General features: G+C 37.0%; 1 protein-coding gene and 1 long non-coding RNA gene across 2 annotated transcripts; both read left to right on the top strand.

Moving 5' to 3' along the window:
• The first annotated feature begins 20,243 nt into the window (after positions 1 to 20,243).
• On the top strand, positions 20,244 to 22,585 carry LOC144576788 (uncharacterized). Its single transcript, XR_013519307.1, has 2 exons — positions 20,244 to 20,376; positions 22,524 to 22,585. It is a non-coding gene; the product is annotated as an uncharacterized LOC144576788 (long non-coding RNA).
• A 420-nt stretch (positions 22,586 to 23,005) lies between these two features.
• On the top strand, positions 23,006 to 45,156 carry ZC3H15 (zinc finger CCCH-type containing 15). Its single transcript, XM_002749544.4, has 10 exons — positions 23,006 to 23,200; positions 32,170 to 32,271; positions 37,063 to 37,174; positions 37,837 to 37,989; positions 38,771 to 38,862; positions 39,989 to 40,171; positions 41,254 to 41,400; positions 41,544 to 41,645; positions 42,509 to 42,632; positions 44,340 to 45,156. The coding sequence occupies exons 1-10, from the start codon at positions 23,126 to 23,128 to the stop codon at positions 44,528 to 44,530; spliced, it is 1,281 nt and encodes a 426-aa protein (XP_002749590.3). The 5' UTR covers positions 23,006 to 23,125; the 3' UTR covers positions 44,531 to 45,156.
• Positions 45,157 to 72,089: the final 26,933 nt, after the last annotated feature.

Raw genomic sequence — 72,089 nt, 5'->3', positions numbered from 1 at the left:
TGGGCCTCCTAAAGTGCTGGGATTAGAAGCATGAGCCACGGTGTCCGGCCATGGTAGGCAAAATTTTAACATGGCTTCCACTGCTCTACATCCTTGTATGCCTCTCCACTGGGGTAGGCAGTTTCTGGGAATAGAATGGGTTATCATTCCCTTTAATAAAAGTATATTGTACGGCAAAGGTAAAGGGATTTTTGCAGATGTAATTAAGGTTTCTAATTAGTTGACTCTGAGTTAACCAAAATGGAGATTATGCTAGATGGGGCCTGGCCTAATCAGATGAATTCTTAAGATACTCAAAGCAGCAGCAGCAGACACTCACCTATTGGCCTGTAAGAAGCAACCTGCCGTGCTGTAGAGAAAGCTACATAGCAAGGAATGTTAGGCAGCCTCCAGGATGTGAAGGCTCAGACTCGGCTATAAAAAATCAAATTCTGCCAACAACCAGTGAGCTTGGAAGAGGAGGCAGGCCTCAGATGAGGCTAGAGCTCTGTATACCAGATTTACTGCAGCCTTGTAAGACCCTGAGCAGGGGCCCAGCTAAGCTATGCCTGGAGTCCTTAGCCACAGAAACTGAGAGATAATAAGTGTATGACCTTTTAAACTGCTAAGTTTGTGGTAATTTGTTTTGCAACAGTAGAAAACTAATGCACTATGCCTTTGAACTTTTTGTAACTTTACTTTTTTGTGTTAGAATATCACTGTATGGGTTTTTTTTGATCCAAGTCATATTCATCATAAGAAATCAAAATCAACAATGAAAACCATAACTTTATTATAGAATATAGATTACTATGACTTTACTATGGCATGCATTTTATAATAGCATATATAATGGAAACAAATAAAAACAAGGGAATTATATCAAATTTAATATAAACTTCTCAATGAAGTTGTGCTTTGTACATTTTAATAGCTTCAACCCAGAGCTCTTTTGAATTTAAAGCAGTGATGCATCTTCTTATTTCTTCTTATTTAGTGCTATTTGGGCACCTAAAGTCAAGAGGCTTCTAAAGGCGAAGAGACAAATGGGTACCAGTAAAAAAAAAAACCAGGGCAAGTGAAGAGATAAAACCAATCCCCAGGAGCTCATACGCCTACTTTGAGACCTCTAAACAGATCTTCTAATGATCTAAAAATTAATCTAGTATCAGAGACTTCACTCTGCTTCCTTGAATTCCCAAAATTTATATACTGTCTTGACCCAATTTATCAAGTTGAAGATTTGTTCAAAGAGTAGTGATGTACGAAAAGCCATGCCCTGTAGCTTTGCCAATGACTCTGGAGGTGATGGCTGCTACTCTAGATCTTTCAATCAACTTACTGTTCGTCAGATTCACCATAATCGTCCTATGCTCCTGAGCCTTTGCACTTACATTTTGCTTTTCCTGGAATACATTTTTCATTGCTCGCATACTTGGAAAAAACTACTCCTATTGTGAACCTTTCCCACTTCCTTTGCTGTCTCCTTGTATAGCTTTTGCTTTTTCCCTCCAGTAAAGTGTTTCTTCTATTCATTGATACTGACTAGGAGAATGAATGTGGCAACATGTCTTGGCATTCTTGTGATTACCTATACTGACTTCATCCGAGTCAGGGAGAGAAGCTATGGGTTTATAGTATCCAAACAGTTCACGAATGTACAGGTTTAGTTATATATAGATATAGATGATATAGATAGATATCTCCATACAAAAAGAAACAAAGTCAAAAACTGCTCCTCTGTTTCCTTTTTTTTGACACAGTCTCACTCCTTCACCCAGGTTGCAGTACAGTGGCATGATCTCAGCTTATTGCAACCTCTGCCTCCTGGGTTCAAGTGATTCTCCTGCCTCAGCCTCCTGAGTAGCTGGGATCACAGGCATGTGCCACCACACCCAGCTAATTTTTGTATTTTTAGTAGGGACAAGTTTTTACCATGTTGGCCAAGCTGGCCTCAAACTCCTGACCCCAAATGATCCACCCACCTTGGCCTCCCAAAATGCTGGTATTACAGGCATGCGCCAGCTCATCCAGCTGTTTCTTCTTGTTAACCAGGGATTGCAAAGATGATACCTAGGCTTCCCTTATTTGCATGGTGTAATTAAAGGTTGTTACACTTCTCATTTTTGTTATAACTCCCTGTGTCTGCTTGTGTTAGGCCAATGGATCTGTTTTCTCATATCCTTGCATTTTTGGCTTCTTATTTTTGGAAGAGGCCTTTTCTTCCCTTAAATTAGTTTTTACTATGTCTACACATTTTCAAAATACTATAAGACCTACTTTATATTAATTTCTTTTTACCCTAAGGCAGAGTTAGTCATTTTTGGCACTATAGTTTCAGAATACGTTTCAGACTTCTGTTATAGAATTTACCATGTTGTATAGTAACTACTTCATGTCTAAATCTACCATTAAGTTAAGAACAGGGGCCACACCTTATTCAACATTGCAACCCTAACCTCTAGAAGGCAATAAAATAAAACAAAATATAATATATTGTCAACTTTAATTAAAACCTCAGTGAGCTTCATCAAAACATTTAAAACAAACCTGCATTATTTCCAGTAGCAAACATCCTTTCCTCTGCAATAAACTGATTATTTTGTTGGCTGAACTATGTCTACAATGTGGTGCAGTGACAAATGGGGAACTGGGGAAGGAGAAGGAGGAGTGGGCGTGAGGTTAAAATTGTTTTGTGTCATCTTCGACCTGCCTTCCACATCCCTATGCTTAATGAGCTAACCACTGTCATTGTCTAAGGTTTCAGGTACAGAACCTCTTAAACAAGTATTTAAGAAGTTAAGAAGTTGTCAAAATTATGACTTTTCTGTAGGTGAATTTGATATTTTAGATTATAGAAATTGAAAGTGAGAGTAGGTAAAAGGAAGAATATAGCTCTTAAGGGAAAAAAAAGATTAAAACTAAGGCCCTATTTTCCACAGTGAAGGTCACACGGGTCCTTGAAGTATTTTGTTTAGCTTCACTTCTCATAACTGGTGATATTTATTTTGATAATTGCAGTGTAGAATGGTTTTTCAGAAAGGGAACATTTTCTGACTCCTATATTTATCTGAGTTATTATCTTTCTACGAGCTTAGCTATTGTTTGAGCCTGTCTCCGCCAAGTTTATTGGCAATTCCAGTCTATTTGCCAACAACTTAAGAAGCACTCATTTTAAACTAAAGTACACCCCAATCCTTAGATGAAATCCTGCCTCAGGTTCATACAGCCAAATCAATAGAATCATTCAAATCCAAGGTTAACTCTTATCTTGGAACCAAGCTCATTTTTATTGATTAAACTTTTATTTTTGTCTTATTATAAAGAACAAAAGGACCTTGGAAGTGGCTGCAGAAAGAAAGGTGCAATAAAAAATTCATTTAAGTCCCTTTGTAATGCCAATTAATTCATATTATTTTTGCTTCCAAATTTATTCCAAATATAATAACATGTCTCCTCGTCTGTAAGAATTATTTTTTCCTGATTGATGGAAAGCTTTTCAAATACCAACTATTATCAGTGTTAAAAAAAAATGCTGGGGGAACAAGAGGAATGAGAATAAAGCAGACATGCAGCACATGAAACAATCACAGCAGATTTTTATAAAACTAGACAAGAAAAAAGTGTTTATGGATGCTTATTTTAAAGAATTCATCTGTTTTTCTGTATGGAGAGCCCTTAAAGAACCAAAAGTAGATCAATCATTTGATCCGGCAATCTCACTATTGGGTATCTACAAAAGGAAAAGTCATTATATGAAAAACAACTTGCATATGTATGTTTATAGCAGCACAATTCACAATTGCAAAGATGTGGAACCAACCTGAGTGCCTATCCACAATACTTTGGGAGGCCAAGGCGGGTGGATCATGAGGTCAAGAGATCGAGACCATCCTGGTCAACATGGTGAAACCCCGTCTCTACTAAAAATACAAAAAATTAGCTGGGCATGGTGGCGCGTGCCTGTAATCCCAGCTACTCAGGAGGCTGAGGCAGGAGAATTGCCTGAACTCAGGAGGCAAAGGTTGCAGTGAGCCAAGATCACGCCATTGCACTCCAGCCTGGGTTACAAGAGTTAAACTCCGTCTCAAAAAGAAAAAAAAAAAAAGAAAAAAGAAAATGTGGTATATGTGCATGATGGAATACTACTCAGCCATTAAAAGGAAAGAAATAATGTCTTTTGCAACAACTTGGATGGAGCTAGAGGCCATTATTCTAAGTGAAGTGAAACAGGAGTGGAAAACCAAAAACCGTACACCCTCACTTATAAGTAGGACCTAAGCTATAAGTAAATAAAGGCATACAGAGTGATATAATGGACTTTAAAGACTCCAAAGTGGGAGGGTGGGGAGGGAGCTAGGGATAAAAAGCCACATTTTAGGTACAATATACACCACTCTGGTGATGGATGCTGTAAAATTTCAGAATTCACCACTATATAATTCATCCATGTAACAAAAAGCCACATGTACCCTAAAAGCTATTGAAATTAAAAAACAAGCAATATTTCCATTTACTCTCCCTCTTTCTCTTCCTCTTTCTTCCTCTCCTTTACTTATTTTTTTTTTTTCTTTCCTTCTCTCAAAAAAAAAGAAATCAACTTGTAAACCTCTAGATCCAGGTCGGCAATGTCTCTCTCATTGCTTGATTTCCTTCCTTCCCTTCCCTCCCTCCCTCCCTCCCTCCCCGCTTCCTCCCTTCCTTCCTTCCTTCATCCCTTCCTTCCTCCCTACCGTCCTTCTTCCCTCCCTCCCCATGTCCTCCCTTCCTTCCTTTCTTCCTTCATCCCTTCCTTCCTCCCTACCGTCCTTCTTCCCTCCCTTCCTGCCTTCCTCCCCCACCAAAAAAAAAAAAAAAAAAAAAAAACAAACACGCTGTATACCTTAAGTAAATACAATTTTGTTTTAAAAACACTGTTTTTTTAAAAAGAATTTTAGGTTACCAAAATTGGCACTAGCAAATGCTTGATGTTTTTGTTCTTCCTATTTTTTCCTTGTGGACATTTTGATATCCTTTTATTTTGTCTATGATGTCAAACACAAATATACAGGTAATCATAATAATAAAAGATTTATGGAGCAATACTAAAGTTTTTCAGAGAAGAAGAAATTCTGCCTCATGACTGCAGTATGAATTGCTGCATGAATTTTCAGTCGGTCTGAGGACCTGCCCTACAAATGTTCAGACTCATCAGCCCCCAAAATCACATGAACCAATTCAAAAATAAACAAAGGAATGAATTAATTAATTAATTTTGTTTCCCTGGAGAACCCTCATGGATAAAATATGTATGTACTGTATCTTCAACTTCAAACAGATATGCACGAAATACCAAATTTCTTTTATGTTCTTAAAATCAAATTAATTCCAACTCCAAGTGTTCATCACACAGGCTAGCAGGAAATTCAACCTAGGTCCTAAGAGGTCACAAGCATCCTTTCATCTTTCATTATCATGTTCTCCTTTGATACCTCATTCTCCAAGGTCACTTAGTCCCTGCTATGATTTCAATAGTTGTATTCTCCAAAATTCATATAGAAATGTAATCCCCAACGTGGCAGTGTTAAGAGGTGGGTCCTTTAAGAGGTGATGGGTCATAAGGGTTCTGTCTTCATAAATACATCAATATATTCATGAATCGATGGATTAAAAGGTAAATGGATTAATAGGTTATCATGGGATTAGAACTGGTGGCCTTACAAGAAACAAAAAACCGACCTGAGCTACCATGTTAGCACACTCAGCCCACTCATCCTGTGCCACTTTGAGACTCTGCAGAAAGCCCCTACCAGCATGAAAACCCTCACCAGATGCAGCCTCTCAATCTTGGAATTCTCAGCTTCTACAACCATAAAAAATAAATTCCCTTACTTTACAAATTATTCCGTTTCAAGTACTCTGTAATAAGCAATATAAAACAGACTAATATAGTCAGCCTCTAAAAGAAGACAGCTCTGCTCATCTCATGTCAAATCTCAGTGCAAATATATTTGTCAAAGCAGGGAGTCCTATTGCCGTGGGCCAGGAGAAGCACAAAGTAAAACAACTCAAATGTCTTGCCAGTTCCGGAGAGTAGCGTCAGGGAATATAGTGTGACTCACCACTATTCTTGGGAGTCATAAACATCTAGTCTCAGTTTTGGGGAATTTATCTTCCCTCACTCATTTCCATCAAAGGAATTCAGTTTTCTCCTCTATCCTGAATATTTTCAGAAGCTGTCTCCATTAAACAAAATCCAAGAAGGCAAGCTATTTGCAAGCAACATCTCCTTTCTATCAAGCAATAAAAATTTGTCTTGAGAAAGAACAAAGACCAGATTCCAGATATTCTACCAGTAATGAAGGGGAATATAAATGTCAGAGGAACAAAATTCAATATATCAAAAAATAATCATATTTAGTGATATGTTAATCAACCAACTCTGTGGGGAAGAGGAGGGAAAAACAATTCTAATTTGTAGGATTTGCCTACTTCTTTTTGTAAATGTTCCCATTGCAGTTGATTTCAAGCTAATCATGTGACATCACTGAACACAGAATTGGAATGAGATGTACAGTAGGACATTATAATGTAATATTTCTACCATGTAGATAAAATAGGCATAACCTCAAGAGCATGGATAATGCTGATACATATTATCTTTGTTAACATTACAAATTATTTTCTTGCACATTTGAATAGTTTTCAATAATGGCTTTTTCACGACTGGAGCACAAAATTTCTGAAAATTTATCAATCTACTTTTATGAACCAATACTACCTACAAAAGATGTCAAAAGTCAAATGGCAAACTGCAATATACCACTGCTCTTAACCACACAATGAAAGACCCCAAGCATGACTTTGATGAGAACACTGTTGCTATGCTTTGAACATCTGTATTCCTCCAAAATTCATATTGAAACTTAAACCTCAAGTTAATGGTATTAAGAGACTAGACCTTTAGGGCACTGATAAAGGTCTCTGCCATCATGAATGGGATTAATGCCCTTATAAAAGAGACTTCACAGAGCTTCCTGGCCCTTCCATCTCTTTTGCAATGTAAGAACACAGCACTGTCTCTTCTGCCACGTGAGGATACAACAACAAGGCACTGTGTTGGAAGCAAAGAACAAATTCTTACCAGAGGCTTGTGCCTTGACCTTGGACTGTTCAGCCTCCAGAACTATGAGAAATAAATTTCTGCTATAGTCTATTATTTATAAATTACCTAGGCTGTGGTATTTTATTATAGCAGCAGGAATAGACTAAGACACCTGTGTGATGAAAATTGGCTCAGCCTCTGCCTATGAGGGAAACAGACCTAGAGTTTTGTTGGGTTTTTTTTCTACCTCATTAAAACAGACAGACAAACCTTGCCTGCTCAAATGAGAACAGCCACCCATGCCATGAGATCAACTTGTTACTCACCATTTATAACATCTGCACTCAAACTTGTTCTCATAACCATTCTGCACTCTTAAAAATTTTGGGAAACCAAAGAGCTTCTGTTTATGAGGGTTAATCTCTCAATACCATATTAGAAATTAATTCTGAAAAGTTTCATTAATATTTATTCATTTAAAAATAACAATAAACTTATTAAACAGGTTGACATTGGTTTATTACATTTATATTTATATAATAGCATATTTTATAAAAATAACTATATTTTCTAGAAAAATTAAGTAATAAGAAAGTTAGCACTGTTACACATTTCTTCAAATCTCTTTAATGTCTTGCTTAATATAAAACAGCTGGAAAATGGATTACGATAGTCTAATAGTCCATGAGGATCTGAATCTTGCCAACAACCACTTAAGTGAACTTAGAAGTGGATCTTCTCCTACTCAAGCCTTCAGGTAAGATCACAGCCCTGGCAACCCCTTGATTGCAGCCAGAAGTCACCATAAGTCAAGCCCAGATTTCTGACAACAAAAACTATGAAATGATAGATGTTTGTTTTCTAAACCAATGAGTTTTGGGGAATTCATTACATTGCCACTGAGAACTAATAGTGTTGTAACCGAGCGAATCACAGAGAAAGCACCACACTCTGAGATAGACTCAGGAGTCCTTGATTGCCAGTGACAAAGAGACAGCTAATACTCAAAATTCTCTCAGCCCTGAGGAAGGGGCTTGATTCCTTTTTATACCTTGATTAAGGTAGGAGAGGGGGAGCCTAGCTGAAGCGGAATTTTACAGAAGCAAAATGAGCAGGTTAGAGGGACATGGTTGCAGGCCAGGGTATTTCCATACAATCACCAAGAGGGATCCAATGAGGAGTATTCACAATAGGAGGTGTGCTTGCCAAGCAGGATGTGGTTATAACGGTTTATGGTAGAATAAGCACAGAGGCAGTGAGCACAGCATCTGCATCACCCAGTTATGCAACTGAGGGAGACATGGTAGGAGAGATGGCGGGGAGGGAGAGGCTAAGATGGAGTCTGTCTGGCTCATAGCTAAGATGGAGTCAGTTAGGCTAACATAAGTTAGACTATCGCAATACAAATGGAATAGTTGCTCAACATTCATTTATTGATTCAGTGAATGTATACATTGAATGTGTGTGTACCAGTTACTGTAACAGGAGAGGAGAAGCAGATGTGACTCTAACATGGGCCCTCTACCCTTGAGGAATCAGTTTGATGAGGGAGATAAATAGGAAAATAGATGGCATACAGTATCTATAATGCAGATATAAGAATAAATTATGTGAGACTATAAAAAGGAAAATAACTTTTTTTGAGAAGGCTTCACTAACTACCATTTGGATTAGCGCATAAAGGTTGAGCACATTTAAGACTCTGGCAAGTGGCACTGATTCAATAGAGCTGCTACTTCAGGAATTAAACCAAGGAGGTTACATGTAATCATTTTTTACCCACCTACATGCAGTATTATATAAAGCCATGAGAGGAAATAAGATTTCTTTAGAAAAAAAGCATATGGAGAAAACTCAAAACTTAAGACTCACGCAGGTAAAATATGAGAAGAAAACACTTGATTGAAGTGATAATAAATATGATGTCATGAAGTGTTTGCCAGAGATGACTTTGAAGAAAAAAAAAAAAGGTAATTCAAAAAAGTTTGCTGAAGAAGATCATTTAAAAAATTATTTAAATTATGTATTGAAGATCTTTGGCCATACAAACAAAAAGGAAAATTACTCCCCATCCTCTTTGATTAAAAAGGTGAATCACAGTTTCTACATAGTAAAAATGATTCTTTTTGATATTAAGAAATTTAACATCTGAAATCAGTAAAATTTACTACCTGTCTTGTTAATATCTCGTTAATATCCACAAAAACTGGAGTTTTTTAAAATAAACTTTATAGACAGAGAAATATATAATTTTCTAAGTTAATTTAAAACTACAAAACAAAAATTTTTGCAGTTTTAAGTTAATCACTTTTTACAAAACCAATTTTACTAGGTCTAAAAAAGCAGAGTAATGAGAAGAAACTTGGTAAATTTTGGTCAAACTAAAAACTAAACACTAGTAAAATCTGTGCTACCTAATGACTTAAAAACCTGTACTTTGAAGTAGGAAGAGGGTCCTGGTTCTTCTACTTTACAAGTGACTCTAGACAACTAATGTAAGCCTCAGTTTTCTATGAAAAACAGAGATTAAAATAACTGTACTTTCAACCAGGTTTTCTGAGCTCATATTAGGTAAGACATGTGAAAACATCTTGAAACATTTAACTCATTATAGGATTCTTGTAGCTACCCAGGAAAAGATATCACCAATAACCATTCAAACTATTTTTCATATTACTGCAACTTAAAAACTTACTTTCTATTTAACTGACAAAAAAATGTATCTTGATTTTTAGCCTTGACATATGGCAGCAAAACATGAATTACAAATTGGATTCACACATAAAGTCAGAAAAACTTCCCTGACTTTTCATCTGAAATGTATTCCATTTGGAGGATCTGCTATACTTCCATAGGACATTAATAATTTGATCAAAGCCATGTAATAAGGTTTGCTGTGTTTATTTTGTCTCCTTTTACACAACAGCTTTTTCAAATCTGTGTGTGCTACTTTTGCCCTACAATGTGAAAAGGAGACCAGTAACTGCAGGATACCATTTGCTGTGTGGATTTTTGGGTCTTGTTTGCACTTGACATTTGAATTAATATATTTCAATTCTCCCTCCAATTTACTTGTAAGTGTATTGTAGTTGGTTAAAAAAAAAAAAGCTGCAGGTAAGTCAGATAATAAACTGTGAGTTAATAGGGTATTTATCTTCTGAAATAAATAGGAGTCAGAAAGTCATACAAAAAACTGGGCTATAGCATTCAATAAGGCATTCAGTAGTGAATCAATGTGTAACTTCCTCCACCCTATTCTGTAGGCCTCAATAAAGTAACAAAAATGTTTTTCCTCTAATAAAAGTATTATATTCCTTTTTAAAAAAAGTTTTTTGCTCACAAGAACACATAAGAAAGAATATATTTAAATACACTTAAAACACCAATTAGGATGATTTTCTCTAGTGGTACTCAATAGGAGATAAAAGAAAAGGAGAGAAAAGGTAGATTGTGGAAAGACAGATTAAAAAGGAGGGAAAGATGATTTAACATGGGCTCAGAGTGCTTCCCAGTAAGTTCATAAGTTATCTGTCTACAGTCCCTGCCCCCTTACTTTTAGCCCATGATGACTTAAAAAAAAAAAAAAAAAACAGTGAACTATTGAAAGAAACACCTCTGCTTACATCTACTTCCAAATATCTATATTTTTGTCCATTCATACTCCATTTCTTCTTATCTCATAAATAAACTTGGTACTTTCTCCACTTGCCTAAGAAGAACACCTCTCTCTATGTTCTCAACCTTTTCTTCAGCCTCCCTGATTGTGCTTTGTCAATAAATCAGTTATAATTTCTGCATCTAAGCTGCCTTTGACCTCTCAATCAATAAACACATTCGAGCTTCCCCATTATGTTAAATATATCTTTTATTACTTTTTGTCATTCCCACAATCTACTCTATTTAACTGACAATATCCTTAAGTCATTTATATTTATTTTTCCCACATTCTATTTGATTTTTCTACCCATTATAATGTGGCTTCCATCACCATCAACTCCAGTCAATTTGATTTCATTTAAATCACCAGTGTCCTTCTAACCAGACCCAAAGAGCTTCTTCAATTGTATCATGATTATCTGTCTATAGCATTTGACATCATTTCTCTTCTGAAAACTCTTTCTTCTTGGTTTTCTCAACACAACTCTTTTCTTATCTCCTTTCTACTTCTTTGTTAACTCCTTGCCTTTTCTTCTTCAATGTCTTTGTGTTAATTATCTATTACTTTGTAACAAATTATCCTAAGACTTAGTGGCTTGACCCAGAAAGAATAAAATACCTAAGAATACAGCTAACCAGGGAGGTAAAAGGTCTGTACAATAAAAATTATAAAACACTACTTGGAGAAATCAGATGTGATACAAATATATGGAAAACATTCCATGCTTATGGATAGGAAGAATCGATCTCATCAAAATGGCCATACTGCCCAAACCAATACACAGATTCAATGCTATTCCAATAAAACTACCAATGACATTCTTCATGGAACTAGAAAAATATTTTTTTAATTTATATGGAACAAAAAAAGTCCCCAAATAGCCAAGTCAATCCTAAGCAAAAAGAACAAAGCTGAAGGCATCATGTTACCCAACTTCAAAATATGCTGCAAAGGCTACAGCAACCAAAATAGCATGGTATTGGTACAAAAACAGACAGAAAGAACAATGGAACAGAATTGAGAGCCCAGAAATAAGGGTGCCTGCCTACAACCATTGGATCTTCAACAAAGCTGACAAAGACAGCAGCAGGGAAAGGATTTTCCATTCAGTAAATGGTGCTGGGATAACTGGCTAGCTATATGCACAAGACTGAAATTGGACCCCTTCCTTACACCATATACAAAAATTAACTCAAGATGGATTAAAGACTTAAATGTAAAACCCAAAACTATAAAATCCCTAGAAGATAACAGCATTAGTCTGTTTTCATGCTGCTAATAAAGACATAACCAAGACTGGGTAATTCATAAAGGAAAGAGGTTTAATTGACTCACAGTTCCACATGGCCAGGGAGGTCTCATAGTCATGGTGGAAGGTGAATGAGGAGCAAAATAACATTTTACATGGCAGCATACAAGAGAACTTATGCAGGGGAACTCCCATTTATAAAACCATCAGATCTCGTAAGACTTATTCACTACCATGAAAATAGTATGAGGTAAACCATCCCCGTGATTCAATCATCTCCACTTGGCCCCACTCTTGACATGTGGCTATTACTATAATTCAAGATGAGATTTGGGTGGGGACATGGCCATCAACAACCTAGGCAATATTATTCTGGACATAGGACCTGCAAAGGTTTCATGACAAAGACATCGAAAGCAATTGCAACAAAAGCAAAAATTGACAAATGGGATCTAATTAAACTTAAGAGCTTCTTCACAGAAAAATAAACTATAAACAGAATAAACAGACAACCTACAGAATGGGTGAAAATATTTGCAAACTATGCACTTGACATAGGTCTAATATCCAGTATCTATAAAGAGCTTAAACAAATTTACAAGAAAAAAAAAAAACAATCACTAAAAAGTGGGCAAAGGACATGAACAGACACTTTTCAAAAGAAGACATACATGTGGCAAACAAGCATATAAATAAAAGCTCAACATCACTGATCATTAGAGAAAAGCAAATCAAAACCACAATGAGGTACCATCTCACATCAGTCGGAAGGGCTTTTATTAAAAAGTCAAAAAAAAAAAACGCTGCTGAGGTTGCAGAGAAAAGGAAATGCTTATACACTGCTGGTGGGAGTGTAAATTAGTGCCATTGTGGAAAGCAGTGTGGCAATTCCTCAAAGAACTAAAAGCAAAACTATCATTCATCCCAGCAATCCCATTACTGGGTATATACCCAAAGGAATATAAATTGTTCTACCACAAAGACATATGCATGTGAATGTTCACTGTAGCACCATTCACAATAGCAAAGACATGGAATCAACCTAAAAGCCCATCAGCAGCAGACAGTATAAAGAACATGTGCTACATATACACCATGGAATACTATGCAGCCATAAAAACAAACAAGATCATGTCCTTTACAGGACCGTGGATGGAGCTGGAGGCCATTATCTTTAGCAAACTAATGCAGAACGGGAAACCAGATACCTCATGTTTTCACTTGTAAGTGTGAGCTAAATAAGGAGAAACAATAGACACATAAAGGCGAACAACAGACACTGAGCCTACCTGCGGAAGGAGGGTGGGGGGAGGGAGAGGATCAGAAAAAATAACTATCAGATACTATGTTTAGCACTTGGATGACAAAATAATTTGCACATCAAATCCCCATGACAAGAGTTTACCTGTATCGCAAGCTTGCCCTTGTACCCCTGAACCTAAATAAAAGTTAAAATAATTTAGTAGTGTTGGGTGCAGTGGCTTATGTCTGTCATCTCAGCACTTTGGGAAGCCAAGGTGGGTGGATTACCCAAGGTCAAAAGTTCAAGACCAGCCTGGCCAACATGGTGAAATCCTGTCTCTACTAAAAATAGAAAAATTAGCTGAGTGTGGTGGTTCAAGCCTTAATCTCAGCTATTTGGAAGGCTAAGGCAGGAAAATCACTTTAACCCAGAGGTGGAAGTTGCAGTGAGTGGAGATCAAGCCACTGTACTCCAGCCAGGGCAACAAGAGCAAAACTCCATCTCAAATAATAATAATAATAATAATAATTAAATAGATAATAACTTAGTGGCATGAAAGAGCAAACATTAATTACCTGAAAGTTTCTGTTGGTCAGGAATTTAGAAATGTCTTAGGAAAAACACCCTTCTGGCTTAGGATCTCTCATGAAGTTACAGTCAAGATAGAGGATTCACTTCCATAGTGGTTCACTCATGTGGCTGTTGATGAAGGTCTTAGTTTGTTGCTAGCTTTTTACAGATGTCTCAGTTCCTCAGTGGCTGTTAGCAAGAAGCCTTGGTTCCTTACCACACGGGTCACTTCACAGGCTGCTTGAGTGTTTTCACAACATAACAGATAGATTTCACCAGATGAAACAATAAGGGAGAGGGAGGGGGAGGGGAGGGGAGAGGAAAGGAGACAGGAAAGTGGGGGGGAACAGAGAGAGAGCGAGAGAGAGAACTACAATACTGAGAGAAAACTACAGTACTTTTTATGCCATATAAATCATACCCTGTTACTTCTGCTTTAATTTTATTGGAAGTGAGCCACTAAATCCAGCCCACTCTAAAAAAAAGGGGAATTCAGTTCCACCTCTAAAGAGTATCAATTATTTTATGAACGTATCTTATACTACCACAGACTTCTACATTTTATTTCCTGAATGTTGCTATTACTCAAGGGTCTTACCTCTACCCTCTCATCTTATTCACCCTCTGTGGGTGATCTCAACTATTCCCATTGTTTCAACTGTCATCTATATTATAGATGAATCTAAAGTCATTGTTTCTAGCCTCAATTCCTTTCCCAAACCCATATTTGTATTTTCAACTGTCTATCCTACATCTACTTAGAAAGCCAATACAACCTGTCCAAAACTAAACTGTTTTTCTTCCTCCTTGCTCCAATTTGACTCTAAATATCTTCAACCCAAGTACACACATTAGAAAACAATCATCCTCAATTCCTACTTCTCCATCTTACCTCTCATATTCTTTGATAATGCATTTATTCCTACTGTGTATGCCTTCTAAATAACTCTCAACTTATTTTCCTCTCATCATTACTATCTTTGTACAGGCTATCATCATTCCTTTCCAAGTCTACTCCACTAGCCAAATAATTGATTTCCCTATGTCTAGTCTCTCCCTATTCTAATTTACTTTTTGTCAGATTTATCTTGGCTAAAATACAGATCTGAGATTATATATCTCTATAAAGACCTTGAATGGCTCACCAATAACCAGTTTAAAGAGTCCAAGCTCTTTAAAATGATATAAGGCCCTTTAAAATCAGATCCTAATATGTTTTAGCTTCATCTCTATCACTGTCTCGACAAACCTTCACCAAATCATTGTCATTCCCTGAAAATGTCATGTACTTTCACACATTCACGTATTTGCACATGCTATTTCCTCTGCCTGCAATACCCACTACTCTGCTCTGCTGGGCAAACTCTTATTTCCAGAGTTCAAACAGCACCTCTTTCACAAAGCTCTCTCTGAATTCCTTAGGTGAGAAATTATTTCATCTACTATGGTTCCACATTATCTTCCATTTACTGATGGCATATCATTGTTAGCCTATACTTTGCAGATAATTTTAGGACTAATTCAGTTTCAAACATTTTGTCCTTTTGTCTTTGCATGAACATGAATAAACGTTTTGGACTGTTTTCCATTATTTAATTCAAAAATATAATTGCTAGTGACACTTTCTGGCCCCTTCCAGGACTTACAGAATAATATGTTGCTGGAAAAGACCTGTCTCACAGAATTTTTGAAATCTTTTCTCATTTTGTGTTGTTAACCTGCATTGTTAAAGAAAACAAAGTGCTATCTCGAGTCCAGAACACAGGTAAATGTATTAGCAAGGTTTACCTTTCCATGTTACGTATTTCCCATTCCCCACTATTACAAACCCACATTCCATGATAAGCAGCTGAGGTTTCATCAGGGGAACTTAAATAAAAGGAGCCTACAGACCAGGTGCTGTGGCTAAGGCCTATACTCCCGCAACTCTGGGAGGCCAAGGTGAGCAGATCACCTGAGGTCAGGAATTCAAGACCAGCCTGATCAACATGGAGAAACCTAGTCTCTGCTAAAAATACAAAAATTAGCCAGGCGTGGTGGCACATGCCTGTTATCCCAGCTACTCAGGAGGCTGAGGCAGGAGAATTGCTTGAACCTGGGAGGCAGAGATTGCAGTGAGCTGAGATCGCGCCATTGCACTCCAGCCTGGGTGACAAGAATGAAACTCCATCTCATGAAAGAGAAAAACAGAAAAGAAAAGGAGCCTTCAAATGTATGCATACACCTATTTAAAAACATTTATCCCTGTAAGTGCCATCTATTAATTGTTCCTTTATTGTATAATTTTGGAGTTAGGGACAAATAGCACATCCCCATTATTACTGGAAAAATCCCCAGATGTATTAGAGTGCTCATAACATCTTAGCACAGAAGCTTTTGTTAAATTCATAATCAAAAGATAAACACCAAAACTAAATATGCTCTTACAGCACAAATGCGGCAAGATCTGTCTTTTTTTTTTTTTTTTTTTTTTTTTTTGAGACCGAGTCTCACTCCTAGTGCAGGCTGGAATATAGTGGCCTAAACTCTACTCACTGCAACCTCCACCTCCTGCATTCCAGTGATTCTCAGGCCTTAGCCTTCCAGAAAGCTGGGATTACAGGCATGCGCCACTACGCACAGGTAATTTTTGTCTTTTTAGTAGAGACAGGGTTTCGCCATGTTGCCCAAGCTAGTCTTGAACTCCTAGGCTCAAGTGCTGAGATTACCAGTGTGAGCCACCTCGCCCGGGCGCCATGATTCATCTTTAAAAGCACATTTATTGAGCTCTTTTTGGGAGACATGTTGCATTAGGCACTGCTAATGGAATGGTAAACAAGAGAACAAAGGTTATGGCTCCCATAAAGCTTATATTCTGGGACAAGAGACACCCAAGTAAGAAATGAAGACATAAAAACACAAAGTAATTACAAATTAACATAAATCTAAAATTAAAGGAGTGAAACAAGTGATGATATAGATATTAACTAGGGGTAGAGAGTAGAAGTTGTTTAGATGTAGCGGTCAGGGGTAACTGTTTAGAAGAATTGCTACTTGAGCTGCTATCTGTAGGATGAAAATGAGCCAGCCATGTGGAGACTTGTGGGAACAATATACCCCCAAAAGGGAACAAGGGCAACAATACCTTAAATACAATGTCATAATTACAAAAAGACCCCTCAAAAATGCAGTTATCAGCAGGTGGCAGTATCCATATAAGAAAAGAAATATAGGTCAGTAGAGTTTGAAATATACAAGTGTTTCAGATAGCTATGTCTTAAATTAGAAGTCTAGTATGATTCATCCTAATTTGGAATGAGTAAGTAGCCATATTTTTTAAGCCAACTCAAGGGAAAATTACCAATCCCTGTTGACACCCAACTACCTGAAAGGTTCTTCTCCCTAAGGTTCCTGCCACAGTTGCCTCTTCTCACTTTCCTCCCTAAGCTTCTTTTTCTGTATTTACCTTTTAAACCTTGTTCCCCACATTTTTTATTTATTTATTTGTTTGTTTGTTTGTTCTCTACAATCTTTTTCAAAGTAATCCATTTCCATTGGCCCCTACGTTCTAAACTCTGTTCTGAGTTTACAAGTCAAATATACGCTACTGGATTTTGCCACATAAATGACCCACTAGGACCATAAATTAAACACAGCCAAAACTGGTTATGTTATTTCTTGCCCTGGCCACACACTCCAATCATTGCCTTGATCACTTGCCCATGCTTGACACCTGGATCCTCCTACTTTCTGACTTCTCCCGCTCAGCTTCCACATTCAGTCACCCAATCTCCTGATCTTATATTCTTAATATTTACTGGAAATTAATGTTATCAATGCTGAATTCTTTGCTTCTTTACACTCTGACCTGAATTATATAGTAGTATCCACTAATTATGTGTTTACATGTGCCAAGTACTCTAATAAGTGACTCACATGCATTATATCATTTCATCCCTCCAATAGACCTATGATCTAGGAACAGTCTTAATTATTCCTCTTTTATATATAAGAAGGGCAAAGCTTAGAGGTGTCCAACAATTTGCCTAAAGTCCGCTTTAAAGTGGTAGGGAAGAAATTTAACCCACATATTCCTGAATCTAAAACATGACCTTTTATACAGTATGTCTTAAAAAACAAGTGGAAAATTAGCTTTCATAAGAAAAAAAAATAAGTTTCTAATTTGATAGTTCTTTTAGGAACAATTTTACGACTTCAAAGGTTTTAGGATTCAAGGATGAGTGACACTAAATCCACCTATAAGGTGACATGGTATTCAATCCACTAAAACAGTGGTTCTGAAACGTTTTCAGGTAAAAGATACCTAGAACTTGTAGTGTTATATGGGAAACATGTAAATTTAATTTGACCAAAAAGACTGTAACATAAGACCATTATTTTACATAAATGTCCCCACATTGTTTAGAATATATAGGTTTTTCAGTCACATAAAATGTTTGATCCATTATTGTTTTTTTTTTTTAATCTGTTAACTGAAAAATGCTAGGAATCTACTAATTTTTTTAAGAATGAATTAGGAGAAATACCCGATGTAGATGATAGGTTGATGGGTGCAGCAAACCACCATGGCACATGTATACCTATGAAACAAACCTGAACGTTCTGCACTGAACCCAAGAACTTAAAGTATAATAATAAAAAAAAAGGAATGAGTATGTGGGAAGAAAGCTTAAAATTGACAAAAATACTTTATTTTTCTGTGAATTAGAAACACATCATCATTTAATTTAGTAGATCATATTAGTCCAACCTACTGAACTCTTTCATATGAGCATAACTTGAGAACCACTGAAATATACATTTATTAAGCACCTATAAGAAAATATGCAATGTGTTATGAAAAACATAGAAGAATAAAATATCATGTCTCAGTCTACAAACTTACAGAGAAGAAAAAAATTCTTTACAGGGTTTTGATTTTGTCTTCTAAGACTATATAAATGTATGAAAAATGTTTACACTTGTAACAGGAAAATTAACTATTACAGCTATGGAAGAATCATCAATGCAAACTTAAACCTGTATATGTCTATGAAATTTATAATTTCAAAGAAATTATAAAATGGGGTGACACTAGCAAATTCATACAACAGAGAATTTACTTTTGGAGTAATGCATTGTGAAGAAATTAGATCAAGAGAAACAAGAAGCACTTGCAATAGTCCAAGTAAATATGTGGCCTTGAAATAGGATAGTGAAGTAGGAAGGAAATAATTTGAAAGAGGATCCTTATGATACCTAGATGGAAGGTAGGTAGATTTTTGAGCGGGAGAGTGGGAAAAGTATATACATATGACTATGAAAAGTTCTAAGGTACATAAGAGTAGTGAGGGAATATGGAAGTGGGAAATAGGAAAAGCTGGCCTAAAATGAGGAGTAAGAACTGAAATAACAGAAGATAAAAAGCAGATGTTACAAGCTGAGGAAGATGTGGAATCCCTTATATTGCATTTAGAAAGACATGGGAAGCCATTAGAAAACTATAACTAGGGAAATGACATGGTTGATTTAAATCATGGGAATGATTTTAGCATCAATGAGGTAAAAAAATATTTGGAAATCGTACATCTTGGTTTCTTGACAAATGCCATAATAACTATTATCATAATGGCACCAAGAAATATTTCAAGTAGAAACAGAGAAGTCACCCACTTAAGTCACCCACTTAAGAAAATTTTGTGTCAGTGTAGGCTGAAGTGAAAGTTTACAGTATTGAAATTGAAACTGACAAGGTAAAAGACATTTTATATGCTCTGCTGAAACATTGGCAAACCTTTTGTAATATATTACTTCCGAGGGAAAAAAAAAAGTCTTAAGACTGCTACATGTCAAAATTTTGAAGCATTCACTATATAAATCCAAATATTCCCTAAAATGTACTGCCTCAACCCATAAAACAAATCAGCAATTTATATGGCCAAATTAGTCCTGTCTTTATGACAAAAATTTACTTAGATAAATTAGTGGCCTTGCCTCTGTCCACTAACCACAGCATAGTTTGGTCTGTTATCAATCAGAGTCTGTCTTAGTTTGCTCGGGCTGCAATACCAAAGTATCACAGACTGGGTGACTTAAAAAACAGAAATTTATTTTCTCATAGTTCTGGGGGCTAGAAATCTGAGATCAAGGTGTCAGCAGATTTGGTTTCTTCTGAGGCTTCTCTCTTGGCTTGCAGATGGCCACCTTCTACCTATGTCTTCATGTGGTGTGTCTTTCCTCTGTGAACGTATGTGCCTAGAGTCTCTTTGTATGTCCTCTTATTATAAAGGACACTGGCAGATTGGATTAAGGCCCACCCAAAGGGTCTCATTTTACTTTAACACCCTTTGAAAAGCCCCATCTCCAACTACAATCACATTATGAGGTAGTAGGCATTAGGACTTCCACATATGAATTCCAGGGGATACAATGTGGAGCTCTTGGTTGCAAACAACAAATATCAACTTTAGCAAATGTGTTGATGGAAATATTGCTCACAGAGTCTATAGGAGGCCTGGAAAATCAAGCTTGGAAAATAAAAGAAGCAAGAAATACAAGCAAAGAAATAAGGAATAGTATGGATCTTGCCACACTGGCCTGCTGCCACTAGACTGGTAACACCATACATGTATTCTAATGCCCTGAAAAACTCCTACACTCTTCTCAAGTCTTTGTCTTGTTTTCTTGAGATTAAAAGCCCAAGGCATAGTGGGGAGATAGCAGGGAGAATTTACCTGCTCAATCTTAAACTATGTATCTAGGATCTGGCTCTGTGAATAAGAAAAAGGGAGAAAATTGCTGTTTTGCATTTAAAGTAGAAATTTTAATATAACATGTAATTCCTATATTTTTACATAATTACTATATTTTAATATAAATATCCTTCCTACACAGAAGGACATTAGAATGCTGGATAGCAAACAATAATTTCTATTCAGTACAAAATCTACTTCTCAATCTACTACATTTGATACATTCCAATAGATGTAAAATTATGCAAATGGCCATATCCAAGGCAGTAAATTCACAGCCTGTATACCAAATCAAAGCAGTCAGGTTTGGCAGTTTTTCTTTTAGTTCTTTTATGCTGGGTTCCCACGACTTCCTAATGTGTTTCACTCATCCTGACGCTCAATTTTACAGCCCTGCTCTCTTGGGTATTTGAATTGTAATCTTTGGACTATGCCTTCTAAGCATTGTTTTGTGAAAGTTACATTCGAATTTTAAGGTCAAAAAAATAGCAGTAGAAAACATAAAATTCCCAGCCCTATTCCATTTGCTATTTGAGACCATGAAAAACCATTTACCCTATTTCAAACCATTTACCCTTTATATAGTTTAGAAATAATGAAGTCCAACTCATTCTAGTGAATTCAATGAGTTGGACTTCATAATTTCTTGAATGTATGAAGAAATTAATGGATGAGGGAGAGTGCTATGAGAGCATGGAATATATTCAGAAATGTGTATTTTCCACCTGAGGCAAGAAAGGATCTTTGTTTTCTATCTGTGTTACACGTCAGAGGAAAAAAAAAGCAAAAGGCAGAAGGAGGCAGAGAAAGTTAGGAACCATGAAACTGGAGCCATTATCATAACATTATGAGATTCTAGATTCTTTGTAGCTTCCCCATATTTGTTACTTATAATTCATTTGCCTCATAATAATAATTATCTGTAAAATTACTCAAAATCAAAGGCCCTAAGAGTATCCTTGGAGCACTAAAAGTAGGAAGTTAAGACAACTACATTCCATAAGCAAACAAAGTCTCAAAGGAGAGGATCCCCAAATAATCAAAGAGATTATAACACTGAGTAAAAAGGGAGCTGGCTGCATCCCTCCATCCTCTGACAAGAACTACAACAATTACAAAAAATAAACAAAGATGAAAATACGTTAAAGAGGGAGGAGCCCATTAACCTGCAACAGGAGCCCAAATGACAGAAAGTGTCTACCCACAACTACCATTCTCCACACAATTCTTTTTAGTAGCTATCACATTTCTTCTACACACAACCACAAACATACTTGGGGTTTCTTGACATTACCTTACGTAGAAAATGACTAAGCAAATAATCAATTTGACTAAGTATCAGGGCTTATCATTTTCTCCCTCGGCAATTTAATGAAAAAGATAAAAGCTTTTATCTATAAAGATGACCCCTGGTTCCACAACGCTTTTTAACTGAAATAGTTTACACAATAATCAATTTTAAAAAAAAAAACAGCCAAGCATTATACATTTTTAAAAGATAGTATTTTGGTTTGTACAAATATCAGGGGGGGCATTCATCATTCAAGTACCTTTTCAAACAGGATCTAAGTTTATAGTGTTAGGTAACATTACATATATGTAGGCTGAAGCCAGATTGCCAAGAATAGAATTTCTGGCTCGTTCCTTAATATAACCTTGGGCATCTTTCTTCCTTTCTCTGCTTCATCTAGAAAACTAAAACGGTAACAACTCCCACCTAATTGTTGTGATAACTAAATGAAATTGTGAGTGTAATGTGCCAAGCAATTTCTGGAGTTACCAAACACAAGCTCAGACTAAGTTTGGTTACTTTCACATTATAAAGGAATTTTTAGGAATCACCTAGGCACTCTCCTAAAGTCTCAAAATAACTTAATACAGTACTTCTAAGGAGTTCAAGTGCCTCCTTCTCTAGAACACCATCTCAGTCGCTCTTCAAATGAAAGGGACCCTTCAAATGAAAGTTAACTTTTTCCGTTTTTTTTTTTTTTTTTCATAATCTTTCGAAGGAATCTGAAGCACACTGCACTCACGGGCCATTCGGATGCTGCCTCGCCAGAGAACAAGAAGGTAACTGAGTAATGGGGTCACGGAGCAACCCCTAGTCGCTGCGGCTGCTTAGTAGTCACTTACGATGGGGAAGGTATAGGGGACCATTAACTGGGCCGGCAGGAAAAGTCTCCACCTGAGTCGACAATGGACTATAGTCGCTCTATCCTAAGCCAAAGAGGAGTGAGGGAACACAGAGGCGTTGATTCAACCAGCTCGCCCAAATTCATCCTCAGCCCTGTTGCCATCTAGAAAGGGCTCGCCGGGTGAGAGACATCACGTGTGACGAGTAGTCATTTTCCCACGTCCTGTCCCTGCCCCCTCAGAGTCGGACGCAGGGGACGCGCACGAGCAGCTCCGCTTCCGGGAGCCGCTCCTCGCTACCCACAATGCTCTGCGACATCGACCTGTCGCAAAGGCCGAGTTTGCGGGGCGAATGAGCGACTCGCTTTCCGTGCGGTGCGGCTAGTGAGGCCTCGGTCCTCCTCCTCCTGCCGCAGGGCCAGAACCCCTGTCAGTATACAGCTGCGCTTAAGTCTGGCCAGTGTCATCTGTCTCCGCAATGCCCCCCAAGAAACAGGCTCAGGCCGGGGGCAGCAAAAAAGCGGAGCAGAAAAAGAAGGAGAAGATTATCGAAGTGAGTACCCACCCCTCCCCCACTCATGCTGCGAGACCTCAGGGAAGCCACCTCACGGCTCCGGGCTTCCCTGAGAGCCGGCTCGCTTCTTCAGGCCACGTGTTCTTCCCTTAGGTCTGTGTGGCCCACTGCCCCTTCTCCGGCCGCCTGATGACGCTGGCTGTCTCATTACGATAGTGACGCTGCTGGCGCCCCCACACCTGGGCTTGGCCTCTCCGCCCACACGCCCGTGATCACCCACCCATGCACCCGGGTGCGAAATGACCTCCCGGGCCTGCCACAGGGTTTTGTCCTTTGCTGGTCCTCTCAGAATTGAGGACGTTTCCAGGGTTATATCTGAAGAAATACTCTGAACCGTCTTGGGCCAGAGTTTCTGGAAGGCAGACTCAGTACGAGTCTTTGTGTTCCTTATTTTTTTTTTACCCGTTACGCAGGGGTGGTTCTTTGGAACCGACAAATTACGACTTGGTTGCTTTTTCGATCAACCTCTAAACTGTTTCAGGTCCCATAAAGAATAGAAGGACTTTACATGATAATCCAGTGTCTTGTACACAGCGCTTGACACTTACATTCTGAAGTGGATTAAATAGAATAACGCCTTAAAATGAGACTAGGTTTCAGTGTCACTAGTTGTGTGAAGTCCCATAACCCAGTTTGTTATGTATGTATGTATGTGTGTGTGTCTGTGTGTGCGTGTGTGTGTGTGTATGTATGTATGTATGTATTTGTTTAACGCATTGAGTCTGTGGTTTAACACATTGAGCCTGTATCCCTTTAGTGGCCGAGGAACGCTATTGATGTTCTTTCTTATTCTGCACTTGTTTTCCAACAACTGTATTGAGTTTCCTTTAAAAATGAACCATATTTGACATTACATAAACATATACAGTCCCCAATGAGATATTTGTTCTCTCGATTTCTGCTATTAATCCTCCTCACAAATAGGACATCTTATATTTTGGATATAATATATCCAAAATATATCCGTGACCATTTTACCGCATAAGGTGTAAAGTCTGCTCATTGGATTTAAGAAACTGGTTAAGAATTTTTGTATCGTTGGCCAAGTTCCAACTGTGAAGGAGAACTGGTATTCTTATTGCTAATTTGTGCTATTTAAAACTGTTATGAAGTACTATAATCAGACACTTAAAAACAAAATGTTACCTGCTCATCTGTGTTTTCTATTACCTTATTTGAACCATCTGGATTCCTGACACTTAGGTAAATCTCACGGGTTGCTGATTGGATGGCATTCAGTTTTATGAAAACCAAGGACATTTTAGGAGTGTCGTTTTTCTTGAGATTGGATCATGATACAAAGTAAAACTCCCACTGCAATTAAATATCATGTAACAATTTATACTTTATGCATGGTAGTACTTTCACTATATCTAATTATTTTTAATGAGTAGTATTAGTATTTTTGTTTTAAGGCATTATGTGTGAAAGTTATTTATAGTTTCCATCAACTTTAAAAATGATGCATATATTATGACTCTAGTCATCTTGTGACAAGATTATTTTTTAGGTAAAGAGAAAGCAATTTTAGTTTCAATAATGAAGATGTCTCCAAAGAAAAATGCAAAATAAGACAACTCCATTTTTTAACTAAAATAACCTAACAGAGTGGTGAAATTAAGCCTGGTTTTGTGTTTTACTATGTGTTTTGAGGAATTTATTCACCCAGGTAACTTGCCACCTTAATTAAGACTTGAAACATTTCCATCACCCCACTTAACTTGTTTTGTGCCTCTTTCTATTCAATTCTTTCCACACGTGCAGCCACTAATTTTTTTGACAGAATAGTTTTTACCACTCTCGGAATTCCTATAAATTATACAGTGGGTAGTGTTTTGTGTCCTTGTTTGTTTCACACCACGCAGTGTTTTTGAGATCCATCCATGTTGTTGTGTATGTTTCTAGTATGGTCCTCATTGCTGAAAAGTATTCTCTTGTATTGGAATCATTATAATATATCACCTTTTGTGTTTTGTGTCTCTCTTTACTTGGAAGAGCCAGAAGATATTATAATTGACGCTTGAAGAACGAACTTAGGATTTCAAATTGGGTTAGAGGCAATGTTTGTTAAAATCTTGGCAGCTAGAATGGATTATTTTGTGGCTAATGGAGTTATCTGTAGGGACCCTCACCTTGGGGCATACGCTGAGTTGACATGTGACATATAATGTATATAGAGTATACATTGGAGCTACAGGATAGACATCATTAGGGGATCAGGGAGGTGTGTCTATTTCTTTAAGAAGAATTGTTCTTAACCACACCCTCAGGTAATGGCAGTTGCTGAATATGCTTGCATTTTGAGCTTCTTGCTTTTGCTAGAAGTTGTTGAATATGCTCGCATTTTGCTTCCTTATGTTTTGTTCTGTCATTCTTTAACCAAACCTGCAGTACTGTTGGATGTGTGTCTTTGAGGCTCTTTCTGAAGACTCAGATTTGGCTATGGGTTCTTAATGAACAAGATGTTCAACTCTTCCAGTTGTTTCTCAGTGAACATGGTTTCCTTCTAAATGTGTCTGGTGCTTGCCTTTAGGAAGGTTCTCTGAGCCTGAAATGTTGTAATCTGGATGTTCTCTTATGTTCAGGTCCGGGGATCTAATGAGCTTTTTCAAAAAATACTGTAATAAAGTTTGTCGGACTCAGGTGCAACATTGATATTTGTTACTGCTGGAGAGGTACAATAATATTTTGATTTGTAGTGTTAAGTTACAGCATTTGTAGTGTTAAGTTACACAATTTGTAATTGTGAAATTAGATTTATAGAGACTGTTCTGTTATTCAGCCTGGTTAAGAAATGGTATAATCTGCTTTATTTAATACTGTAGGCAACTTTAAAAAAAAAAAAAAGTTCCTAGAAGCCTGGCATGTCTCAATGACTATTCCAAGAAGATAATTGATCTCTGTGGCTGTTATAATTTTGGAGGGGAAAATACTACTTTTTTATACTCTATTTTGACAAGTGAAGGCTGATACTTATTTCAGAAGCTGGTTAACTTGGGGAAGTTTTATAGCTGTATGACCTGAAATTCTAAATTGCTCAAAATTAATAATAGTTAACTAAAACATATATTTTTAAGCAGCACTTTTCAATAGACTTTAAAATAATGGTTGCCCTACCTACCCCTTCTGCACCTGTTCTGCCATCTCTATGGACCCTCACTGTGGAAAAACAACATGCAAATTTTGGGAACTCTAAGGAAGTTAAAGAGACATCTGGTAGTATAATTTAATGAAAGGAGCACTAGCTTTGGAGTCAGGGACCTGGGTTTGAATACCATGTTTCAGATTACTAGCTCTGTAGTTTTAGACAAGTTATAAAATCTATCTGGACCACAATTTTCATCTGCAAAATGCAACTAGTTCCCATCAGTTAAATGAGACTACACATGTGAAGTGCCTGCCATATGATGTATGTATTCAGTAAATGGCAGCCATTGTTATTATCTATTTTGATAGTATACTATAAATAAAAACGTTAGGGGAAGCAATCAGACTGATCTGTACTGTCTATACAGTGCTTAATTCCTGCCCATTTTTTTATATTGCCTCCATTTTTTTTAAATTTACCTCTTCAAATGCTCCAAAACTTGATGAATTCATTTGTATTAATACTTTCCAAAACGAATATATGAAACAGGATTATGAAACACTAATGTGTTAGAAATTAACACATTAGTCCCAAATGGCATATACTGTTTGCGTTCCTACAAAAAAAATTTTGTGACATATGGAAGTTGGCATTGAGCAATAGAAAGTTTGATTATGGACGGGGCACTGTGGCTTACGCCTGTAATCCCAGCACTTTGGGAGGCCAGGGCAGGTGGATCACAATGTCAAGAGATCAAGACCATCCTGACCAACGTAGTGAAACCCCATCTCTACTAAAAATCCAAAAATTAACTGGATATGGTGTTCCGTGCCTGTAATCCCAGCTACTCTGGAGGTTGAGGTAGGAGAATCATTCAAACCCAGCAGGTGGAGATTTCAGTGAGCCAAAATTGTGCCACTACATTTCTGCCTGGTGATAGAGTGAGACTCCATCGCAAAAAAAAAAAAAAAAGGTAAGTTTGATTATGGAAAGAGGGAAATAATCTTGGGCTTAGAGCAAGCAAATAAAAGATATCCAGCTAAAAACTTATATCAGCAAGGAAATAGTAATAGGAACCTATAGAGACAGAATCCAGGTGTTGTAAAGGATGGAGCAAGAGAAGTTGGTTGCCAGTGTAGAACGGCTGCCAACAGCCAAAGTCAAATCTTGATTACTTGAAGCTGGATTAACCAGTTGTATAATATATATTGCATGGATGGACAACAAAAATACATTAGTGCATTTGGGAGAAAACTAATGAGGTAAAACAGTGACAACCTGTGCTTACTCTAATGTTCCAAGAGGTAGACTCCATTATCTGGGAGCACTGTTCAGTGTTGACCCACCCTTCCTCTGCTTCCCTTTTTATGGACATCTTATTTAAGGAGTGGAGGCTGGCCTGTAAAAGGAATGGGATTACTTAAGGATGAGAGGGGGTGTTTTAAGTGAAACCTGGAATTGACTGAGGTTGAGGCTCCTTGGAGCCTCACAAAGTCATCCTTTTCTTACTACCCACTTTCTAAACTCCTATGTGTTCCCAAGTTGTCTTCTGAAACACACATAAACACGCAGTTCCTTTACCTGTCACATGACTTTTGGGACCTTATTAATCCAATGAGGACCGTTCTTCCCCTAGTTTTATTTTAACTGTGGTTTCAGTTTCGGGTTGACTGTAACCTTTTTTTCTACCTTATAATTCAGGTTAATATTTAGGTAAGGGTTGGTCCTAAACTCAGGAAAAAGGGAAGAAGCCTTTTCGAACCATACAGCCCAATAACTTACCGAGGTTTCTTTGGGAATTAGTTTATTAGAAACAATAGAAAGAACAAGGAATTTGCTTGGAGTCAAATGTACCTAGGTTGGGATATCATCTATCACTTAATACTTAACACTTACTGGGCCAGAAAAGGTTTTCAGTGTTTTGGGGAGGAGAGAAGAGAGACAAGTGGTAAATATTCTGGCCCCTTTAATTCTCTCAGGAGGATGTGTATTATTATTACCCTTTTTACAGTTTCAAAAGCAGCCATAGAGATTAAATAATTTGCCCAAGTTTACTAACCTGGCAAGTAACCATGCCAGGGATTCTAACACAGGAAGTCTGCCTCTGGAGTCCTTGCTGTCCACCACTGTCTCTCTGAGGTAAATCTTTTAACTTTTACAACAACCCTAAGTGAGACTCACTTTACAAATAAAAAACTGTGGCAAAGAGGGTAATTTACCCAGCTCTGTTTGGGATTAAAATTTGGCCATTCTGGCTCCAGAGTTTATACTTCTAAATCTTTGCACTATACAGCCAGCCCCTTATTGCCGACTTAACTTCAAAAGAATTGATCAATTTTGAGTTTCTGTATATCATAGAATTGTTGAGAGGATTCAATAAAGTATATATTCAGGGGTTATGTTCAGTGAATGCTAGATAAGTGAGTGTCCCCTTTCTCTGTGGAAAAATGAAAATTTCTGAGCTCTAACTTAGAGGTGAACACAACTCACTTATTATCTCTTTAAACTGGTTATATGCCAGAGCAGTGTAATGAAACCTGATTTTTTTTCTTTTTTCTTCTGGGATCTGGAGCTTATACACCTTTATCAGAAACTGCCATTGTAAGTGCTTTATTTTCTTACTGGCCAGGTTCCCTTAGGGGACTTTTTTCTTTCCTAAGTCTTTATCTGGCAGTATGTGCTTTACTATTTGGCCTTATTTACTCATTATTTCTTCTCTATAGTTAAATATGAAGCATGGGTTGAACCCCAGATATTCTCCTCTGGCAGAGCACCTGTAGATGCTGTTTTACTTTAATCCTGATCATATTTTTATCTAGAGTCTCCTCTCCCTCCCTTGAAAGCTCACTTTTTGTAAAGGAAAAGTATGGCATTTTATACTCAGTTGCAGCACTGTGTTCACCTGTATGTATCACATTTTCTTGACTATCCATCTTCAAATTGAATTGAGTGTTAAACTTTCTTCTCTATAGAAACAAGGGAAGCCATCCATAAAATGCTCAGTGCAGAAACATCCAGCTTATATGTGTTTCCTACCTTTTTTCATACACATAGACTGTAGGAAATTCATGTAGAATTTTGTATAATACCATGTTGGGATGTTAAATCATGATACAGGCATTTAAGTAAAAGAAAGCAAAGTTTTGGTATATGGATATAGATGTCATGAATAAAGAGATATTTCCCAATAAGAAATAACCATTTAGAAGTTTGCAAAACCCTCTGTACTTTTTCATTTCGAGTCTATTGAAAGATCTTTTACTGATTTTTTAGGTTGCTGTAAACATTGTGTCATGTTGGATGTTTTTAAATACTAATTGTCTCAGTACTGTTATTTTCCATTTCTAGCTTGTCCACATGGTGGTATTTTGTATCATACTTTCTACTCATTATTACTTTTTCCTTTCCCTTAGAAATAATAGCAAAATAAAGGCTTAGAAATGGCCACTTAATTTGTTTCATGCTAAACATCTGAGGGTCTCAGATTCCTTTGAAAAGACCTTTTTGCCTCTTTTTCCTCTCTGAAACCGCTCTTAAACAAGAGAAGGAAAAAGAAATACAAATTCTGTTTTGAAATTAGGAGACATCTGTAATCTTGAACCTCAACATATGAAGACTGGCAGTGGATGGATGAGTTGATAACTTACTTAGAGCAGAGTGGTTATGCCTGAGTGCTTGCCTAGGAGGGTGCCAGTGAGAAGCAAGGGAATTTCCTCTGCAAAATTCTGAAGAAAAACTCAACTGTGGGAAGCACTAGGTAATACAGAAGGCAAGAGGCTGCAAACTAGAAGTTGAAAGTGTTAGGAGTAATTAATAATTCTTATCTACTACAACTCAGCCAGGTGACTACCTCTGCAAGAAACAGGAGGTGTCTTCTTGGAGATGGGGAATGGCAGGGAATAGGCCTCTGCTTCAGGAACACTAAGCACAGAGGAGGTGGGGTGTGAGCCTGAAAATGGAAGCTAGTAAGTCTGTGCAGTAAACCGAGACTCTCTTCTCCTACCTAGTCTTTTCTCTTGTTTATAGTTAGACTTACTGCCCTCCCAGCTAAGAGGATCTTTCTTCACAGAACCAGAAAAGATACAGAAAAAATATTTCAGATATTAGCATCTGATTCTTTATTGTCAGGCTGGATACTCATTCACCTTAGGGAGAAGCTCACTAGTCAAGCCCGATTTATGAGTTTCTTAGGGCTGCTGTAACATGACTACAAACTGGATCACTTAAAACAACAGAAATTGTATTATCTCAGAGATCTGGAGACTAGTGTCTGAAATTAGTGTCAGCAGGGCCATGCTCCCTCCCTCTGAAGAGTAGGAAAGAATTGTTCCTTGCATTTTCCTAGTTTCTGGTGGTATCTGGCAGTCCTTGTCATTCTTTGGCTTATATTAGCAGTGTCACTTCAGGCTCTCTGCCTCTGTCTTCACACTTCCTTCTCTTTGTGTCTGTGTGGTCCTTATTAAGGCATCAGTTATTGGATTTAGGGTCTATCTTAATCTAGTATGATGTCATCTTATAGTACAGCTGTGAAGACCTACGTCCAAATAAAGTCAAATTTAAGGTCAGGTGGACTTGAATTTTGTCAGGCATTCCGAAATCCACCAAACTACAGACCACAGCTCCCTCCCACACACACACTTGCTCATACTTGTACAGTGTTTTTGTACTGCATACTTACTTTTTTCTTTTTTTAAGATGTTTTTCTCCCCCAACTTCTTTTTTTTTTTTTTTTTTTTTTTGAGACAGAGTTTCGCTCTTGTTTCCCAGGCTGGAGTGCAATGGCGCGATCTCGGCTCACCGCAACCTCTGCCTCCTGGGTTCAGGCAATTCTCCTGCCTCAGCCTCCCGAGTAGCTGGGATTACAGGCACGCGCCACCGTGCCCAGCTAATTTTTTGTATCTTTAGTAGAGACGGGGTTTCACCATGTTGACCAGGATGGTCTCGATCTCCTGACCTCGCGATCCACCCGCCTCGGCCTCCCAAAGTGCTGGGATTACAGGCTTGAGCCACCGCGCCCGGCCTCTCCCCCAACTTCTTAATGTTTACTTACTAAATACGAGTAGCCAGCCAAGGATCACCATTAGTGCTTAGCAAATAATGAGCATTCTGTAAGTAATAGCTGCTATGTTGAATATTACCCAATTATTGTGTTAATAATATTCCAGACTTAAAGAAAATGTTGTTTTTTAGTTTAGTTTTAATAATATTCCAGATTTAGAAAATGTTGCATACCTTCAAATTTCTATCTTAGCAATAGCGAGGAATATATACATTTCAGTAGTTTGCTTCCTTTCTTAAATTTGTTTTAGAGAGGATAACATTTATTAAACAAAAAACCAGTATCTTCCTCCTCTTATGTAGTAGTCCCAAAAATATGTTCAGTATTGTATAACCACTCACAATACTCTGAGTAAAAATGGATTATGCTATAAAGGAAGATTTGGAAGTGCTGCATACTATATCCCCACTGTTAAGGGCTGTAAGATACCTTGTGCTTGAGAATTAAGAATCCTTTTAATCAAGCATTTTTCTAAATTTATTTAACTATAGGATTTTTTATCCCAGTATAAGAACTCTGCACATCCCATAGTACTGATATCCAAAACATGCTCTAGAAAAAGTTTCATAGAATAACAGGTTTAATGATGATAATTTTAAATATATATTGAATTGTAAAGAATCTGGATGATGATTTAAAGTTATTTATTACCTTGATTTGATGTTTTAGTATTTTACATGTTTTTATATTAGTAGAGAAGGATATATATCAATAAATAAAAGAATGATTTTTAGATATCATTAAATGAAATATATGTTAAGGTATTTACTAAGGTATTTCTGTGCTCTCTCTCTCATCTAGGACAAAACTTTTGGTTTGAAGAATAAGAAAGGAGCAAAGCAACAGAAGTTTATCAAGGCTGTAACACATCAGGTTAAATTTGGTCAACAAAATCCACGTCAGGTAAGTAATTTAAGTTTCCATAGCTTTTTATGAATGTAGTATTAATACAGCCTCTGTTTCAGATAAAAATGACTGATATTATTATATAATTATATTTCAAAACAGAATCCTACTCAAAACATTTTTGCATCCTGGCCTTCATTACCAAGCAGTACCTCTTGGATATTCCTCCAAGCAATTTTGATATAGCTCTCATTTATTCTAATAATGACTGTATGCCATACTTCAGTATAGGTGTATTATAGTCCTCCATTTCACTATTCATAAGTGATCACTTTGTTTCCAGCTTTCTGACACAAAGACCACCTGTAAAAGAAATACAGGTGTTCTTACATGTGTTTGTGCTTTTATTTCTGTGGCAGAAATTATCTGGTAACAGACTCCAGATCAAGGGAAATGGATTTCTAATTTTAATCTTATAAATATGCCTGATGCTTTCCATGGAGGCTGTGGTACTTCACATTTTCATTTGCAGTGCATGAGTAATAGGTACTAAAATTCTTTTTAGTGTTTTCCAGTCTGATAAGTATAAAGTTGTATCTTATTATTACATTGTTTCCCTCACTACTAGAGAGTATCTTTTGTATATGTTAGCCCTTTGGGTTTGCACTTCTGACTTGCCTATTGAAATTATTTGCTTTATTTGTTGTCTTCTTCATGTCAATTTATAAGATACCTTTTGTCTGCATTGCAGATAATTGGTGATATTTCAGTTATAGTTTGCCGTGTATCAATTTTTCACTTATATGTATATATATAGTTTGATATTGCCAGAAACATTGCTAGCTTTTTAAAAATATGGTTACAAGGTTTCACCTGCCACTAGATTCTACATGTTTTTCCTAGATCATTTCTAATTGCTTTATTTTTGTAGTCTATCATTTGTCATATAAATTAATTTTATATATCTTAAAGTTCTCTGTTGCCCAGGCTAGGGTACAGTGGTGCAATCTTTGCTCACTACAGCCTCCACCTCCTGGGTTCAAGCCATCCACCCACCTCATCCTCCTAAGTAGCTAGAGCTACAGGTGCATGACACCACATCCAGCTAATTTTTGTATTTTTTGTAGAGATGGGGTTTGGCCATGTCACCCAGGCTGACCTCGCAGTCCACCACCTTGGACTCCCAAAGTGCTGGGATTACAGGCGTGAGCTACCATGCCCAGACTAAGTTTGTTTTCTTTTAAATGAATAGCTGCTTCCAGCAGCATTGTTTATCCAACTGCATTACCACTATTGACCAACAGTCATAGTCATACATTGTTTAATGATGTGGATACAATCTGAGAAATGTGTTGTTAGGCAATTTAGTCATTGTGCAAATATCAGAGTACTTACACAAATATACAGATTACAGCCTACTGTATACTTAGCCTATACAGTATAGCTGGTTGCTCCAAGGCATGTTACTGTACTGATTTCTGTAGGCAGCTGTAACAAATTAGTAATGACTTGTGTTTCTGAACATAGAAAAGATAGAGTAAAAATATGGTATTATAATATTATGGGATTACTGTCATATGTGGTCCATCATTGACCTAAATGTCACAATGCTGCACTTGACTGTATATTAAAGTCTCAAATAAGGCAAGTCTTTTCCCCAAAATGGTATGCCTTTTCTATTTTTTTTGGTTGTTCTTAGGCATTTATTCTTTCATATGAATTTTAAAATGAATTTATTCATTGGCAACTCATCTGGAAAACAAAAAAGTAGCCTCTTTTTCTTCAGGTGCTTTGGACCTCTCACTTCTAAAGATTTCATAGACATGGATTTTTATTTTTTAAAGTGCCTTTTCCCCACCATTTCTATCTGCTTTTCCTTAACTTCTGGAAACACATTTTTGTGATGTAGGAGAAAAGAAAGAAATTCTCATGTGTTTACAGATTTTTTTTTGTAATTTGCTAATGAGTATTGTGAGATAAATTTCTCTTGCTAATGCTGTCTGCAAATCAGTGATTCAGCACTTTCCTTTCACACCCATTTCCCTAGCTTGATTCTAGAATCTAAAACTATTGCTCTTCCAAACTGCTAATTTAGTAGCCTAGTTTAGTAAAATTAATGTTTAGACCTTGCAGTCAGATAGACTTGGGTGTGAATCTTCCTATCTTTTTTGTTACATGATCCTTAAATAGCAGCCCTAGTCTTTATCTGTATTTTGGAAGTGCAGTTATTCCTTGTTGTGTTGTTCTGGTGGTTAAATAAGAAAATAATGTAAATCTTATGATGAATATAGATACCAATATGTAAGAAGGCTTGGCTTTCTTCATTTAGCCCTCCTGTTTCCTCTTCCCCAACTTTTTCTTCTAGTGGGAAGTGTTTTGAGTGATTATTTCAGACATCATAAACCTGGGAAAGTTATGAAATTTGTGTGCTGGCAGTTAGATTTGATAGTATATTTAATATTATATTTTTGATACTTGCTTGAATAACTGGACATTTCTCTGTGAATGTGGGGTACCTACCCATCATGTATAACATTGGAAATGAGCAGTATTATTGCTTTTAGAGCTGGACAGGAGGAATCCTTCTCTAGGTCCTTTGATATATGTGTCTTCTCCAGACCATTCTTTCCCTCAGGTAAGGAGTCACTCAAGCCAAGGCGATGTGCCCACCCAGATTTTGCAGCATCTCTTCCTACAGTAGTCTGACCCTGCTTTATCTGCCTACAAAGGCCTGTCCCCTATGCCCATCTCTAGCGAGGGTACGTTGAGCTGCCAATATGTCTGAGGTAGCCAAAATAATGGTGTATGCTAGGGACTTGAAAAGAGCCTGCATCCACACCATTTCCTTTCTTCCTGCACTTTTACCTCCCCCTACACCCAAAGTGAAATGAAATAGGGAGGGAAGAGGAGAAAGAAGAGCCAGGAACTGACCCTTGTGTTACTGCCGTGCTTCAATGTGGAACTCCATAGAGTCTGAGCATTTAAAATTTGAACCTGTCCTTCCAGGTCAAAAGGTATATATGTCAAGTAGGATAACAGGCCATATTTTATTTCTGAGCTTGATTTCTAATTTTAAATATTAAGATAAATGGCTTGTAGGCTTCCATTGTATTCTCTCTCTAGGCCCCACAAATGTTTGAGATGGGCCTGATAAGCAAAGAATGCTTCTATTAAAAATGAAATGACTTCAGTTTTTTCTTTCAAAATATTTTTTCTGTTTAAACAAGTCTACATATAGGGTCATGTTCAGGATTTGGTATGTCTTTGACCTAATTATGGCATTTGGCGATTTTTTTCCTAAAATTTCCTTTTTCTTGATCACATTTTGTCCTGGTTTTCTACCTGCTTCTTTGATGTTTCTAGTTCTTTTTATTGGGCTTTTTAGGTTCTTTTGTCCCATTTTATATGGATTTTCTTCAAGGAAGTGTCCTTTGCTCTTGCCACTTTTTTATGCTGTCCTTGAGTAATATATAGCCAACATTTTAATCATTATCTGTAAGCTGCTATTTATAAAGTCTTTATCTCTAAGCATACCCTCTCTAATTTCAGTGGAATCAATATCCATGTCCATCTGCCTTCAAAAGAGCTCCACGGAGATGCTCTGGGTGCATCTTTTACTCTGTATGTCTAAAACCCAAGCTCATCTTCACCTCTTACCCTGAAACCTGTTCCTCCTGTATTCCCTGTCTTGTTTAACAGCATTAACCATATACATGATAATCCTAGATTCCTCCCGCTTTATACTTCATTTTCATAGTCCTATCAGCTTTGTCTCCTAAAGATAGCTCTCTGTGTCTCCTTTTCTCCATTCTCACCACTAATGCTCATTTTAAGCTCTTGTGTTTCCTTGTATATAGCAGTTAAAACAGCCTCTTGCCTTTATTCTTAGATTCCAAATCCATCCTCCACAAATCTTGTCCTCTTGATCTTTTATAAAATGTGACCTGATCTTGTTACTGGCTTACTTTAAACAGTTGAGTGGAACTCTGTTCAATCTACTGATACAATCTAAGCATCTCATTGATGTTTCTCATACTTTGTACCTCTAATCCCTATAACTTTACATTGGCTGGCTCTTTCTGTATTTCTGTACCTGCCCATCAAGAAAAAGTCATCCATAAGGTTATTGACTCGATTTAATTTTCTTAGGTATCTGGGCATTCTTTGTTCCCAGAGCACTATATATTATATTATAGTTGTTGACATGTCTGTCTTCCTGCTAGAGTCTGAGCTTCTTTAAATAAGCATCTTTGTCTTTTCATTGTATTCCCTGTCATCTAACGTAGGACCTGACATATAATGTTTGGATGAATCCTCTAATCGTATTAGGTATGTAAATCGTGTGCCTGGATTATGTTATATGCCATGTTTTGTTTTGAATTGTTTTGTTTAATCTCCTTCATTGACCTAACCCAGTGTTTTTCCACAAGGGCACTATATAGGTTTTTGGGGTGGTCTAATTCATTTTCATGTGGGATGGTACATTTCAGGATGTGTGCTTCTCTGATCTTCAAAATGAACCTGTACATTTTTGGGGAGTGGGTTGTTTTCACAGAAGAATATTGCAGGTGAAAACTATTTGCTAAAAATGCTGGGCATGTAGTAAATGCTTAATAAATGCTTGTTGCTGTAAGCTTTTGCTTTTAACTAGGCATGGTAATATCATTACAATTTTGTTTAATAGTTTAATTACAACATTTAATAGACACTGTAAGGCCATTGTAACACTGATATTAAAAGGTAAGGACTATAAATATGCAAGTATCTTTGTTATGTTAATGCTTACTGTGTAGTAAAAACTATTTTGTAAACAATCAAATTTACATTTTAAACCTGGGAATATTATAGGTAGCACAGAGTGAAGCTGAAAAGAAATTGAAGAAGGATGACAAGAAGAAAGAATTGCAGGAGCTAAATGAACTATTCAAACCTGTAGTTGCTGCTCAAAAAATAAGTAAAGGTAAACTTTAAATTTCAGAAGTGTTATTTTTATCAAATGTAGCTTATGCTAAAAACACTATTTTGATGTTTATTTTCTTAAGATAATAAGCTAGTTGTGTCTGCAGTGAAAAATAGTACTCCCTTCATCAAAATTGTGTATGTCGGGGCTTGCTTACGGTTTTTCTCTGTATTTCACATCGGTGTCATTGCACAGCTAAATTGCAGCCATGCACCCCACACTTACGGCAAAATTAGTAATTTAACAGACTGCTAACTGATTTATAACATTCTATCTTTGGTAGTAGCCAAGGCAAAGCCATAGTTGAATAAACCGTATGTTCCAAGTTTTTGGCACTTTTCTGCCATGTATATTTGTTTTCTTTTTTGCTTCTTGCCCTATTGACACCAACTAAACAAAGCCTGTGAAATATCCTATGTTCTTGTTTGGTTTTCCACCCTCTGCCACCTTTTTTAGTAAGAATAAAAGAGAAAAACTAGACATAGAATGCTACAGGAAGAACTTTAAAGAAATGCCTTGCCAGTCACCCATAAGTGCCGTTTTCCTCTCACATCAGTGAATGGAAAGTAACAAGTTAACCAAAATTGATCCTATTTCAGGTAGAATCTATACTTTACAATCTGGCAGATTGTAATACAAATACCATATGCCATTTGACATAGGTGCAGATCCCAAGTCTGTGGTGTGTGCATTCTTCAAGCAAGGACAGTGTACTAAAGGAGATAAGTGTAAGTTCTCTCATGACTTGACTCTAGAGAGAAAATGTGAAAAGCGAAGTGTTTACATTGATGCAAGAGATGAAGAACTTGAAAAAGGTAATGTTTTAAAAACATCCTCTTAAAAATAAATGTATAATACTTTTGGTTTCTAATAAGATATTTATTAATTGGAAGAACCTTTTAATATTAATAGACTATGAAGAATAATTGGGTTTATTATATTTTATAAAATATGAAAATTACCACAATATGCCCTTCAAGTAAATGAAGATGCTTTAAAAAACAGTGATTTATTTTGGATTTGTCTGTCACCCTTTCCTTCAGTACTACCCTCTCATTTGTCCAAAATACTTAGGAAGCTTTGGTGAATAATCTTAAAACTATTTATTTCTGCCTTTGGTGTTTTAAGACAAACGTGAGGCCAGGAGAAGTGGCTAATGCCTATAATCCCAGCACTTTTGGAGGACAAGGCAGGAAGAATCACTTGAGCCCAAGAGTTCAAGACCAGCATAGGCAGCATAGTGAGACCCCCCCATATCTACAACAACAGCAAAAAAAAAAAAAAAGAAAAGAAAAATTACCCAGGCATGGTGGTGCATACCTGTAGTCCCAGCTGCTTGGGAGGCTGAGGCAGGAGGATTGATTGAGCTCAATCAATCAATGGTAATTGAGGGTGGTCAAGGCTGCAGTAATTTTTGATCATGCCATCACACTCCAGCTTGAGCAACAGAGTGAAACCCCGTTTCAATAAAAGGAAAAGAAAAAGAAAAATGTGTTAAGCCACGAGTCTTATAACACAGTATTGGTGTCTAAGGAGGTATGTGTTGTGGGAGCAGTAGATAAAATTACAGTATTGAATCTTCATTTCTTTATTTAGATACTATGGATAATTGGGATGAGAAAAAGCTGGAAGAAGTAGTGAACAAGAAGCACGGTGAGGCGGAAAAGAAAAAACCAAAAACTCAAATAGTATGTCCTTTTCTTGAATTGAGTCGCTGTGATATTTATCATTAGGGAGAATTATGTAGCAGGGTATTTGCTGCTATTTTCTAATAGAAAATGTGATTTCATCAAAATAAGGTACATTGAGCTTTATTTTTGGAATTTACAAATTAGGTTTTATAAAATTACATTCTTGTTCAGGAATAGCTGAACAAGAATAAAACTATGACACTGAAGTCCTTTAAATGCCATTTTCTGAAGTGAAATTTCTCAAATATAGATAAACACAATTACATATTCAGATAAAAATCTCAATTTTTTTGTATAGAGTAGAGGGTGGGCTGTTAAACTAGCACACTTAATAATTTATTTAGTTTTAATAGGGAGAAAATTTTTTTAATTATAAGGTTTAAAATATTATGACATGAATTCCAGAATGAATTTTTGGTAGGTAGTGGCTCTAGTATTCCAGAAAATGTAACTTTAAAAATTGGTTCCTTGTTTCTCAGACTCTGTATTTATGTCCATATATTTATTTATAGTTCAGTTACAGTAAAAATTCTTGCTGTGCTAGACAAATTTTGAATACTAGTTTCATATACATATGTTATGTTTGTTGAGGGGGTGGATATCGTTTGTTAATTTCTCTTATTTGCAAAGCTTATTACCCCAGGCTTAAATACAATTATGTCTTCCATCCATGTTGTGAAGGGTCACTCTCTTATGTGTTCCTTTTGTACCTTTCTCCTGTATACTGCATATGATTAGTTTTATTTAGGAAAGATCAAACCAAAGAAAATCGTTGACTTTATTTTTTTTATAGCCAATTGTTCTGATTTGGGGAGTATATTTATAAAGCGTAACTGAAACAAGTCATTTTTGTATGATTCAGAGTTTAGAACAAGTGAAAACTTTGTATAGATTCCCTTTTAAGAGAATTTGCCATGTTTTAAGTATTTTAAGATAAATTTCTGTTGCATTTCTACACAGAATAGAGGCTAGACAGAGCACCCTTACGTGCAGAAATGAATAGAATGTATTTGTGTAATAGAACATACTTGTGAACAGAATGTACTTGTTCCATATACTTAAACATTTACCTTGGAAATGGCCTACACTGAGCCACTGCTTGTGAATAATGTTGTCTCTATAGGTGTGCAAGCATTTCCTTGAAGCTATTGAAAACAACAAGTATGGCTGGTTTTGGGTATGCCCTGGCGGGGGTGATATTTGCATGTATCGTCATGCACTTCCTCCTGGATTTGTGTTGAAAAAAGATAAAAAGAAAGAAGAGAAAGAAGATGAAATTTCGTTAGAAGATCTAATTGAAAGAGAGGTATCCTTTTCCTACCATAAAAACAAAGCAGTTTTATTGTGAAATTCTAATACTTACCACTTGGGGGCAATAGCCTGTTATGAAAGGAAAAAAAATACTGTGATCTAGTCCCAAAGTTGCCCTACTTTAATTATTCTTGTATGTCTAAAATGTAAACCTTACATTAGCCAATCATGACATTAATTTTAGGATTGTGAAACAATTTTTTAAGTACTAGCTATTGGCTTATCAAATTGTTTCTGTAAGATCAAGTTAGTAAAAATGCTTAGTTCTCAGATTTCATTTTTGTAGTTTTAGATTTCTAACCCTGATATTTTTTGGTTTTCGCTAGTATGTTATTAGCATATGTATGAAAGAAGACACTCTAGTTTTTTAATTATATGTTTTAACACTCACTCTGCTACAGAAGGGAATGAGTCTGAAGCAAATATGCAGCTACTCGTCTTTGGCTCAGTACACAACAGTTTTATTCTATGCAAATTTTGAGATTATTCAAAATATTAGATTTAGGGTTGCATATTACAAACTATATTCATTTTGCCTTAAATAGACATATTGTTTAGTGTCTCACTCAGGATATAATGTAATATATTAGAAAATGTAGACTTCAGAGTCAGGTGTATTTAAAATGGTTTGTATACTGGTTCTGCGACATGTTAACTGTTCATCTTTGGTCAATTCCCCCATTACCCTTTGTTCACTTATTTGTGGGGATCAGTGCATTAGCATGTATAAAGTGTTTAATACCTGGCAGGTGTTGAGCTGTTCAGCATATATATTATTTGATTATTGGCCGTATTATTTTCAGCAGTTGATTCATGTTAAAACAATTTCTTATGGCAAGTTTTACTCACCTTCAATGTTGAGAAGAAATCTAGGTCAGAAGAATCTATTTTTAGTGTTTGTATCTCTGAATACTCATTTTGCTCATTGCCATGAAAAGTAAAAAAAATTAGTTTATTCAAATTTAATATTATCAGAATAGTCATAGGTAAGGAATTAATCACATTAAGAGAAAACTGCTATGAAGCATTATTTGAGGTGACTTCTGTGGAAAGAAAAGTAACTCTTTATTGTTGCAGCGTTCTGCCCTAGGTCCAAATGTTACCAAAATCACTCTAGAATCTTTTCTTGCGTGGAAGAAAAGGAAAAGACAAGAAAAGATTGATAAACTTGAACAAGACATGGAAAGAAGGAAAGCTGACTTCAAAGCAGGGAAAGCACTAGTGGTATGTCTCAGACTCACCCAAACTGATTCTTTATTCTTCCATTTTTAATTTCTGTGTCATGTAAGATAATTGTCCTTATTTCATCAATAACAAGGAATGTTTAGATTTTTGTCCTGAGTTTATATATTTGTGTTTCTAAATAGATCAGTGGTCGTGAAGTGTTTGAATTTCGTCCTGAACTGGTCAATGATGATGATGAGGAAGCAGATGATACCCATTACACCCAGGGAACAGGTGGTGATGAGGTAAGAGGAAGCTTTATGCCTTATCTCCTTATGGTAATTGGAAGAAACAATAGAGAATACCGGAACATGGTTAAGAGCCACCAACATTAGAGCCACAGTGCCTGGGTTCACGTTTTTGTGTCAACTATGGGAAATTACCTAATTCTAAGCCTCCATCCTCATCTGTAATATGGATGTAATGATAATCTCTACATCATAGGGAGTTTGTAAGAATTAAATGAGTTCATGAATTAGTTGTTCTTTACAGAACTTAAGACAGTGCCCAGTATGTAGTTGAGTACTATATGTATTACCTGTAAAAAGTATGTTTTATCTACCCTTTAAAAGAAAAAGAGTTCTTTTTATTTAATATTTTATGCTTAAAAGTTATAGGACAAGTGCACTAATTTAAAAATACAAAGTAGGGAGCATGCGAATACCACAGTCATTTGCTTGTTGACAGATTTAGTAATAACAGATAAAATTCATTTTTTGAGTACTTATAAAATTCTGGCCTCTCAGTTGAAAGAAAAAATCATTCTATATAAAAATGTAATGGCAGAGGAAGAAGTTTCACATACCACCTTGCTATTTTTTTTTTAAAAAAGTCTAGAAAAAAAAATTTAACAATAGATATTTTGTTTTTTTATAGAGACGAAGTCTGACTTTGTTGGCCAGGCTGGTCTCAAACTCCTAAGCTCAGGTGACCTTCCGTCTCGGCCTCCCAAAGTGCTGGGGTTACAGGTGTGAGCCTCCACACCTGGCCATAATTGGTCTTTTGTTTTCACTTGGATCGGTGATAATTTTGGCTCATTAACATAAATGTCAAGAGTAAAATAAAACTTCTTATTTGTAACAACTTTCTTTTCTTTATGTTGTTAAAGGTTGATGATTCCGTGAGCATAAATGACATAGATTTAAGCCAGTACATCCCAAGAGATGTAGATGAAACAGGTATTACTGTAGCCAGTCTTGAAAGATTCAGCACATATACTTCCGATAAAGATGGTAAGTATGCTAACTTTTGCCTAATTTTAACAACTAGGAAGCTGTTTAAATGGGGTTATACCAGGCTTGGCAAACTTAGATGTGTGCAGGTACCAGACTGGTAACATAAATGTGTGGTTTGACCATATGTAAAAGTAATAATAAAGAGTGAAGGCTGAAGACCTGAGCAGCTGTGTAGATATTAAAATCATTAACAGAAACTAGAAGGAGACAAAAATGAACTTGGAGCTATTGCCAGTGAGTTTACTTTGGGACCTCATGAGTTTGAGATTTTTTCATTATCCAAAGTGGCACTGTCTAGGATATTGTATAGACATGAATGCCCTGCACAAAGTATCAGTGTTTCAAGGTAGGTAAAAGAAGGAATGCTTAGGAAAGACACTGAGAAGGTCAGAGAAAATTTAAGAAACAAGTTTCCAAAGAAGTAAGTAGGGTGAAAACGAATATAAATAAGTTACTAATTGTAATTGGTTATAGGAATAGGATGCCAGTTTCATTGAGACTGCAATAACTGAGAAGAAAAATGAATACAGTCCTCTCAGTGTTTAGAGGAAAGACATGGTCATGGGAAGGGCTTTTTAGGATATGGAAAACCTAAGTGTATCTCTGTAGGTCAGAGGAAGAAGATCTGGTAAGTATGTATCTGTAGGTGAGAGAAAGTGCATCTGGTAAGGAGGAAAAGTTGAAGATAAAGGAAATTAGTTATGGAAGCAAGACGTAAAAAGTATAAATAATGAGTTAGGTGTGAGAATGGAGGGAAGGCTGACTAGGATTGTTGGTATAATTTATGTCTAATTGTGCCTTGAGTTAGGTGCTTGAAGAAAGGGGTGAAAGTTTGGCATCCTTGCTATGGAAGAAAAAGGCAGAAGAAATGCCAGTTAAGGCAAAAGCTGAGACAAAAGGCTGAACCTTATTTTTACATAAAAGCACACAAGCTATAACTTGAAAAACCAGCTTGCCCTCCCAGGATCTGAGAGTGTTATCAAAGCATTGTCTTGCTAGTATTTAGATTGACTTGTTTTTTATAGAAGTGGGTTTTGTTGACAATAGGCACAACTGCAAATACTTTAGAGATTATAAAATTCCCAAGACTTTGTCATCAGAGATGTTTGAAATAGCTGAAATCTAAATTAGGCTGTTTAAAAATGTCTGTGCAAATGTTAATGGCACGGAACAAAAAAGGCAGCATTTTTGTTTTCTCAGTCGTTTTAATCTATAAGGAAAAGTAGCTGTATACCACTAGGTTTTTTTTTTTTTGTTAACCATTTGATTACATGATGATTTTCTGCTGTCACAATCACAGCATTACAACATCATGATTTAAATACTATTTACAAAACCAAAAGCCAAGTAGCTGCTTATATTACAAACATTTTTTGGTTTCCATAACCACTTATTCAGAAATACTGTATGGAAATTGACTAATTAAAATCTAATTGCTCAGTCATGTAGGGAACACAGAGTTGTAGAAGAAACAATTAAGCAGTCAGATGTCTACAGTGAAAATCAGTATTTTGTAGTGAGTATAGATAATTGGTACAAATAAGCTCAGAAAAGAAGGATCGGTTCTTGCTGGAATAATTCTAGGGAAGGCTTTCATGGAGAAAAGGAAAAGAGGAAGTGTAATATCAGTCCGTGTTGTCTATTGCTAATGTAGGATGGTGTTTTCTCCTTCTACACCTTACTGATTCTAATTTTAACTTTTAGAAAACAAATTAAATGAAGCTTCTGGAGGTAGGGCTGAAAATGGTGAAAGAAGTGACTTGGAAGAGGACAACGAAAGAGAGGGACCGGAAAATGGAGCTATTGATGCTGTTCCTGTTGATGAAAATCTTTTCACTGGAGAGGATTTGGATGAACTAGAAGAAGAACTAAATACACTTGATTTAGAAGAATGACACCAAACAAGTCAATGCAAAAATCAAGTCAGCTCAGCATGAGTTGAAATTGACTTCATTAATTTTTTCCACCTAGAATCAACAGGATGTTTATTTCCCATGCTGATTCTGGAGGACTTACCCTCCTACAAAAAAGGAGTATTGTTCCTACGTCTTCTCTTCTGACTTTGGCTTCATCTCATAGTAAGTTCAGACTAGTTCATGATAAATTGAAAATATAATGGTCATTGCAGAAAATGATTGATTGTTGTAACTGTCCACCCAAGTAAGAAGTGTATCTGCTTTTCCATCTTTTGGTTTTCATTTGGGCATGTGCTATTACCAGAAACAAAAACTCACATTTAAAATACCCTTCATTTGACAGAGTTCTTAATGAGTGATTTAATTTCCTTTGTATTTGTATGTTTAGAAGACTGCCTAAAACGTCAGCACTGTATTTCATAAAGGAAACTGCATATGCAGATTCAGTATTGTATATCTTTGGACAATTAAATGGACATTTAAAATGGAACTTCTTTTATCTGACAGGGTCAGCTACAATGCCCTGTGTTAAATTGTTTAAAAGTTTTCCCCTTTTTTTTGCCAATAAAGTTGTAAATAAAGACTATCATACATTAAAATCCAAATATGGGCTTTCTTTTAAGTTTTTCTATGAAAAATTTAACATTCCTAGCTTGAATATTTTAACTAAATATCTGTTATAGTATCACATAAGGGATGTTTTCTTAATACTTATTACAGAACCATCTAGAGTACTAACAGTACTACTATGAATTTAATAACACAATACTAAGCTTCCAAAAGAGACTCTAGGTGATGTTAAAAAAAGGGTAACTTCTGAATTGATGAATCATCAAACAAATTAAATATCACCTACAGTTGAATCAAGTACTGGTTAAGAACGTTGTTGAGATCCATGGTGTTAAAATAGTACATACTAATATAAGTGTAAACAAATTCACCAAAAAACTATGGGCTGAGGGTTTTTGGCACTAAGATCCCCTGAAAAATTAGGGTGATAATACATTTAAAATAGACACAATTTGGTTGGGAGGAACTCAAGATGGCACTGTGAGAACAACCCAGGATTGAAGCTCTCGGTTAATCCGCAGAGAGGTGAGTCAAAGCTGCATTTTCAGACTGATCCTTGTTGCCCACAGAACGGGGAAATTCCCAAGTATAAAGGAGACGCGGGACACCAGGCAGAGGCTCTGCCTGGAGAAGCCGGCAGCCGGGGTGGCGGCGGCTGGCCCTACCCAGCGATCCCCACAGGGCGTGCTTGTCCGGGTGTTCTATTGAAACGGCAACCTGAGACTTGAGAGGGCTGAACTTGAGACTGAAAGGGACTTGGGCAGTGGGCCAGCCCAGGGGATTGCAGGGACACAGCGTGTGGGATAGTGCAGTGGGACAGACAAAACAGCGATTCCAAACGCTAGCTGTGGAGACAGTCCCTGAGGCGCTCAGTGGGGGAGGGGCATCCACCATATCCGAGGCAACCCGCCCAGACTGAGACACATGCCCACTGCTGACGCAGCCTGCAGTTGCCGAGGCAACCTGCGCCTACTGAGACACACGCCCACTGCTGACGCAGCCTGCCGTTGCCGAGGCAACCCGCTACAACAGAGAGACTCCGCTGCAGGGCGTAGCCCGTGGCGGAGACCGCAGCAGAAGAGCAAGAGCCTGCAGCAACAGGGCAAACCTCACAACAGCAGGGCAGAGCCTCGGCAGTCAAATAGTGATTAGACTGCCTCCTAGCTGGGCAGGACACCTCAACAGACATCCAAAAATAAAGCCCCAACCCCCCAAGACAGAGCATTTGAGAAAAAACGGGGTTTTTTAATGAGCTCTGTTGCAGCAGAATCAAACATAGCAGCCTAACAGCCGTGAATGAACAACAGAGCTCACAGCTCAGCAATTGAGCTCCTATAAAGTACAGACTGTCTCCTCAAGCAGCTCCCTGACCCCTCTATATCCAAAAGACTGACATTTGGCAGGCATCATCAAGGGACAAAGATAGCAGAAAAAAAAAGTGGTAGCGTCCCTCACTGTTACGCAGCTGCTGTAGGTGTACCCCAGACAAGCAGGGCCTGGAGTGGACCTCAGCAGTCATACAGCGAAGGGGCTAGACTGGTAGAAGGAAAACCAAGGAACAGAAATACTTCATCACCAACAATCTGGGTGTCCACTAAGAGACCCAATCGAAAAGTCAGCAACTACGCAGACGACAAGTGGATAAATCCACAAAGATGGGAAGAAACCAGCACAAAAAGGAGGAAAACACCCGAAACCAGAACACCTCACCGCCTAGAAAGGAACAAAACTCCTCACCAGCAAGGGAACAAAGCTGGACGGAGAATGACTGTGATGAAATGACGGAATTAGACTTCAGAAGGTGGATAATGAGAAACTTAAGTGAGCTAAAAGAACATGTATTAAATCAATGCAAAGAAACTAAGAACCTTGAAAAAAGATATGAAAAAAGATTTGAGGAAATGATGACAAGAATGGATAACTTAGAGAGGAATATGAATGAACTAAAGGAGCTGAAAAACACAATACGAGAACTTCACGAAGCATGCACAAGTTTCAATAGCCGAATTGACCAAGCAGAAGAAAGAATATCTGAAGTCGAAGACCAACTCAATGAAATAAAACGAGAAACCAAGATCAGAGAAAAAAGCGCAAAAAGGAATGAACAAAGTCTCCAAGAAATGTGGGACTATGTAAAAAGACCTAACCTACGTTTGATAGGTGTACCAGAAGGGGGCGAAGAGAATGAATCCAAGCTGGAAAATACTCTTCAGGACATCATCCAGGAAAATTTCCCCCACCTAGCAAGACAGGTCAACACTCAAATGCAGGAAATACAGAGAACACCACAAAGATATTCCGCAAGAAGAGCAACCCCAAGGCACATAATCATCAGATTCAACAAGGTTGAAATGAAGGAGAAAATACTAAGGGCAGCCAGAGAAAGGTCGGGTCACCCACAAAGGGAAGCCCATCAGACTCACAGCAGATCTCTCAGCAGAAACACTGCAAGCCAGAAGAGAGTGGGGGCCAATAATCAACATTCTTAAAGAAAAGAACTTTCAACCCAGAATTTTATATCCAGCCAAACTGAGCTTCAGAAGTGAAGGAAAAATAAAATCCTTTGCGAACAAGCAAGTACTCAGAGATGTTGTCACCACCAGGCCTGCTTTACAAGAGCTCCTAAAAGGCACTACACATAGAAAGGAACAACCAGTACCAGCCATTCCAAAATCACACTAAATGCTAAAGAGCATCAACATAATGAAGAATCTACAACAACTAACAGGCAAAACGGCCACTTCGCATCAAAATGGCAGTATCAAATTCACACATAACAATATTAACCCTAAATGTAAATGGACTAAATGCACCAATCAAAAGACACAGACTGGCAAATTGGATAAAAATCCAAAACCCATCAGTGTGCTGTATCCAGGAAACCCATCTCACATGCAAGGATACACAAAGACTCAAAATAAAGGGTTGGAGGAAGATTTACCAAGCAAATGGAGAGCAAAAAAAAGCAGGAGTTGAAATTCTCATCTCTGATAAAATAGACTTTAAAGCAACAAAGATCAAAAGAGACAAAGAAGGCCATTACATAATGCTAAAAGGATCGATACAACAAGAAGAGCTAACGTCCTAAACATATATGGACCCAATGCAGGAGCACCCAGATACATAAGGCAAGTTCTTAATGACTTACAAAGAGACTTAGACTCCCACACAATAATAGTGGGAGACTTTAACACTCCACTGTCAATGACAGTGTGGCGATTCCTCAAGGCCTTAGAAATAGAAATTCCATTTGACCCAGCAATCCCATTACTGGGTATATACCCAAAGGACTATAAATCGTTCTACTATAAGTACACATGCACACGGATGTTCACTGCAGCACTGTTTACAATAGCAAAGACCTGGAATCAACCCAAATGCCCATTGATGATAGACTGGATTGGGAAAATGTGGCACATATACACCATGGAATATTATGCAGCAATCAGAAATGATGAGTTTGTGTCGTTTGTAGGGACATGGATGAATCTGGAGAACATCATCCTCAGCAAACTGACACAAGAACAGAAAATGAAACAGCGCATATTCTCACTCATAGGAGGGTGATGAAAAATGAGAACACGTGGACACAGAGAGGGGAGTACTAAACACTGGGGTCTATTGGGGGGAATATAGGAGGGCCAGTGGGAGGGGGAGATGGGGAGGGATAGCCTGGGGAAAAATGCCAAATGTGTGTGAAGGGGAGAAAGCAAACAAAACACACTGCCATGTGTGTACCTATGCAACTGTATTGCATGCTCTGCACATGTACCCCAAAACCTAAAATGCAATAAAAAAAAAAAGACACAATTTGCTAATGACATAGTATGAGCTACACCTTTTTTATTGTTAAGTTGTGTATTTTCAAATAATATAATGCTGTTTTTTGTTACTTGCAAACATAAATGGATTTTAAGGCAACTAAGATAACAGCACTAAAATGTCAGGTGAGCTAGGCCCTAATCTCATTTCTGCCCCAGATAAATTGTATGATTTATAAATATCTGAACCTTAGTTTCTTTATTTGCATATTAAAGTTAAGACTCAATGATCTGTCTGGGCATGGTTGATCACACCTGTAATCCCGCCACTTTGGGAGGCCGAGGCAGGCGGTTCAGTTGAGATCAAAGACCAGGCTGGTCAGCATGGCAAAACCCCATCTCTACTAAAAATACAAAAATTGTCTAGGTATGGTGGTATATGCCTCTAATCCCAGCTACTCAAGAGGCTGAGGCAAGGGAATCGCCTGAACCCTGGAGGTGGAGGTTGAAGTGAGCCAAGATGGTGCCTAAGAAATTCATGAGTGCACATCTTGTCAAATGATAACACAGAAGTTGATAAAGAAATTGACTTCCTAGTTGTTTAGTACTAGTACTGTATAACTGACAGTTTTTAAATGTAGAACATCAGAAGCCAAGTTTATTTCCTAGCTATAATGAAAGTGTACTTAAATACTTTATATTATTAAAAAAAGCTTGAGTTTTAAAGTTTATGTTCATGAAAGATTTGTTCCATTCTTTTTGTGAAAGAGTTTCAATTGTGCCTGCTGCATTATTTAATAATGAAACATTTTCAAAATAGTCTAAAGAGTTTAAACCTTTTTTTCTATTTTGAAGTAATCTAAAACATTTTCTAAGAATTTATCTTATACAGAAAAGTTAGAATCCGTGTACTTAAGACCAAGCTTACCAACCCACAGCCTCCATGCCACATACCACCCAGAATGGCTTTGAATGTAGTCCTACATGAATTTGTAAACTTAATACATTATGAGATATTTTTTGCAATTTATATACATATATGTGTATATACTATATATATGTGTGTATATAAATATATATGTATATAAAATTATATACACATATGTGTATATATGTATATAAAATTACATTTTAGGTTCTGGGGTACATGTGAAGAACATGCAGGATTGTTGCATAGGTACATACATGGCAATGTGGTTTGCTGCCTCCATCCCCATCACCTACATCTGGCATTTCTCCCCATGTTATCCCTCCCCAACTCCCTACTCCCCACTGCCCCTCCCCTAGTCCTCCCCAACAGACCTCAGTGTGTGATGCTCCCCTCCCTATGTTTATGTGTTCTCATCATTCAACACCCGCCTATGAGTGAGAACATGCAGTTTGATTTTCTGTTCCTGTGTCAGTTTGCTGAGAATGATAGTTTCCAGGTTCATCCATGTCCCCACAATGGACACGAACTTATCCTTTTTTTATGGCTGCATAGTATTCCACGGTGTATATCTGCCACATTTTCCCTGTCCAGTCTATCATCAATGGGCATTTGGGTTGGTTCCTGGTCTTTGCTGTTGTAAACAGTGCTGCAGTGAACATACATGTGCATGTGTCCTTATAATAGAATGATTTATAATCCTTTGGATATATACCCAGTAATAGAATTACTGGGTCAAATGGAATTTATATTTCTAGGTCTTTGAGGAATCGCCACACTGTTTTCCACAATGGTTGAACTAATTTACACTCCCACCAGCAGTGTAAAAGTGTTCCTATTTCCCCACATCCTCTCCAGCATCTGTTGTCTCCAGATTTTTTAATGATCGCCATTGTAACTGGCGTGAGATGGTATCTCAATGTTGTTTTGCATTTCTCTAATGACCAGTGATGATGAGCATTTTTTTCATATGTTTATTGGCCTCATGTATTTCTTCTTTTGAGAAGTGTCTGTTCATATCCTTTGCCCACTTTTGAATGGGTTTATTTTTTTCTTGTAAATCTGTTTTAGTTCTTTGTAGATTCTGGATATTAGTCCTTTGTCAGATGGGTAGATTACAAAAATTTTTTCTCATTTTGTTTGTTGCCAGTTCAGTCTAATGATTGTTTCTTTTGCTGCGCAGTAGCTCTGGAGTTTAATTAGATTCCATTTGTCTATTTTGGCTTTTGTTACCAATGCTTTTGGTGTTTTAGTCATACAGTCCTTGCCTATCTAGTGGTGGTGTATTTTATGTGTGGCCCAAGACAGTTCTTTCACTGTGGCTCAGGGAAGCAAAAAGATTGAATACCCTTGCTTTCCACCCTAAGTTTAGAGACTCTTTTTTTTTAAACCTGTACATAAAGTAGGACCATATAAACAAAAGGAAACCAAAAGATTCTAGGTGTGTTTAAAACATTACTATCTCACAACAAATACTGTGATCTCAAAAGTCATGGTGTTTTTTAGTAAGCATATCGATATAAAGGAAAATGATTCAATGTGGAGGTAATTTTTTATACCTAAAAGTCTTTAATTATTAGGTGACCCCTCAATCTTGACCTGAAGTTTCTTCCATTATTAAGATATTACATGTGCAGAGAAATCAAAAACATTTTAATCTGAGAGAATCAAAGTGTAAAATTAAATCTGCTTCTAAAATTATAGTACCTTTCAGAGGTTTATAGAAATAATTTTTGTATTGTGAGTATAGTTAACTTAGTATTGGAACAGTTAATCTGAAATTAACTCTACTTTTTCAAACCTATTTATATATAACTTTAATTTTAAATAGTTATTTTTCCTAATTGCCCTTTATTGTGATTCCCATTATCATAGGTTATCTGTGTGATCTAATTTCAGTTATAAATATAAGTTTGTGGTTTAGAAATTCTGAAACTTAGAATGAAGCTTTCCGCAGGAGAGGAACTATGGCTTTGCACTTACTTCCTTAAATTCTGTAAAATGAGCTTTTTCCCAAGCGTAAGAACATTTTCTCCTTTATATATATATATATATATATATATATATAAAGGAATCACCACACATATATATGTGTGTGTGTGTGTATGTGTGTGTGTGTGTATATATATATATATATATATGATTTCATTAGCCTATTCTCTTTTCTATACTCAAAACCTATTACCACCTATAGTGATCCCATGTTTGCCAGAATCTAATTTAAAATACAGCCATGCGCCACATAACAAAGTTTTAGTTGCCTCTGGACTACATATACAAAGGGATCCCATAAGATTATAATACCTGCATTTTTTAAACAGAATCTTGCTCTGTCACCTAGGCTGGAGTGCAGTGACTCAATCTCGGTTCACTGCAACCTCCACCTCCCTGGTTCAGGCGATTCTCCTGCCTCAACCTCCTGAGTAGGTGGGATTACAGGCATGTGCCACCACGCCTGGCTAACTTTTTTTATTTTTAGTAGAGGCAGGTTTTCACCATGTTGGTCAGGTTGGTCTCCAACTCCTGACCTCATGATCCTCCCACCTCTGCCTCCCAAAGTGCTAGGATTACAGGCATGAGCCACAGTGCCCAGCCAAGACCTGTATTTTTGCTACCTTTTCTATGTTTAGATACACAAATACTTCCATTGTGTTATAATTGCCTACTGTATTCAGTACAGTAACATGCTGTACAGGTTTGTAGCCTAGGAACAATAGGTTATTTCATATAGCCTAGGTGTGCAGTAGGTGTGGTGGATGGTAGGCTGTACCATGTAGGTTTATGTAACCATGATGTTCACACAACTGAAATCACCTAATGATGCATTTCTCAGAACATATCCTTTAGTTAAGCAGTGCATGACTGAAGTTACATTGTGATTTTACCTTATCTGCACAGATGATTTATCAGATGCTGTAAGCCCATCATACATGGACTAATATAAATTGTATAATTGTACAATATATTTTTAATATATGTATTATTCAACACAGACCATTAAGTGATTTAAAATGTGATAGTAATGAGACTACAGGATCAGATCGTTAAGAAGGTATCACATCCATCAGGTTTTAACACACAAAGCGGACAAAGGGAATGATGACATTCATAATTAATGGTATTGTTATATGAGTTATCTTGTTCTGGGTAGTTAACTTTGTATAAAGAACTTTCAGAATCACAGATGAGATTTCTCCCTATGTTAAGTATAAGACTATGTTGCTGACATATACACATACACTATTATGTTAATGCTTCTAGGTACTTAGCACACCATTCATATCATATGAACTCAGATGTATGTTGTAATAAATTAGTTTCAAGGAATACCAGATGAGAGGATAGACTACCGAAGTCTTGTGTTTTGGATTTTTGTCTCTCCTTTTTTTTTAAGCATGTATCTTACTGATGATAGGTGTTTTCTGAGAATAAAGATAACATTTTACTTTCTTTTTTTTTTATTTTTATTTTTTATTGCATTTTAGGTTTTGGGGTACATGTGCAGAGCATGCAATACAGTTGCATAGGTACACACATGGCAGTGTGTTTTGTTTGCTTTCTCCCCTTCACACACATTTGGCATTTCTCCCCAGGCTATCCCTCCCCACCTCCCCCTCCCACTGGCCCTCCCCTTTTCCCCCCAATAGACCCCAGTGTTTAGTACTCCCCTCTCTGTGTCCATGTGTTCTCATTTTTCATCACCTGCCCATGAGTGAGAATATGCGCTGTTTCATTTTCTGTTCTTGTGTCAGTTTGCTGAGAATGATGTTCTCCAGATTCATCCATGTCCCTACAAACGACACAAACTCATCATTTCTGATTGCTGCATAATATTCCATGGTGTATGTGTGCCACATTTTCCCAATCCAGTCTATCATCAATGGGCATTTGGGTTGATTCCAGGTCTTTGCTATTGTAAACAGTGCTGCAACGAACATTCGTGTGCATGTGTCCTTATAGTAGAACGATTTATAGTCCTTTGGATATATACCCAGTAATGGGATTGCTGGGTCAAATGGAATTTCTATTTCTAAGGCCTTGAGGAATCGCCACACTGTCTTCCACAATGGTTGGACTAATTTACACTCCCACCAACAGTGTAAAAGTGTTCCTTTTTCTCCACATCCTCTCCAGCATCTGTTGTCTCCAGATTTTTTAATGATCGCCATTCTAACTGGCGTGAGATGGTATCTCAATGTGGTTTTGATTTGCATCTCTCTGATGACCAGTGACGATGAGCATTTTTTCATATGATTGTTGGCCTCATATATGTCTTCTTTTGTAAAGTGTCTGTTCATATCCTTTGCCCAATTTTGAATGGGCTTGTTTGTTTTTTTCCTGTAAATCTGTTTGAGTTCTTTGGAAATTCTGGATATCAGCCCTTTTTCAGGTGGGTAAACTGCAAAAACTTTTTCCCATTCTGTTGGTTGCCAATTCACACTAGAGACTGTTTCTTTTGCTGTGCAGAAGCTGCGGAGTTTCATTAGGTCCCATTGGTCTATTTTGGCTTTTATTGCCAATGCTTTTGGTGTTTTGTTCATGAAGTCCTTGCCTACTCCTATGTCCTGGATGGTTTTGCCTAGATTTCCTTCTAGGGTTTTTATGGTGCCAAGTCTTATGTTTAAGTCTTTAATCCATCTGGAGTTAATTTTGGTGTAAGGTGTCAGGAAGGGGTCCAGTTTCTGCTTTCTGCACATGGCTAGCCAGATTTCCCAGCACCATTTGTTGAACAGGGAATCCTTTCCCCATTGCTTGTTTTTGTCAGGTTTATCAAAGATTGGTTGTAGATATGTTGTGTTGCCTCTGATGCCTCTGTTCTGTTCCATTGGTCTATATCTCTGTTTTGGTACCAGTACCATGCTGTTTTGATTACTGTAGCCTTGTAGTATAGTTTGAAATCCGGTGGTGTGATGCCCCCCGCTGTGTTCTTTTTGCTTAGAATTGACTTGGCTATGTGGGCTCTCTTTTGGTTCCATATGAAGGTCATGGTGGTTTTTTCCAGTTCTGTGATGAAAGTCAATGGTAGCTTGATGGGTATAGCATTGATTCTGTAAATTACTTCGGGCAGTATAGCCATTTTCACGATATTAATTCTTCCTAACCATGAACATGGAATGTTTCTCCATCTGTTTGTGTCCTCTCTGATTTCGTTGAGCAGTGGTTTGTAGTTTTCCTTGAAGAGGTCCCTTACGTTCCTTGTGAGTTGTATTCCAAGGTATTTTATTCTTTTTGTAGCAATTGTGAATGGCAGTTCGTTCTTGATTTGGCTCTCTTTAAGTCTGTTATTGGTGTAGAGGAAGGCTTGTGATTTTTGCACATTGATTTTATATCCTGAGACTTTGCTGAAGTTGCTTATCAGTTTCAGGAGTTTTTGGGCTGAGGCGATGGGGTGTTCTAGATATACTATCATGTTGTCTGCAAATAGAGACAATTTGGCTTCCACCTTTCCTATTTGAATACCCTTTATTTCTTTTTCTTGCCTGATTGCTGTGGCTAGAACTTCCAGTACTATATTGAATAGGAGTGGTGAGAGAGGGCAGCCTTGTCTAGTGCCGGATTTCAAAGGGAATGCTTCCAGTTTTTGCCCATTCAGTATGATATTGGCTGTTGGTTTGTCATAAATAGCTTTTATTACTTTGAGATACGTTCCATCGATACCGAGTTTATTGAGGGTTTTTAGCATAAAGGGCTGCTGAATTTTGTCAAATGCCTTCTCTGCATCAATTGAGATAATCATGTGGTTTTTGTTTTTGGTTCTGTTTATGTGGTGAATTACGTTGATAGACTTGCGTATGTTGAATCAGCCTTGCATTCCCAGGATGAATCCCACTTGATCATGATGAATAAGTTTTTTGATTTGCTGTTGCAGTCGGCTTGCCAACATTTTATTGAAGATTTTTGCATCTATGTTCATCATGGATATTTGCCTGAAGTTTTTTTTTCTTGTTGGGTCTTGCCGGGTTTTGGTATCAGGATGATATTGGTCTCATAGAATGATTTGGGAAGGATTCCTTCTTTTTAGATTATTTGGAATAGTTTCAGAAGAAATGGTACCAGCTCCTCTTTGTGTGTCTGGTAGAATTCGGCTGTGAACCCTTCTGGACCTGGGCTTTTTTTTATGTGTGGTAGGCTCTTAATTGCTGCCTCGACTTCTGACCTTGTTATTGGTCTATTTATAGTTTCAGCTTCCTCCTGGTTTATATATTATAGTTTCAGCTTTCCTCCAAGTTTCAGCTTGGGAGGACACAGGAGTCCAGGAATTTATCCATTTTTTCCAGGTTTACTAGTTTATGTGCATAGAGTTGTTTGTAATATTCTCTGATGATGGTTTGAATTTCTGTGGAATCTGTGGTGATTTCCCCTTTATCATTTTTTATTGCATCTATTTGGTTGTTCTCTCTTTTCTTTTTAATCAATCTGGCTAGTGGTCTGTCTATTTTGTTGATCTTTTCAAAAAACCAGCTCTTGGATTTATTGATTTTTTGGAGGGTTTTTCGTGTCTCAATCTCCTTCAGTTCAGCTCTTATCTTAGTTATTTCTTGTCTTCTGCTGGGTTGTGAGTTTTTTTGATCTTGCTCCACTAGCTCTTTCAATTTTGACGATAGGGTGTCAATTTTGGATCTCTCCATTCTTCTCATATGGGCACTTATTGCTATATACTTTCCTCTAGAGACTGCTTTAAATGTGTTCCAAAGATTCTGGTATGTTGTGTCTTCGTTCTCATTGGTTTCGAAGAACTTCTTTATTTCTGCCTTCATTTCGTTGTTTATCCAGTCAACATTCAAGAGCCAGTTGTTCAGTTTCCATGAAGCTGTGCGGTTCTGGGTTGGTTTCTGAATTCTGAGTTCTAACTTGATTGCACTATGGTCTGAGAGGCTGTTTGTTATGATTTCAGTTGTTTTGCATTTGCTGAGCAGTGCTTTACTTCCAATTATGTGGTCAATTTTAGAGTAGATGAGATGTGGTGCTGAGAAGAATGTATATTCTGTGGATTTGGGGTGGAGAGTTCTGTAAATGTCTATCAGGTTTGCTTGCTCCAGGTCTGAGTTCAAGCCCTGGATATCCTTGTTGATTTTCTGTCTGGTTGATCTGTCTAATATTGACAGTGGAGTGTTAAAGTCTCCCACTATTATTGTGTGGGAGTCTAAGTCTCTTTGTAAGTCGTTAAGAACTTGCCTTATGTATCTGGGTGCTCCTGTATTGGGTCCATATATGTTTAGGATCGTTAGCTCTTCTTGTTGTATCGATTTTTTTACCATTATGTAATGGCCTTCTTTGTCTCTTTTGATCTTAGTTCCTTTAAAGTCTATTTTATCAGAGATGAGAATTGCAACTCCTGCTTTCTTTTGCTCTCCATTTGCTTGGTAAATCTTCCTCCATCCCTTTATTTTGAGCCTTTGTGTATCCTTGCATGTGAGATGGGTTTCCTGGATACAGCACACTGATGGGTTTTGGCTTTTTATCTAATTCGCCAGTCTGTGTCTTTTGATTGGTGCATTTAGTCCATTTACATTTAGGGTTAATATTGTTATGTGTGAATTTGATACTGCCATTTGGATGCTAGCTGGCTGTTTTGCCCGTTAGTTGTTGTAGATTCTTCATTATGTTGATACTCTTTAGCATTTAGTGTGATTTTGGAATGGCTGGTACTGGTTGTTCCTTTCTATGTGTAGTTCCTCTTTCAGGAGCCTCTTGTAAAGCAGGCCTGGTGGTGACAACATCTCTGAGTACTTGCTTGTTCGCAAAGGATTTTATTTTTTCCTTCACTTCTGAAGCTCAGTTTGGCTGGATATGAAATTCTGGGTTGAAAGTTCTTTTCTTTAAGGATGTTGGATATTGGCCCCCACTGTCTTCTGGCTTGCAGAGTTTCTGCCAAGAGATCTGCTGTGAGTCTGATGGGCTTCCCTTTGTGGGTGACCCGACCTTTCTCCCTGGCTGCCCTTAGTATTTTCTTCTTTATTTCAACCTTGTTGAATCTGATGATTATGTGCCTTGGGTTGCTCTTCTTGTGGAATATCTTTGTGGTGTTCTCTGTATTTCCTGCAATTGAGTGTTGGCCTGTCTTGCTAGGTGGGGGAAATTTTCCTGGATGATGTCCTGAAGAGTATTTTCCAGCTTGGATTCATTCTCTTCGTCATATTCTGGTACGCCTATCAAACGTAGGTTAGGTCTCTTCACATAGTCCCACATTTCTTGGAGACTTTGTTCATTCGTTTTTGCGCTTTTTTCTCTGACTTTGGTTTCTCGTTTTATTTCGTTGAGTTGATCTTCAACTTCAGATATTCTTTCTTCTGCTTGGTCAATTCAGCTATTGAAACTTGTGCATGCTTCGTGAAGTTCTCGTATTGTGTTTTTCAGCTCCTTTAATTCAGTCATATTCCTCTCTAAGGTATCCATTCTTGTTATCACTTTCTCAAATTATTTTCAAGGTTCTTAGTTTCTTTGAATTGATTTAAAACATGTTATTTTAGCTCACAAAAGTTTCTCATTATCCACCTTCTGAAGTCTAATTCCATCATTTCGTCACAGTCATTCTCCATCCAGCTTTGTTCCCTTGCTGGTGAGGAGTTTTGGTCCTTTCTAGGAGGCGAGGTGTTCTGGTTTCGGGTGTTTTCCTCCTTTTTGCACTGGTTTCTTCCCATCTTTGTGGATTTATCCACCTGTCGTCTGTGTAGTTGCTGACTTTTCGATTGGGTCTCTGAGTGGACACCCAGATTGTTGATGATGAAGTATTTCTGTTCCTTGGTTTTCCTTCTACCAGTCTAGCCCCTTCGCTGTACGACTGCTGAGGTCCACTCCAGGCCCTGCTTGTCTGGGTTGCAACTATAGCAGCTGCAGAACAGCGAGGGATGCTACCAGTTTCTTTTTCTGCTATCTTTGTCCCAGAATGATGCCTGCCAAATGTCAGTCTTTTGGATATAGAGGGGTCAGGGAGCTGCTTGAGGAGACAGTCTGTACTTTGTAGGAGTTCAAGTGCTGAGCTGTGAGCTCTGTTGTTCATTCACAGCTGTTAGGCTGCTATGTTTAATTCTGCTGCAACATAACTCATTAAAAAATACTTTTTTTCTCAGATGCTCTGTCTGGGGGGAAGTTGGGGCTTTCCTTGTGAGTGTCCGCCTCGCTGCCAGCTAGGAGGCAGTCTATTCACTATTTGCCTGCTGAGGCTCCGCCCTGCTGGTGTGAGGTTTGCAGTGTTGCTGCAGGCTCTGTCCTTTTGCTGCGGTCTCCGCCCTGTTGCCATGGGCTACGTTCTGTGGCAGAGTCTCTCTGTTGTACTGGGTTACCTCGGCAACGGCAGGCTGCATCAGCAATGGGCGTGTACCTCAGTAGGGGCTGATTGCCTCGGTAATGGCGGACGCCCCTCCTACACGGAGCTGCACTTTAAGAAAACCTCCTCACCAAGAGCATTTGGAATTGCAGTTTTGTTTGTCGCACTACACTACCCCAAATGCTGTGTCCCTGGGATTTCCTGGGCTGGCTCACTGTCCAAGTCCCATTCAGTCTCAAGTTCAGCCCTCTCAGGTCTCAGTTTTCCCGTTCAACAGGGCACCCGTAATCGTGCGCTTTTGTATGGAGCGCTTTGGAGCGCCTCTGCACTCCGGCATTGGCCGCAGCCACACCGGCTGCCAGCTACACCAGCCAAGACCTCTGCCTGGAGTCCCACATCTCTTTTATACCTGGGAATTTCCCCGTTCTGTGGGCAACTAAGAACCATCTGGAAATGCGTCCCCAACTCACCCTCTCCGCGCATCCAGTGAGAGCTTCAATCCTGGGTTGTTCTCACAGCGCCATCTTGAGTCCTCCCCTACTTTTCAATTAGTAGAAATTACTAGAAGCTGAACTCTAACTAGAATTTGACAACATCTGTAAAATTTTATATCTTGAGAAACAAACCCAAATGAAATAATAGTACATAATGTATTTTCACATTTTCTCCTTTGAATGTTGTATTTTTTTAATTGTTGGTTACTCTTTGTTAATGTCAAAAGAACAGAAAAGGAGGTTACTTTTCATTCATTTCATGTATATTTTGTGCCTTGCTACATGTACAGCACTTGTATTGGGCACTATAGATAGCATAAACTGTGTAACAGTTTAAGACATGGTCTCAGCCTGATTTGAGTATATGTTTTAGAATGAAAAAAATCAGCTATACAAGGCAGAACTAGTAACTGCCTGACCATTAACAAGGATGCCTTTTTAATTAGACTTTCCAGTATTTTACATTCAGTTTCACAGAGGTTGTTTTCTTTGGTTTATTTGTTTGTTTTAAGATTTTATTTATGAAGATAGTGTGATGGGCATTTTTCAGGTAAAGGTGGTTATTTTGTACTCAGTCCCCAGAGGCATACATTTCTGTTTCAGCTGATCTGATTTTCAAACAGATATATGTAAAATTAACTGGTCCTTATGGGACTTAAGCATCAGGACTTAGTTCCCTTATTCCTATGTAGTTAGCCTTATATTATAAATCAAAAGACAATGAACTACTATATTTCTTGCCAATTATCTCTAGGGTTTTTTCAAAGGACCATGTATCAGATACATTCCAAATGTGACAAAGGTCATCAATATGACTTAAGAATTTTTTTATGTTACCATATTTGATTATTTTTTTGAATCACCTTGGTTTTTATAGTATGTATAGAAATATCAAAGAATCTATAATTAAAAGTAAAAATAAAAGCAAAACCTTAAGATGGAAGCGTAGTATATAATATAGTAATTGTATGGATCACTTCATAATTGTCCATTATTGTATATATTGGACGTAGTTCACTAAAAAGTAGAGAAACTTAAAGTGTGAGAAATAGAATCCGATGCGTTAGGAATCTTCATCCTTGAATTTTTACAGTGCCAAATAGGTACTGAAAGTAAATACTTTAATAACTAAATCTGCCAGGTGCAATTACTTGTGCCGGTAGTTCCAGGTATTCTGGAGGCAGAGGCAGGAGGATCATTTGACCCTGGGAGTTTGAGCCTGCAGTGCACTGTGATTGCATCTGTGACCAGCCACTGCACTCCAGCCTGAGCAACACAGTGAGACCCTAGCTGTTTAAAAAAAAAAAAAAAGCAGGTAGGGAGATAACTAAATATCCTTTGATGAATTAATTTTGAGAATTAATATTTGATTGAAAAACTAGATAATTCGTGGAGATACATTGTCAGTTGTATACATGCTAATTAACTACATAGGTGGTTAACTTCATGGACAATTTTCTTCAGATATGCTAGGAATTATTATCTATTCTTACACTTATTGCACTAATAACTCACCCTAGAAGTAAAAGAAAAATTTTAATTTACTTTTTAGAAATGTTTTGATTGAATAAATAGATAATTGTGTATACTTGTGGTTAATTATTATTTTACACTCCAGACCTATTTCCACCCGTCGGGAGGAAACTTAATCACTGATATCTTCAGTCTAGTTTTAAGAAAAACTAGGACTAAAAATAATTATATAATCAAGTTTAAGCTAATTGTGGCCATTTTTTAATTACTTGTTCTTTTTTAATGCTTTTTCCCAGAACAGCCTTCTAAATGGAAGGACAAAGCCTCAACTATCTGAAATGCAGCTTTCAAGGACTTTTAGATGAATAAAATGGCTTATATACTGGAGATCCCATCTATGCCTTGACATTCACACCACTCCTACCCCTGTTCTTTCTTCCAAGAATATTTTTGGCAGCAAATACTTCTCTTTAATTATTTAACTATTATATTTAAATATTTTTATATATTTAATTATCTCATCATTAGGGTTAACAACTAAGAAAATTATTCAATTGGCAGGTTTATTAGGTAGTTTCTGATTGATTACATCCATAAAAATCAAAATTGTATAATCCCAGCACTTTGGAATTGCTTGAGCCCAGGAGTTCGAGGTTAGATTGAGCCATGATGGCATCACTGAATTCCAGTCTGAGTGACAGTGTGAGACTCCCATCTCAAGAAAAAATAAACATTGTATAATGGGTGAAAGTTTACCCTTTACTAAGAAAATGAAAGCAGAATCAATATTAGAAGATACAGAAGCATTAACACAGATGAGTTGTCTATAAGAAGATAAGAAAAAGTGAGCTACCACCTCATAATGTTTAAAAGGCTGTGAGAGTATTCACAGGAACATAGTCCTATAGCGTGCTAATGATGATATACCTCTGTACATATATAGCATGCTACTGTACAAAAATAATACTATTTAAAAATACAGGAATGCAAGAGAAAAGTGAATATCATTTAAGGGATCAGTTCTCTTGATAATCCATTTGCACAAAATCAAAGCTTTCATCTGGGCAAGCACATAAATGTACTTTTCACTCTACATGTGAGTGTTATGTGCATATAAAAGGGAGAATTTCAAAGACTTCCAAAGCTAGAGATGACAAAATATTTCTGATATTGAATAATCATGTTGAATTCCACATAATTATCTTTAAATGCATTAATATAAAACATAATACTTTTAAAAGAGCACAGTTCCCTTCCACACAGAATTAGCTGACCTCCGTATTTCAAAATTGAGGAATATGGCTCAGAGAGGCATTTGACAATTAATTTCAATCAACTATCTTTAATAAAAACTATAATGAAATCCTCAAATCTAAGAGCCACAAATGTACCTTGTTCAGATGTCTTTGCTTTCCCCCTCCCCCAGTTTGATTATGTAATTAGTACAATTATACGAAGAAATAGAAGATTAAATAAGGTGAACTTCTGTTGAAGGAAGAATACCAGATAGGTATTGCAGATTTTTTACTGAGTTTGAGTTTTCAAAGGAATCAGTTTTAGCATAAGATAGCCATACCAAAGTGCTTTGTAGTTTTAACAAGCACTCTGAAATTTTTCATGTTAAACTAGAAGTGCTATGGAAGTATGGAAGTACGGTATAGAATATAATTTTTATATGTTTAGAAAAGTATACTTATTAAGCCATTTTTAAATCTGTATACTGAATACTTAAATGTTCCAAAAATGATTTTCAGAGCATTACTGGACATATTAATTTTAAAACTAGTTAGTATGAGGACATAGAGACATTGGTAAATATCTACTACTACTCTCTGCCCACAACACAAAAAAAGTGCTATTCAGTGAGTAGAAAACAGCAAAAGTGAAATTCAAGTTTTCCTGAGTGGATTTAACCTATTAGCATTTAAAAGTTAATAGTATTTTGTGGTCATTCATCTTAAGCTTCATTAGGTCTCTATTTTTTCTGTATTTACATAATTTTTATTAGAAATAGCACCCATTAAAATTTAACAGAAACTTTGTATGCTGCCTAGAACTCTACCAGTTTATTGGAAGCCAAATAAAAATAGAATTTTTTTAAGGTTTCAGTAAGATTCTTAAATGTATAATGTATTACTGCTCAGTATTCCTGAACAGAATTGCCTGCTACTAACAGTTTTGAAAAGATTGTCCATCTTTTTCATTTCTTCCCTTTGATAGTTGAAGATCAGAATACCAAATGCAAAATTCACTGTCAGAACTTGTCTAGAGGCAAACAGTAAAACCATAGGAAAAATATTAAAGTGAGCCAATAGGATTTCAGAGTCCTAGACAACAAACTAAAAGTGCAGCTGACAGGTCTATACTTGTACTTATATTTTTACATCTGACTTAATTGCGTAAGTAAATGAGAATCAACATACTTGCCTGTAGAAATGAGAATGAGCCCTCTATGAGAAGCAGAACAATATTTTGGAATTTGTTTTGGAATGGTTTTTACGTGGAAATTTTGGCCACAGTTTTAAGTGAAATATATTTTTCTTTTTCAAAATGGGAGCTTATATAGTGACTTATTAACATCTAAAACTATAAAATAAGCCAAATTTCAAAGAGGTAAATTGAGAGAGGTGTTTGATTAATTCCTCTGAGGATGCAAAATAACTTTTCATAGATCTTTACTAAGCTTTTTCAATAGCTTTAAGGTATAATTGACACAATAAACTATACATATTCCAAGTGTACAATTTGGTGTTTGACAAATGTACTTACCTGTGAAATCATAACAAGATATAATCTACATATTCATTCCTCCCAAAAGATTATTTATACTCCTTTGCAATCCTTTCCTCCCAAAACAGCAGCTACCCACCAACTCCAGACAAGCACTGATCACCATAGATTAGTTTATAGTTTTAAAGATTTTATAGAAATAGTATCATAATATGTACTTTTCATTTTGCTTTTACTCAACATAATTATTTGGAGATTTATCTTTGTTATTGCAGGTATGAGTACATTCCTATAAATTGCTTAGTGGTAGTATTTTATATGGATCTAACACTACCATTCACTTGTTAATAGACTTGTGTTTCCAATTTGGTGCTACTACAAATAGGTTAACATGAATATTCACATAGAAATTTTTGTATGAACATATGGTTTTATTTCTTTTGGATAAACTGTAGGAGTGGAATATTTGATTCATATGTTTTAAGTTTCTAAGAAATTTCTACAATGTTCTACAAAGTGGTTGTCCTGTTTTATATTCCCAATGGTAGTTTATAAGAGTTCAAGGCTGGGCGCAGTGGCTCATGCCTGTAATCCCAGCACTTCGGGAGGCCAAGGTGGGTGTATTAGATGAAGGCAGCAGTTTGAGACTGGCCTGGCCAACATGGCAAAACCCTGTCTCTACCAAAATTACAAAATATTTGCCAGGTGTGGTGGCATGCCTGTAATCCCAGCTACTCAGGGTGGCACAACAGTCACTTGAATTAGAGTGGACGTTGCAGTGAGACAAGATTGCACAACTGCACTCCAGCCTGAGCAACAGAGCAAGACCCTGTGTCAAAATTAAAACAGTTCCAATTGCTCCAAATCCTCAGTAACACTTGATGTGGTCAGTTTTAATTTAGATCTGTAATCCATTGGGGTTAAATTTTGTATGTAATCAAAGTTTGGATCAAAGTTCACTTTTTTCCTTGTGGTCAACAATCTAATTGTTGTAGCATCATTTTTTGAAAGGACTATTCTACATTACCTTTGCACCTTTGTCAAAAACCAACTGATTCTTAGTCAATGGTGCTTTGTTTAATTCTGCTTTGATTCATTTTTCTATTTGTCCATCTTTACACTCACACCAACCATACTATCTTAATGACTACAGCTTTATAATAATTAAGTCTTGAAATCAGGTAGAATGAGTCCTTCAACTTTCTTAATCTTTTTCAGAGTGACTTTGGCTATTCTGGATTCTTTGCATTTCCAGGTACATTTTAGAATCAGCTATTGATTTCTACCAAAAGAAATTGCAAGAATTTTTATTGAGTTTGCATTAAATCTGTAGAACGGATTTATGGAGTTGACATCTAATAGGGTTTGGCTGTGTTGCCACCCAAAATCTCATCTTGAATTGTAATCACCGTAATCCCCATGTGTCAAGGGAGAGAACAGGTGGAGGTAATTGAATCATGAGGCAGTTTCCCCCATGCTGGTCTCGTGATAAGCGAGTAAGGTCTCATGAGCTCTGATGGTTTTATAAGGGGCTGTTCCTGCTTCACCGGGCACTTCTTCCTGCTGCCCTTCCTGCCGTGAAGAAGGTAACTTGTTTCCCCTTCTCAATCTGCCAGAATCTTTAAGTTTCCAAAGGCCCTTTCACAGCTATGCTGAATGTGAGTCAATTAAATCTCTTCTCTTTATAAGATACTCAGGCCGAGGCAGTTCTTTATAGCAGTATGAAAATGGACTAATACAGCATCTCAATGTTAATATTGAGCCTTCTGACCCATATGTATATTCATTTATTTAGGTCTTTTAAAATCACTCCAGCAGTATTAGGTATTTTCAGTATACAAGTCTTACACATCTTTTGTTAGATTTATCTTAAGTGTTTTATATTTTTTGATACCATTGTGAATGGTTTTAAATTTCAGTTCACAGTTTGTTGTTAATATATAGAAATACAGTTGATTTTTGCATTTTGATTTTATGCTACCTTGCTAAACTCACTTATTCTAATAGCTTTTTTGTTGATTTCACAAGATTGTCTTCTACATAAATAATCATGTCCTGTATAAATAAAGATGGTTTTCTTTCTTTCCAGTCTGAATATATTTTTTTTATTTTTCTTATGTTATTCCATGAGTCAGCAAACTTATTACTGTAGACAGTTTTATTCTTTATACATTATCTATATCTGCTTTCAGGCAGATATGAGTAGTCGCCACAGAGACTGACAAAAAAGTTGGTAAAATTCTGCCTTACTGTACTGGTGATAAGAGCAAACATTCTTGTCTTGTTTGTGATCTTAAGTGGAAAGCATTCAATCTTTCATGATTAAGTAATGATGTTAGCTGTATATTTATAATCACTGAGTTGTTTTTCTGTTCCTGGTTTACTGAGATTTGTGGGGGGGAGTTGCTTTGTATTTTGTTTTAATCAAGAATGGCTTTTGGATTTTGTCAAATCTTTTTCTGAATCTATTGAGATAATCAGATGGCTTTTTTAAAAAACTTATTCATATGGTGAGGACAGTAAATTCTTAGGAAAAAACTCCTTGAGCCTGATGCATTTTCTTTTTATATATTGTTAGATTTGATTTGATAAAATTTAGCATACTGTTTCTCTGTTCATAATTGATGAATTAATCTGTAGTTTTTGTATCACGATAATGCTGTTGAAACTGGCTCAGTAGTCCCATAGACAGTTATTTTTGGTTAAACATAGAAATTGACCCTTCTGCTGATAAAGCTTGAAACTTACATAGGTTGGTGCAAAAGTAATTGGATCAGCCCAAAGAACCAGCTTTTGGTTTCACTAATTTTTCTCTATAAATTTGCTGTTTCATTGATTTCCCCTATGGTCTTTATTTCTTTTCTTCTGCTTACTTGGGGTTTAATATGATTTAAAGTTCCTTAACCTAGCAGTTGAGTTACTGATTTGATCCTTTTTCTAAAATAAGCATTGAGTACTATAAAACCCCCAGCTAATTCCTCACAGCTAGATCCTCATATTTACCCAGGTAGCTTATGTTTTTAGTCAACACTACTCTTCTTTTGACAGAAATAGCTTTGCTAATATTGAGAAAGTTCATACTCAGAGTTAAGGTTTAAGACAGCCTGATAAGAATAATCTCATTTTTTTCTATTAAGATTCTTTTTTAATGGCCAACATGAATGATACTTTAAGCATTTGAGTAGAAATTCTTTATGTATGAATGGAATATGAAATATTAAAATCTCATAAAAACAATTCAGATGTAATATAAATGTCAAGAACTATAGGAGAAATTAATAAAGATGTTTATTGAATTGCGTAAAGAATGTTCTTGTTGTAATACATGTTTTCTTTGAATTCATTGTTAAAATGATGTATTTAAAGTGATTCCATTAAACAAGAAAGATTCCCCCAAATATATTGCTTTTATGTTGAAGCCACAGTAACTACTAACAAATCATTTAAAAGTCTATAGAACATTATGGGAGCTGAAGTATTCAGGGGATGACCTTTTCCAAAAGATACAGATATATCATGTCTCATTTTTATTTTTATGTCTCATTTTATATGTTCCAATTAAAACTATTGCTTTAAATTAGAGCTCAAGAAATATTGAGACACATTTGACCACTTTTTCCTTGGTTCATTTGCTTGTCCACACATGGAAGACTACTATAAAAACAGGGAAAACATTTTGAAATGACAACTTGTTCGAAATCTAAACTTTAAAAATTAAGCTCTAGAAATTCAAGGAATATAAGATGACATTTTGTTTTGCCTCAAGCCCTGAACACATCATTGGTATATTCATTTAGCTAATGTCAGACAACATAGTGTCTGGCAAGATTTTAGCTAGAATCAGCTGTCAGCTCTCCATAGCTTATCACTGATGTGCTTTACCATCAAATAAGCTTCTGGTGACCATATTAAACATGGTAAGTTTTACATTTGAAAGGCCCAATGCCAACTTGGAAAAAAAATTGCTGGCATTGATGAGTAATAAATTCTGCATTTTGCACATTCTCACAACTGCACGAATTCATTTCACAATATTGGCAAAGAATCTGAATTCTTAATTGTAGTGTAGATATATATTTCTCTTCCAAGCAGGTATTAAAAACACTGTCTGCTTTTCAGAGAGTTATAGTTGAGCTACTGCACTATGTCTTTTTGACAGTAGTTTTATGGTTTGGAATGTATTGAAATGGCTTGAAAAATTCATTCTCCTGCTCTATTTTCTCCTCCACAAATGTTATGTAACTCCAGTGAGCTGGAACCGTTTGTATTCAGATATGTGGGGAAATATGTGATCTACTTTAAAACTGTTTTTCCACTGAAAATAAAAAAAGAATTTTGTTAAATGAGGGGAAAGATAGATAAATAATTGCAAAGTCAGTGCTTTCAGTTGGACTGTAGTAAGTTACCGAAGTTATTGGTACTTCCTGAAGCATCAGAGTTATTTTAAAAAGAGAGGCAAGCATAGTAAGCATGCCAGTGCTCCTGCAGCTTAATTTCAACTTCCCAGACAGTTAAGTGATGTTTTGTTTTGGATGTGCTTCCATATAGCTTTGTTTTCTGGACAAAAGAATATGAATTTGCGTTATACAATTTTTTTTCTTTTTGAGATGGAGCCTTACTCTGTCACCCAGACTGAAGTGCAGTGGCACAATCTTGGCTCACTACAAACTCTGCCTCCTGGGTTCAAGTAATTCTCATTTCTCAGCCTCCTGAGTAGCTGGGACTACAGGCATATGCTACCATGCCCGGCTAATTTTTTTATTTTCAGTAAAGATGGGATTTCCCCAAGTTGTCCAGGCTAGTCTTGAACTCCTGGCCTCAAGTGATCTGCCTGCCTCAGCCTCCCAAAGTGCTGGCATGAGCCACTGTCCCTGGCCTAAATTTTTTATATGCACTTTTTTCTCATTGATGGCAGTTGTTAAATTCAAAATGCTTTTTACATAGATCAGTTCCACAGAGTAATTTTAAGGTATACTTTGCCTTTCCTGGGTGAGACTTACATCTCTATATAAATGAAACAGTAAGTCATGGGCTTTGACATGTGAACACCAAGTGACTTGGCAATGTATACCATGTGGTTTTGAATACACTGAGAAACAGAGATAAATTCTGTTTTTCAGTCTTCATGTCATCACTGATGTGGGAGAACCCTTAGCTTGACAGTCTAAGGCAAGTTATGTGGAAAATAACATTATTACAAATGTGCTAATATACAGGAAAGTGACAGAAAATGGAGACATTTAAGTGGCCCACATCACTTCTGTATTTACCTTCTCGTATCAATCACTCTAGGCTTGGGCTAAGAATACATTTATAACATGACACTGGGAGTTCACATTGACAGGAAAAATAGTGATGAAAATGTCATGAAATGATAAGCAGGAAACACATTGTGAAGTTGCCTTTTGATGTCCTGGCCAGCTCCTTTCAAACTCAGCATTCCATGTGGGCAGTTGGTAATTTTTACTGGGCTCAAGATGATTAAGTAATTATAGAACTGTCTTTAGCCTCATTTGGTATTTATAGCTTGAGGGTTTTTCTAAAGAAATCTTCCTTTTCCTTCAGACCTCTTTGCCATCTTTTGGTTATTCTCTGTCCCTTGGCAATCTCATTCACATTCATGATTTAAATAATCACTTCCATATGAACAACTATATCTTCAGCCTCACATGTCTAGTAAACTACTGCAGAGTTCAACATGAATATCCTGCCAATACTTCAGATTCCAAACTAAAGTTATTTTCTATCCTAAATCTTCTCCTCCTTTTTCCCCTTTCTTTTTTTCCCCGTGATTGAGATTTTATTATCCTACCATGTGGACTAAAAAATATCTGTTGGTTATTTTGTCACACCAAGATTTCTCCCACATCTATCCTCTTTTCTGTTCACATGGCCACTGTCCTACATTACTCAGGCTCTCTTCTCCCTTCATAATTAGTCACATGTAATTTATCTTCCAAATTGGAACATTTTTTGAGTGTGGAAGGGACACTGTGAAGAGTGAAGAAACTCTTTTAGTACTTAGATTAGACAACTGGTATAATATGGTCAGTGTACTTATAATTAATTTAACCTGTTTCCTTTCCTTCTTGTAACTGATCCATCCAAAGCACTGCCAGATTTATCTAAGCATATTTTTAATCAGGAAGTCTCCCACTTCCTAATTCTTTAATGGTTCTAACTTGCCTACCAAATACAATCTAAATATTTAGGCATGATCTTCAAAGTCTTCTTTGGTGGTCCCAGCTTCCCTCTCCTACCTTCTTATTTCTTTAGTCAAGTAACTCACAATGTAATACTTAACTTTTTGATCCTGAGTTACCCCATTAGTAAGGCAGGTATTAAAATGTCTCTTCCTCAATCGTGAAGCTGTAATGGGGTATTATATGTAAGGAAAGTAGGTTGGTATATAAGTACTTAGCAGCAAGTACTTAGTACATAGGCACTAAGATATTAGTAGCTATTACCACATACACAGTAGCATTTTTTGTTTGTTTGTCTTGCTTTGTTTTGTTTTCTGAGACAGACTCTGTCGCCCAGGCTGGAGTGCAATGGTGCAGTATGGCTCAGTGCAACCCCTGACTCTTGGATTCAAGTGATTCTCATGCCTCAGCCTCCCAAGTAGCTGGGATTACAGGCACTTGCCACCACGCCCAGCTAATTTTTATGTTTTAGTAGAGATGTGGTTTCACTGTGTTGGTCAGGCTGATCTCAAACTCCTGGCCTCAAGTCATCCACCTGCCTTGGTCTCCCAAAGTGCTAGAATTACAGGCATGAGCCACCATGCCCAGCCCATACACTGTAGTTTTGTATGTCTTTTCTATGTCTTCCTACTTTGTGAAATATTCTGTCACATCCCTTTTGACAGTGTTCACATTTCCAAATCCTTCTTATCCTTGAATGTTTTAAAGATACATTCCCATGAAGCCTTTGATTCCCCAAAACTGGGGATTCAAAATTCATATGGCAATTAATAATCTGTTTCTACCTCATATATGTGTGTATCTTAGCTCTTATAATAAAAGTGTTATTTCTTTGAGGGCAGGAACTCTATCATTCTTTGTTGGTGCCCTCTCCCTTAGTGCTGTCCATTTAGGCAAATAATTTGTTAACTTTTTAAATGTTTTAATATTTTTAATATTTGTTAAATTTTTGTCATTAAATGGACAATTCCTTTGGAAATATTAAGATTCTGAGACCTAATGATACTGCCTTTGCCAAATATAGTACATCATACAGTAAAATACTACACAGCTGTTTACAAGAGTGAAAAATATTTTTCCATGTACTGAAATGGAAAGATGATCATGATGTTTTGTTGTTTCTTTTTTTATTTAAGAAAGTATGGTGGGGTGTGGTGGCTCACACCTGTAATCTCAACACTTTGGGAGGCCAAGGCAAGAGGATCACTTGAGGCCAGAAGTTGGAGATCAGCCTGGGCAACATAGTCCTTGTCTCTACAAAAATAAAATTAGCCAAATGTGGTGGTTCATGCCTGCAGTCCCAGCTACTTGGGAAGCTGAGGCAAGAGGATCACTTGAGTCCAGGAGTTTAAGTTTACAGTGTGCTGATTGCACCTCTGCACTCTAGCCTTGGCAACAGAACAAGATCCCTGTCCCAAACAAAACAACAAAAAGCCTATATGATAATCATATTATAAAAGTATGTATGTGTGGCTGCGTGCAGTTGCTCACATTTGTAATCCCAGCAATTTTGGAAGCTGAAACAGGAGGTTCACTACATCTCAGGAGTTTAAGACCAGCCTGGGCAACATAGTGAGACCTCATCTCTAGAGAAAATAAACAAAATATGCCAAGTGTGGTGGTGTGTGATCCCAGCTACTCAGGAAGCTGAGGTTGGAAAATTGCTTGAGCCTGGGACGTCCAAGCTACCATTGAGCAAGATTGCACCACTGCATTCAAGGTAGGTGAGTGTATAGTGTGTATTTGTGTCTGGTGTGCTTTTTTTTCTAAAGATCTAGAAGTTATAGGGCTGTTAACAGTAGTTGTCTTTGGTGTTTTTGGAACAGAACAGGTGTAACTATAGAGAATTTGATTTTCATGTTTTTGTTGTTTTCAGGTTTTTATATCATAAAAGACACCTAACAAATTTACCACTTTAACCATTTCTAAATGTACTGTTCAGCAGTGTTAAGTATATTCATGTTGTTGTACAACAGATCTTTAGAACTTTTTCATCTTGTGAAATTGAAACTCCAGATTCATAAAACCCTAATTTCTCTCCTCCCCCAACTCTTGACAGCTACCTTTTCATTTCTGTGATTTTGACTACTTTAGATAACTTCATGAGTGGA

The sequence above is a fragment of the Callithrix jacchus genome, chromosome 6 (assembly GCF_049354715.1).
Source record: "Callithrix jacchus isolate 240 chromosome 6, calJac240_pri, whole genome shotgun sequence".
In the NCBI taxonomy this organism is placed as follows: domain Eukaryota; kingdom Metazoa; phylum Chordata; class Mammalia; order Primates; family Cebidae; genus Callithrix; species Callithrix jacchus.
Note: the sequence above shows the minus strand (reverse complement) of the source record. Positions and strands in the feature narration are given on the sequence as shown.

Bases quoted from the DNA above. Each gene is read 5' to 3' on its own strand.
- ZC3H15 (XM_002749544.4), top strand. From the start codon at position 23,126: ATGCCCCCCAAGAAACAGGCTCAGGCCGGGGGCAGCAAAAAAGCGGAG. The intron at 37,175-37,836 runs GTAAACTTTAAA...CATTTGACATAG, and splicing joins TGCTCAAAAAATAAGTAAAG to GTGCAGATCCCAAGTCTGTG. The intron at 38,863-39,988 runs GTATGTCCTTTT...TTGTCTCTATAG, and splicing joins AAAAACCAAAAACTCAAATA to GTGTGCAAGCATTTCCTTGA.